The 52,500-nt window shown below is 38.3% G+C and overlaps 4 protein-coding genes across 8 annotated transcripts in view; 3 read left to right on the top strand and 1 right to left on the bottom strand.

Annotated features, from left to right (window-relative positions):
- The window catches only part of LOC144957539 (uncharacterized), a 21,151-nt gene extending 16,331 nt beyond the window's left edge, over positions 1 to 4,820 (bottom strand). The window contains exons 1-2 of the mRNA XM_078888886.1: positions 4,734 to 4,820; positions 3,715 to 3,811 (exon numbers count right to left, since the gene is read on the bottom strand). Coding sequence (XP_078745012.1) covers positions 3,715 to 3,797 — 83 coding nt within the window. The 5' untranslated portion in view covers positions 3,798 to 3,811; positions 4,734 to 4,820. The remainder of the gene's footprint in view (positions 1 to 3,714; positions 3,812 to 4,733) is intronic.
- A 6,970-nt stretch (positions 4,821 to 11,790) lies between these two features.
- Positions 11,791 to 36,351, top strand: LOC144958264 (deoxyribonuclease-1-like). Of its 3 annotated transcripts, none has more exons than XM_078890110.1 (12): positions 11,791 to 11,955; positions 20,550 to 20,662; positions 21,119 to 21,200; positions 26,969 to 27,078; positions 28,081 to 28,169; positions 28,545 to 28,631; positions 30,127 to 30,239; positions 30,758 to 30,870; positions 31,429 to 31,583; positions 31,836 to 31,932; positions 33,113 to 33,164; positions 33,388 to 36,351. In XM_078890110.1, the coding sequence occupies exons 2-12, from the start codon at positions 20,600 to 20,602 to the stop codon at positions 33,837 to 33,839; spliced, it is 1,413 nt and encodes a 470-aa protein (XP_078746236.1). In that variant the 5' UTR covers positions 11,791 to 11,955; positions 20,550 to 20,599; the 3' UTR covers positions 33,840 to 36,351. The 3 variants fall into 3 exon arrangements, with proteins under 3 accessions (XP_078746236.1, XP_078746237.1, XP_078746238.1); XM_078890111.1 differs by lacking the exon at positions 11,791 to 11,955 and adding an exon at positions 11,985 to 12,038; XM_078890112.1 differs by lacking the exon at positions 11,791 to 11,955 and adding an exon at positions 12,015 to 12,034.
- LOC144958278 (uncharacterized) lies at positions 22,083 to 25,342 on the top strand. 3 transcript variants are annotated; one of them, XM_078890147.1, is made up of 2 exons: positions 22,083 to 22,368; positions 23,360 to 25,342. In XM_078890147.1, the coding sequence occupies exon 2, from the start codon at positions 23,978 to 23,980 to the stop codon at positions 24,404 to 24,406; it is 429 nt and encodes a 142-aa protein (XP_078746273.1). In that variant the 5' UTR covers positions 22,083 to 22,368; positions 23,360 to 23,977; the 3' UTR covers positions 24,407 to 25,342. The 3 variants fall into 3 exon arrangements, with proteins under 3 accessions (XP_078746273.1, XP_078746272.1, XP_078746271.1); XM_078890146.1 differs by having other exon boundaries at positions 22,083 to 22,395; positions 23,425 to 25,342; XM_078890145.1 differs by having other exon boundaries at positions 22,083 to 22,395.
- A 5,255-nt stretch (positions 36,352 to 41,606) lies between the features above and the next one.
- LOC144958268 (macrophage mannose receptor 1-like) lies at positions 41,607 to 44,116 on the top strand. The gene is made up of 2 exons (XM_078890129.1): positions 41,607 to 41,766; positions 42,698 to 44,116. Exons 1-2 carry the CDS (start codon positions 41,652 to 41,654, stop codon positions 43,663 to 43,665), a joined length of 1,083 nt encoding a protein of 360 aa, XP_078746255.1. The 5' UTR covers positions 41,607 to 41,651; the 3' UTR covers positions 43,666 to 44,116.
- The last annotated feature ends 8,384 nt before the right edge of the window (positions 44,117 to 52,500 follow it).

The following is a 52,500-nucleotide window of genomic DNA, read 5'->3' as shown; positions in this document are numbered from 1 at the left end:
AAGAAAAGAAAAATGCACATTACGTTTTTTTAGCTCATCAAGGGAAACAACCCACAGATCTCCACTATTTTGAATTTTTGTGATTGCCTCCCTTGATTGATGTCAGGGGACGGAGCTTTCCCTCCATGGATAGAACAGGGGGTGGGGGTGGGGAGGGGGGGGGGGGGGCAAATATAAACTACAATCAAATTATGTTTTAATAGTTGTAGTTTGTCCGCTGCTCTATTTATGGAGGGTGGTTCGAACCCCTGACATCACTCAAGGGGGACAATCACTGAGATTTCGAAATGTGGGCATCTGTGTGTGTGTGGGGGGGGGGGGGGGGGGGGGGGGGGGGGGGCCGGGTTCCCCCTGTGCTCTTCAATTCTAAGAATGACAGTGATGTGTATGAGTGTTTTGAAATTCATGTATGTGAGTGCGCATAATAATTTTATGCTTGTGCGGATGTGTGGTCTTGTGGTATTACACTCGCTTTCGGATTGGAAGATCCTGCCTTCGAGCCTCGCTCGGCGCATACTTGAGTCCTTGGAAAAGACTCTTTACCCACATTCTTCACCGTACACAGGTGTAAAATGAGTACCTGGTCGTTAACAGCGTTGTCTCTGGCGAATAAAAATGCAATATCGCCTAACAGGCGTCATGTATCGTTCTACGCGTTACATATTGCTGTTGTTTAGGTACCCCTTGTAAAGCGCTTTGAGCAAGTTTAGTGTATATTGCGTTACATTATAAAAGCTCATTTTTTTGTGTGTGTTTGAACAATTTGCAACAAAAGAAAGAGAGAATGTTTTCTTTGCTTATAACTGGTTACCTGTCGAACTCAAGGAAATCGTATTTAATCTCACTCCTTACCAACAATATGAAAATTGTCACATTCGCGACGAAACAAAAAAGATTTTAAAAAATAGAGCATTTATACAGAGCAATATCCACTAAACTTGCTCAAAGCGCTTTACAAAGGGTCCCTGTCCAACAGGAACACGTAACATGTAGAACAAGACATGACGCCTGTTAGGCGATATTACAATTTTTTTCGGACACTGACAACGCTGTTAACGGTCAGGTACTCATTTTATACCTGAGTACGATAAGAGAATGTGAGTAAAGTGCCTATTCCAAGGGCTCAACTATGCGCCGAGCGAGGCTCGAACCCAGGACCTTCCGGTCCGAAAACGAGTGTCATACCTCTAGACCACATAGCCGCACAACCAACATTTTTCTAATTCAGAGTTCTTTTGTACATCACACAACTTGAAGAATATTGTTGTTATAGTTATAGGTAGCTACTAAACAAAATATTATAGCATGTTCTTATTCCCTTTGAGTTAGAGTTTTAAAATTCTATATTATGTTGTGTGATAATGACGTTTTGAGGAAAATCCGGAAAATGGTCGGTAAGGAGAGAGTTTAAAAAACATAAGTTGGCCAGAAAACTCGTCCTTCGAATATCGATCGATTTAAATAACCCTAGGCTACATCTTGGCAAAACTCTCAAACCTGGGACGTAAATAAAGACCTCGCGAGGTCCCATGTTGCTTTTTTTTTTTTTTTTTTTAGTTATTTTTTTTTTGTCAAGACGATGGTCATTTAAATCAATCAATATTTGAGGACGACTTTTATGGCCAAATTTTTTAATACTAGTTTTTCTAGAGTTCGGCAAGTTAGCTGATTAAAGGCAAATAACACTTGAACTTTATGACCGATTGCAAAAAAGATTTTGGTATAGATAAACCTCTTCCTGATCAAATATAATATTTGGCAAGTTCAAATTCGTCATTCCAGACCAAATTTTAAAATTGTCCAAATAAAATTCGTCACTTTTAGAGTAAGTTCAAAATTTTCAAGTCAAATTCACACGTTGGCAAGTTCAAATTCAATATTCCAAATCAAATTCGGCACTTTCCAATTCCATTTCAACCTATTTTATCTTGCGTGTTGTTTTGCTTCTGCTTTGAAGTCTGTAGGAACTCTGCCAAACTTGTAAAAAAGTAGGCTCCATAAGAAGGGAGGCCTTCCGAAAGCTCCTACATCCCCAGTATTCTTGTTTTTTATAATGTTCTCGTATGGGGTTTGGGAGGGGGGTATGTTTTTTTTTAAAGTCTCCCCCCTCCCAAACCCCCTACTAGAACAAGAATACTGGGGATGTAGGAGCTTTCGGAAGGTCTCCCCATAAGAAAGTTTTCTCAGCAAGTTATTGTTTGTAGCATGCGTGCCGTAATTGCATAGGACTTTGTTATTTTCAATCGTTTATTGTTTCCTCTTTCAGAAAATGAGGATTTACACCAGTCATTCCACAGTTTCAACTTTGCATTCGATGTTCTGCATACAAACAGTTGAGTTGTCAAGGAAATTACGATTATTTCCCTTGTGTAATCGTAGAATTGGTAATGACAATAAAAGTTTCATATTGTTTAGTGGAACGAATCTTTAATCAGAGCGTTGTATTCCAGATCGAAGGTGCCAGGTTCGATTTCAACTGGAATGAACTTCACTTTTTTGTTTGCGCAAGTTATTTTGTGATCGGGCCGTTCAATCCTCTTCTCAGTAATAAGTAAGCAGCTGACCGATGCCGATGTACTCCCATTTGCTGAGCGAGTAGAATGTATCTAATCCTCAACCCTGTCAATCAAAACAACTATACAGACCTCGTTTGTCTTCATCATTTATTTTGTTGTAAAGTTGCCTCGGCATCTTGCTTTGGGTGAATTTTAATGTAAATCGTAAGAAAAAAGGTAGGCTACGTGTTATTGACCGGAAATCAGAAGATCAAGTAGCAGAGTAGCAGACGACAAACTGAGTCGTCAGGGAAACGAATTTGTTGATATATCAGAGTGAGTTCCCTTGGCCCTTGACTGATGATGATGATGATGATGATGATGATGATGATGATGATGATGATGATGATGATGATGATGATAATAATAATAATAATGATGATGATGATAATTTATTTTGTTTTATTTCATTTTCTTTTCACCTGATTCCTGTAATATGATTGTTTATGTTGAATTTGCACTGGAAACGGTCGATTTGATTTGGAAAACATTCATTTTTGGTCTTTAAAACGTATGAATTTGATCCCACTTTAAGTGACGTAAATTACTATAGATAAAGAGGGATGACAAATTTGATTTGGACATGTTGTACTTGCTTTGGAAACTTGCTATATTTGCTCTGGAAAAGGTGTAGAATGAAGATGACGTCACTCAAGTCCCTGTTATTGTTTTTAGACAGCTTTTTCCCCCTTTATTCATCCCATAGGGGAAATTAATATTTAGGGTCTATTCCAATGGAAGACTGGAATAACCCAGGCGTCAGCCGCATTGCAGCGCCGCAAACTGAGCTAGGGCGAGGTGACTTGCTCAGGGCTACACAACGCAGCGGGTATTCGAACTCGGTACCTCGAGTACGAAGCAAAGACCTTACCGCTGAGCCACTCTGTCCCAGCCCTCGACTGTGGATAACAAATTAAATAAATGCTATACTTTTTGTATAGAGGAAACATTGAAGTGATTGATTGATGGGATTGTCAATTGATTGACTGGGTGATTGATTTGGTGATTGAGTGTCTGACTGAATGATTGATTGATTGATTGATTGATTGATTGACTGGATGATTGATTGATTGATTGATTGATTGATTGGTTAATTGATTGATTGATTGGTTGATTGATTGATTGATTGATTGATTGATTGATCGATCAATTATCTTACCTCCTATACCATTCTGGATTCACCGTCTTTGTCAGAATTCGCCTCCGCCTTACACAGTCACTATGAGTGGAATCTATGGACATTGTCACTCTTATATCTGGAGACGAAATGGTCAAAATAAATAAACAACTGAAAAGGAAATAAATAAACAAACAAGCCATTAGGCTCAGCGGTGAGGTCTTGGCTTCGTACCCAAAAGGTACCGAGTTCGAATACCTGCCTCGTTATGTGGCCTTTAAAAAATGAGCAGTATATAGCGCGATTTCAACTAAATTTGCTCAAAGCGCTTTACAAAGGGTTCCCGAACAACATCAACACGAAACATATAGAACGAGACTTTAGCAAGTCACCACGCCCTTGCTCACTTTGTGTCGCTGCACTGTGGCTGACGCCTATGTTATTCCAGTCTTCCCTTGGAATAGACCCTTAAGACAAATTGGGAGGCCTTCCGAAAGCTCCTCGTGCTAGCATTTCTTTCAAATTTGTATTTTCAACGTGGATCTTTTGTCATGCGTTTATTTGAATATTTGAATTGTTTCCCTTAGCACGCGGAGCTTTCGGAAGGCCTCCCCAAAACGGGTCAATATAATATAATATTATATTATAACTTTAACGCATATATTTATAGTTTATTACAAAGTTTTCATCTAAGTCTGATTGATTTATTTATATAATTTAGTCAGTGAGAACAAATCACTAACAGGCTGTCAAAAAATATAACAGCAAAGGGCTGAGTAAGTGACGTCTGCTTCGCTCCTTCTATCGATAGTATGTGCTTGGCGAAGAAGCTCACAACATTGCCATCCGGAAGTATAACGGACTAACAAACAAAACTCTGTGTAACCATGACATGACATATCTGGATAAAACAGTCAAGTGAGAATTAGTCACAAACGCGGATGGCAAAAAGCAATAACAAAGACCGGAGTGACGTCAACTTCATTCTATCTATACTATGCTCCAAGTTAGCCCCCCCCCCCCCCCCCCCCCCCACACACACACACACCCTCTGTATTTACCTTGATGTTACAGAGTTGTTGAATTGTATTGATTGATGACACAAATAGACAAACCTTGTCCTTTCGATATTCCAGTCTAAACACACCAAGTCTTCCGTTTAACAAATTCCCCGTGCACTTCGGTGCTTTCTTCTTTTCACGTTTTGATGGTTTAAAAATGCTCTACTTGATGGACACCCCCCCCCCCCCCTTTTTTTTTTTTTCTTCCACGCAACCACATTCCAAAACACACACACACATGTATACACCACACACACACACACACACACACATACACACACGCACACACATAAACATACACGCAATGAGAACACACTACTACAAAACAACACTGATCACCGCTAAATCAACACAACGGAAGTAAGGACTCTCCTGGACAGATAGAGTTGTTAGTGTCTTCGGTAAATTTTTTATGATATCTGTTTGACTTACCGAACTTTGAAACTGACTTTAAATTATAAAAGGAAATCAAGTTATCTGTTTATCTATCTGTAAAAAATACATTTCTATTTTTCAAATCTTTCAGTAGAGTTGTGCCCCGTATCAATTTTTTCATTGACTCAAATAAGCACAATGTTCTCCACAAGGCTATATTTTTTAAAGAAAGGATATAGAGCAATATCCACTAACCGTGCTCAAAGCCCATGGCCAACTGCAACATTTAACATGTAGGACGGGACAGGACGCCTGTCAGGCGATATAACATTTTTTTCGGACAGAGACAACGCTGGTAACGGCCAGGTAACTCATTTTACACCTGAGTACGGTGAGAGAATGTGACTAAAGAGCCTTCTCCAAGAACTCAACTATGCGCCGAGCGAGGCTCAAACCCAATACCTTCCGATCCGAAAGCGAGTGTCATACCACTAGACCACATAGTCGCACAAAAATTTGTTAGTGAAAATGAAAGTAAGATAAATAACTGAACAAGTCTGTATGAAAGGTGCCAGACAAAGCAAGAGAGAAAAATACAAGAAAAAAAAAAAAGCCCGTCCCAAGCAATCAGTCGACCTCGACTGGGGTTTGAACCTCAGACCTACCGATTGCCGATCAGACGTGCTATCATTACACCACAGAAGCTCCCGATAGTTAGGACAATTTTAATATCCATATTATTCACAAGGGTTTTACCATGTGAACCCTCGCTTGCATCATTAAAGATAGAATGACGTTGACGTCACTCATGTCTTTGTTATTGTTTTTGTTTTTTTGCCATCCGCGTTTATGAGTAATTCTCACTAAATTGTATTAACCATAATATAACCGTTCACGATTACACACAGTTTTGTGTGTTGGTCTGTTATACTTCCGGATGGCAATGTTGTGAGCTTCTTAGCCAAGCGCACACTATCTATAGATAGTATGCGATTGGCTAATAATCTCACAACATTGCCATCCGGAAATTTAACGGACCAATACACAAAACTATGTGTAACCTTAAACGTTTACAGTCTGGTTAATACAGTTCAGTGAGAATTACTCATAAACGCGGATGGCAAAAAACAATAACAAAGACCCAAGTGACGTGAACTTCGATCTATCTATAGTCAAAATGTTGCTGTTTGAAGCTCGAAGGAAAAAATAAAGATATGTATTGAATTGTCAGCTTCAATTTATGAGACGAAGACAGACACTGTGGACGTTTCGGGTTTCCCCTTTATCAACAAAAGATGATGAATGAAACACTAAGGACGAATGAGAGATGTGTGAATGGCGTAGTTAAGGTGAATAAACAAAAACAAGTGCTCTACAAACTCTACCATTGTTTTTGTTTCTTCACCTTAACTACGCCATTCGTCCTCAGTGTTTCATTCATCGTGTTTTGTTGTTCTCTTATTTAATAAGTTACATTTATTACTCCCTTTATCTTTCTCACGATTACACATAGACTAGTTTTGTGTGTTGGTACATGTATCCGGCTGGTGGATGTTTTTGAGTATTTTAGCTAAACGCAAAGCATTAATTTCCAACGATGAGTGAACTCAACCGTCGCCGTCGTTAACTGAAAGTTAAATACAAGCTAAAAATAAATTCATGTTTAAAATAAAGACAAGATCACGGGAAAAGTGAACTGTGAGTTGTAATCAATATCTAGAATGAAGTTCACGTCACTCTCGACTTTGTTATTATTGTTTTTTGCCATCCCCGTTTATGAGTACTCGAGTAACTCTCACTAAACTGCATTAACCAGACTATAAACGTTTAAGGTTACTCATAGTTTTGTGTGTTGGTCCGTTGTACTTCCGGATGGCAATGTTGTGAACTTCTTAGCCAAGCGCATACTATCTATAGCTCAACCAGCTAGTTCACAACATTGCCATCCGAGAGTATAACGGACCAACACGCAAAACTGTGTGTATCCATGAACGTTTATAGTGTGGTTAATACAGTTTAGTGAGAAGTACTCATAAACGCGGATGGCAAAAAACAATAACAAAGACCTGAGTGACATCTTCGAACTATCTATAGATAGTATGCAGATGACGTCACTCAGGCCTTTGTTATTGTTTTTGCCATCCGCGTTTGTGAGTTGTTCTCACTAAACTGTATCAACCAGAATATAAAAGTTCATGGTTACACAGAGTTTGTGTGTTGGTCCGTTATACTTCCGGATGGCAATGTTGTGAACTCCTTGGCCAAGCGCATTCTATCTATAGATAGAGTGAAGTTGACGTCACTCAGGTCTTTATTGTTGTTTTTTGCCTTCCGCGTTTATGAGTAATGCTCACTGAACTGTATTAACCCGACTATAAACGTTCATGGATACACACGGTTTTGTGTGTTGGTCCGTTATACTTCCGGATGGCAATGCTATGAGCTTCTTAGCCAAGCGCATACTATCTATAGATAGAATGCGCTTGGCCAAGGAGTTCACAACATTGCCATCCGGAAGTATAACGGACCAACACACAAACTCTGTGTAACTTTGAACGTTTAGACTCTGGTTAATACAGTTTAGTGAGAATTACTCATAAACGCACAGTGAAAAGTGCTCACATTTTTTGAAATATCTAACATCACGATTGGTTATTTTATTCAGCTTTTACAGGGAAATGTTTATAACGTTTGTAAACAAAGCAGTGTGTTTACATTTATTGTTAAGAAATTATATCAAATTGGACAGCAACAAATCATGTGATTGATGACCTGGTTGGACGAAAACATATTAGATCGCTCTCATTCACAATAAATTGTACTTAAATTTAAAAAAAAAAAAACAAAAACAAAAACCATAAAGAAAAAAAAAAAAGAAAAGAAAAACCACCAAAAAAAAAATTAAAAAAAATAATAATAATAAAGGAACTGACCAATATGCACCTTCTATATGCAGGTCTGACATCTGAACCCACATATGGGCTTAGTTTAACATTGTTGTAATGGGCAATATTTTGGTTCATTTTTTAGATTTCCATTACAACAATGAACCCATAAAGAATCCGGGTTATCAGACCTACAAATAAGTTATAATAAGTGAACTGACTGAACAAATTAAACTCATGAGTCGCTCACGCAAACGACCCAATTTCCCGACTCAACCGTCCTCATTTATTGGCTTGTTATGGGCTCGGTGACCTGAATTCACCCACCCACCCCTTAAGTAACAAACCAATTCACTGTTTCTCATGCATGCACCGCACTCACTCGCACTCAGGGTTGCCAATTTGTCGTTTTTTATTCTAAATTCCAAACACTTGCTTTAAAAAAAAACTGTTTGGCCTTGAAAAAAAATCGGGTTTTGCAAGAGCTGTCAATTTCTAATTTATTTATTTTTGAATATTATTATACCAATTACAAAAGCAAATAAACACAAATTTCACATAAAATATTATATAGAAGGAACGAAATTGATGTCACTCAGCTCTTTGTTATTGTTTTTAGTTTGCCATTTTCATGAGTAGTTCTCACTATTTTCTATCAATCAGATTATAACTGTTAAATTTTACACACAGTTTTGTGTATAGATAGTATGCAGATGACGTCTCTTAGGCCTTTGTTATTGTTTTTGCCATCCGCGTTTGTGAGTTGTTCTCACTAAACTGTATTAACCAGACTAGTAGAAAACGGTAAGGGCTGCCTGAAGCCGGTGATCGTAAAATACTAACGAAAGAGTGAAAATGGAAAGGCTTCGTATGGGAACAAAACAGACAATGGACGTTTCGGGTACAAACCCTTCGTCAGCACAACAATACACAAATAAACGTGGAAAACAAATAAAATATAATGGAAAATAACTTGTGTCGTCTGTACTCAATGGTGGTTGCAGTATGAATGAAATGTTAGCGTGGCTTGGATAGAGGATAGTGTGCCCCAGGGGGGTGATCTAATTGATAAGCAGAGGTCAGCGTCAGGGAACAGAACTTTCCAGACTATAATGGAAGATAAAAGACATATTGGTAGTAGTAGTAGTAGTAGTAGTAGTAGTAGTAGTAGTAGTAGTAGTAGTAGTAGTAGTAGTAGTAGTAGTAGTAGTGTAGTAGTAGTAGTTGTAGTAGTAGTAGTAGTAGTAGTAGTAGTAGTAGTAGTAGTAGTAGTAGTAGTAGAACGCTGTAGTGGAACAGTAGGGGGGGGGGGGGTTTTGGAGGGGGCGAGGTGAAAGGGTCACGGCGGAGGTGGGAGGGGGGTTTGTTGGATGAGCGAAGGTCGAATCTTCGCGAAGGAACGATGCGATAGTAAAGTGGAATACACCAATAAATAGATAGATGGATAGGCAGATAGATAGGTAGATGGTCAGAAAAGAGGGGAGAGAAGGGAGAGAGAGAAAGAGAGAGAGAGAGAGAGAGAGAGAGAGAGAGAGAGAGAGAGAGAGAGAGAGAGAGAGAGAAATTAATAAAAGAAAAAAATTTTAAAATTAAAATTAAAAAAAAAAAAAAAAAAAAAAAAAAAAAAAAAAAAAGGGGGGGGGGGGGGACGGGGGGGGGGGGGTGGTTGAGGCGGACGGTAGAGAGGGGGATAGAGATGAGAGAGAGAGGGGGAGGGAGCAAGAGGGGGGACAAGAAAGTAAGAGGAGAAGAGAGAGAGAGAGAGAGAGGAGAGGAGAGAGAGAGAGAGAGAGGGGAAAGGGTGGAGGGGAGGTGAGAGAGGGCGAGTAAACAGCCGAGGATAGCTGGGTCTATATGTATATTAATGGATGAAAAGTGGATGATTGGACAAAGAGAGAGAGTAGAAGGTGATGTATATGAATGGTGGATAATCAGTAGATAGATTGCTACAGCTAGCTAGAATAGAAGTAGATGATAGATATGATAGATAGTAGATAGATGTGGTGGGCTAGTTGTACTTTAGTAGTATAGAACAGTAGTAGTAGTAGTGTAGTAGTAGTAGTGGTAGTAGTAGTAGTAGTAGTAGTACTAGTAGTGTAGTAGTAGTAGTAGTGGTAGTAGTAGTAGTAGTAGTAGTAGTAGTGTAGTAGTAGTAGTAGTGTAGTAGTAGTAGTAAGTAGTAAGTAGTAGCAGTAGTAGTAAGTAGTAGTAGTAGCAGTAGTAGTATAGTAGTAGTAGTAGTAGTAGTAGTAGTAGTAGTAGTAGTAGTAGTAAGTAGTAGTAGTAGTAGTAGTAGTAGTAGTAGAGTAGTAGAAGTAGTAGTAGTAGTACAGCAGCAGTAGCTGTAGTGGCAGAAGTGAGAGCAGCAGTGGTGATGAATATGGGTGACGTTGACATCTAGTGGTGGTCAATCCTGGTGTTGAGTCCGCGTGGAGTCAGCGTTCCCAACAACTTGATCAGGTGAGTTTCCCTACGTCGACGGGCGGAAGTGTCCGAATGGCAAAAACTGAGCACACACACACGCACACACTGTACATCGCAGTGGTCTGGCAGATTGAAGTGTCTGGCCACTGCTGTGTCTGCACAGTTCGATATGTCACGCAAGTGCTGCACGAATCTGTCACCCAGCCTCTTTCCGGTCTCACCAACGTAAGCAATCCCACACAGGGAGCACGTAATCGCATAGACTAAATTACGGTCAGTGCAAGTAAACGGCCGCCTGATGTCCCAAATCTTGTCTGGAAAGCTGACTCTGTCATACTCCCACAGGTGCCCACAAGTCTTGCATCGGGGTCGCATACACGATCTGGCTTTAGGTCCATCCCTAGGTATGGGTTCCAGGCGGCTTCTGACAAGGAGATCCCTCAGGTTACGATCCCGTCGATATGCTACCAACGGGGGTTCTGAGAAAACTCTGTGGGTGTCTTCGCCCGCCTGGAGGATCCCATAGTTCTGCAATAGGATGTTCCTCACTTGATCGGCATGGGGGTGATGCGTGAGGACTAAAATGGGACGCTGTGTCTCCTGCTTCCTGGCATTGCGAGGCCTCATTGCTGCTTCTCTCGACACGAGGCTGGCTTTCCGGACAGCCTTAAGCAAAACCCTTTCGGGATATTCCCGTGCCCTAAAAAAATCGAGCATGCGATCACGTTGAAGCGCAAACTCATCATCTTCCAGACAGAGTCTCCGTAAGCGGAGTATCTGACTGAATGGGATGGAGTCTTTGCACTTCACCGGATGGGATGACCGATAGAGCAGGTAGCTGTGACTGTCCGTTTCCTTGTAGTGTACAGTGGTCCGTACTCCCGTGCTGGTCAATACAGCCTTGATGTCCAAAAATACTCCAGACTACAAAAGTTCATGGTTACACAGAGTTTGTGTGTTGGTCCGTTATACTTCCGGATGGCAATGTTATGAACTCCTTGGCCAAGCGCATTCTATCTATTGGTACATTATATATGTCTGGTGGATGTTGTGAGCATTTTAGCTAAATGCACAGCATAATCTTTTTTTTTAAATAAAAAAATAAAAATAAAATCCTTAAACTTCCAAGAAGAGGCGAAGTTTTTATTTAATCAAGACATTATCTACTCACGAAGCTGGATGTTATGAAAATAAGTTTTCTCCCACTCTTATGCGGATTTTAACAGAAAAAGTGATAATCGGGAAATTTTAACATTTTTTTTCAGACCATTTAATTTGGTATATTTATGTTACTTGTTTGGCATTTTTGCAAAATGAAGTTGGCAACTCCGTCACGCTTTCTCTCCTCTCTCCCCCCACTGTCGCGATTTTATGTTGTGTGTAGTATAGGTAGTGTTTGTATGTGTCAGGTGTGTGATTTTGTTTTCGTCCGCCGGCTTGTTGTCTCTTTGTTACTTTGTTACAACTTTTGACGACTTCTCTGGGTTGCATTTTTTAAAGTTCAGTTTTACATCATTTTATCATAACATAACATAAAGGTAGGTTTGGCGAATGCTTTTCAATCTTTTTAAAATAGATTTTTGTGACAAGCTCGCTTGCTTGGCCTTTTATGAAAGTGTTAGTGAGTGTTACGCGTTTGTTTTTGGTTTTAACGTTTAAAAAAAATCAAGCAAAGTGACATATCTAGAGTATTTTATATTTTAATTTAAGTCTTTTCCTTTTAAGATTAATATCTATTTTTCACATTTTGAATAATATTAGACATGTTTGTAATCCAATTATCCCGACGTGCACTTATTTGCAGGTCTGATAACCCAATTTATTATTGTTGTAATAGAAATCTCAAAAATGACGCAAAATATTGTCCATTACAACGTTAAACTAGGCCCATAATAATAGTGTTCGGATGTCAGACCTGTATATATGTACACGTCGAATTGTCGACTTTTGCCGCACATATTCCATTGTTTTAACGTATCGTTTCTAGGCAGTTGTGTAAGGGATCAGTAAATAATTTCTTTTTGAACTTGGGCTTTTATTGCTTAGCGCATAATCAACTTAACTTTATTCTTAATTCATTTCACCTACGTGCACACATTTGCAGGTCAGATAACCGAACGAAATCATGGGCTTGATTTAACATTGTTGTAATGGACAATATTTTGCGTCGGTTTGAGAGAATGCCCATTACAACAATAAGACCGTGACAATTTGGGTTATCAGACCTGCAAATAAGTATACGTCGCATTACTTGCCGTAATCTGAAAAAGAAAAAAAGTTTTTAAAAATTTAGCCAGAAAACTCGTCCTTCAAATTGCGATCGATTACAACGACCCTCATCTTGGTCCTGTCAAAAATGTTGAAACCAGGGTTTCAATGGTCTCTTCAAAGAAGTCCCAGGCTTGAGTACTTTTAGACAAAAGCAGGGCAATTTTAACCGACCAATAATTTTAGGGACGAATTTTCTGGCAAAAATTTTTAAATATTTTTTTAAAACATAGTTTAGCAGTGACGTCTGTTACACGAGGCTACCTTTTATATGTGTGTAACCTTGCTGGTACATCGCTAACTCGAGTATAGAATTGGGTTAAACTTGCTTCATTTTTTAGGTCATGTTTATTGAATGCGTATACACAGGTAGTACAACCAAAGCACTACCTCTATGTATACACATTCAATAAACTTTTGGCACACTTTGGAAAAACACGTATTTAAAATCTGGTAATTCAAACATCTGGAGGCCTTCCGTTAGCTCCTCGTGCTGAGGAAAACAACCCAAGTATTCCTTTAACAAACCCCTAGAACAAAAATAAAACCGAGTACCTTTAACTAACCCTAATAAGGAAAACAAACACCCTAGAACCTTTAATGAGACCTATAATTAACCCTAATAGAAAAAACAAACAAAAAACAACCTAGGACTGCTTTTCAATACTTCAATGACAAAAGTACGACAGAGAACCAAAACAATGGTCATATTAGGACATTTTAAACGTTCACCAATCTAACATACTAAAATATTGACAAATTGAAAAAATTATCGCCTGACAAAAGATCCACGGTAAAAATGCAAATTGAAAGAGATGCTACCCCGAGGAGCTTACGGAATTTCTACCCAAACGTCGATCGATTCAAATGACCCTCATCTAGCCAAGGTTTATCCCCAGTTTCTATAGCATGAAACGGAAAATAACACTTGTTTGCTACCCCGTTTGATAGGACGCTAGTCTATCTCAAAGCACTTTCCGACAGTTCTATCAGACCCAGCTACCAAATCACTGATGGATGAGAAGAAAAAATCTCGATTCCGCCCGAGAGATAGATCTAGGTTCCTTTGCGTGTGAAGCGAGTGCTCTACCACCTAAGCTATCGCTACCCCCCCCCCCCTTCCCCAAAAATACTAGCAAGTTAACGATAACGTTCCCTACCTATACTGAACGACGACCGAAATGGCAGTGACCAAGATCTCCCCTAAGACTGAGAACAGACTTCGTTTTTATTCCTCGTCGTTCGTGGACCGTTGTAGGTCGGGAACGTAGTCATTAACTCTCTATTATTGAGTTGGATGCTAATATGTTGTATAATGATGAAAATGGAACACAGACGCGGGAAATCGGGTCAGGAAACCACAGGAGGGCGGGGCTGTGGACGGTCTATATTGCAATATGCTATTGCAATCAATATCACAATGTATTCTAAACTGCCTCATCTTATAGAGAATTATTTTTCATGGAGGTGAAATATTACCGTTTCCATAACTAGGATCGCTTTTCTCTCTCTCTCTCTCTCTCTCTCTCTCTCTCTCTCTCTCTCTCTCTCTCTCTCTCTCTCTCTCTCTCTCCTCTCTCTCTCTCTCTCTCTCTCTCTCTCTCTCTCTCTCTCCTCCTCCTCTCTCTCTCTCTCTCTCTTCTCTCTCTCTCCTCTCTCTCTTCTCTTCTCTCCTCTTCCTCCTCTCTCTTCTCTCTCTCCTCTCTCTTCTCTCTTCTCTCTCTTCTTTCTCTTCTTCTCTCTCTCTCTCTTCTTCTTCTTCTCTTCTTCTTCTCTTCTTCTTCTTTTCTTCTTCTTCTTCTCTTCTTCTTCTTCTTCTCTTCTTCTTCTCTCGTTCTTCTTCTTCTTCTTCCTTCTTCTTCTCTTCTTCTTCTTCTCTTCTTCTTCTTCTTCTTCTTCTTCTTCTTCTTCTTCTTCTTCTTCTTCTTCTTCTTCTTCTTCTTCTTCTTCTTCTTCTTCTTCTTTCTTCTTCTTCTTCTTCTTCTTCTTCTTCTTCTTCTCTTCTTCTTTTCTTCTTCTTCTTCTTTCTTCTTTCTTCTTCTTCTTCTTCTTCTCTTCTTCTTTCTTCTTCTTCTTCTTCTTCTTCTTCTTCTTCTTCTCTTCTTCTTCTTCTTCTTCTTCTTCTTCTTCTTCTTCTTCTTCTTTCTTCTTCTTCTTCTTCTTCTTCTTCTTCTTCTTCTTCTTCTTCTTCTTCTTCTTCTTCTTCTTCTTCTTCTTCTTCTTCTTCTTCTTCTTCTTCTTCTTCTTTTCTTCTTCTTTCTTCTTCTTCTTCTTCTTCTTCTTCTTCTTCTTCTTCTTCTTCTTCTTCTTCTTCTTCTTCTTCTTTCTTCTTCTTCTTCTTCTCTTCTTCTTCTTCTTCTTCTTCTTCTTCTTCTTCTTCTTCTTCTTCTTCTTCTTCTTCTTCTCTTCTTCTTCTTCTTCTTCTTCTTCTTCTTCTTCTTCTTCTTCTTCTTCTTCTTCTTCTTCTTCTTCTTCTTCTTCTTCTTCTTCTTCTTCTTCTTCTTCTTCTTCTTTCTTCTTCTTCTTCTTCTTCTTCTTCTTCTTCTTCTTCTTCTTCTTCTTCTTCTTCTTCTTCTTCTTCTTCTCTCTTCTTCTTCTTCTTCTCCTTCTTCTTTCTTCTTCTTCTTCTTCTTCTTCTTCTTCTTCTTCTTCTTCTTCTTCTTCTTCTTCTTCTTCTTCTTCTTCTTCTTCTTCTTCTTCTTCTTCTTCTTCTTCTCCTCTCGTTCTCTTTCTGTCATAACTCAACAGATATAAATGTATATAAACACACACACACACACACACACACACACACACGCACACACACATATACACACGATACATTCAAATATTAATCTTCTCGACATCACAAGTGTTTGAATTCGCCTTGGTCCCATCGTGCTCTGGCGGGCAAGTGGACAATAACCATAACAGTAATAAAAGGAATCAAACTACAACCGTGCCGTACTCTGGAAAAAACACATTAAAAAACTTTGGCCAGAAAACTCGTCCTTCAAATAACGATCGATTTAAAATGACTCATCATGGCAAAAACTCTCAAACCCGGGTCTTCGCCGAAGTACCGAGTTTGAGAGTTTTTGCCAAGATGATTCATTTAAATCGATTGATTTATTTGAAGGACGAATTTTCTGGCCAAATTTTTAAATATGTGTTTTTCCAGAGTACGGCAGAACCGGGGTTCAGTGGTTATGGCTACATTTAATCTGCCTTTCAATAACTAAAATACCGCCCGATGTCAATTATTGTCGCTAGAAAACTATCTGGTATTATGCGTTATAGTAATATACTCACCAGTGGTGCTTGCCACAGTATCAACATACCAACACAATAAGCCTTTTATATTGTACTCTTGATTTTACTTCGAACTCTTAACTCTTGTGCGGTCCTGGGTTCGAGCCTCGCTCGGCGCACAGTTGAGTCCTTGGAAAAGGCTCTTTACTCAGATTATCTCACCGTACTCAGATGTAAAATGAGTACCTGGCCGTTAACAGCGCTGTCCCTGTCCGAAAAAAAAAAATCGTAATATCACCTAACAAGCGCCATGTCCCGTTCAATATGTTACGTGTTACTGTTGAACAGGGACCCTTTGTAAAGCGCTTTGAGCACGTTTAGTGGATATTGCGCTATATAAAAGCTCACTTATAAAGCTCAATTTAGATAACACATGGTCTAACATACTATAGCAAAAATATGGCTCTGGTACTATAATTTTTCGAACAATAACTCGTAGCGCAATGCCCCGCTCACCAAAATGGCAAATTTTCGCCAACTTTTCGTGCCATGTCGTCCTTGTTGGACGCGACCAAAATTTGGATGCGACTAAGTGTTCGTTGTCCTCTAATAAATAATTTATTTACGACATGTTTAGTAGTAGTATGTACACACACACACACACACACACACACACACACACACACATACATTTAGTCTCTCTCTCTCTCATACACATACCTGCTCTAACCTTTGCGTACTTCGAAGTATGTATAGATAGTTCGAAGTTGACGTCACTCGGGTCTTTATTATTGTTTTTTGCCATCCGCGTTTATGAGTACTTCTCACTAATCAGTAATAACCAGACTATAAACGTTCTTGGTTACACACAGTTTTGTGTGTTGGTCCGTTATACTTCCGGATGGCAATGTTATGAGCTTCTTGCCGAGCGAATACCTAACCCATTATGTTTTTATGATGACTACTGCTCTGGGACCATAAATAATAAATGTGGCCATGTACTGACAACACGCCATTTCAACGTTTTGGCCTGAAAAAAATTTACACCGAAAGAACACGTATCTCACCTTTCTTTTTTTAGTTTTGGCCAGAAATATCGATCGATTCTAATGACCCTCATCTTGGCGAAAACTCTCAAACCTGGGACGTTTAAAAAGCTCGGCGACCATATTTCAAATGATCATGGTTACTCACAATTTCTGTGTGTTGGCATTAAAAATAAACAAACAAAAAGTGAGCATATATAGAGCAATAGCCAATTAAAGTGCTCAAAGCGCTTTACAGGGTGTCCTTGACCAACAGCAACACGTAACATGTAGAACGAGACATGACGCCAGAGAAGAAAATTATTCGAATCTCTGTCGACCTTGACCTTTTTTTATGAACTTGATCCAAATACAATGGAATCTCGCTAAAGCCAACACCGCCGGACAAGAAACACTGGTTGATTTTTTAAGCACGGTTGACTTTTATCCAATATTAATGAACACACTTTGATGATAAAGAGAACAGAAAATTTAGGGTCAACAAGAGGTGTTGACTTGAAGCGGGTTCCACTGTACTTGGACTATAGATAGTTTGCGCTTGGCTGAGAAGCTCATAACATTGCCAGTTTAACGGACCAACACACACAACTATGCGCATCCATGAACGTTTATAGTCGGGTTAATACAGTTCAGTGAGCATTACTCATAAACGCGGATGGCAAAAAAAACAATAACAAAGACCTGAGTGACGTCATCTTCGAACTATCAAAACCACCACCCAAACTTTTCATCGGCGCTGGAAAAAGAAAAAAAAAAAAAGAATAAAATGCTATTTTAAAAAGCGTCGACAAGGCGGTAAAAATTACTTTAAAGAAAAAAAAACTTAAACGAACGAACTTTGGTACGGTTTTCGTAACCAAATACTCTAACCCACCCCATAAAAAACGGGTTTAAAATAATTTTAGTTTCTCAAGTCCTAACCTCGGGCAAATTTCAAGCTACTGATGTGTGCGTCTGTGTTGACAAAGAGAAATTCTTCTTTAATAAAAGAAGAAAAATAAACTGAATACACACTTAACACAGCAAAATGTGTGTTGGTGTCGATGCAACGAGGAAATGTTACTATTACCTCCAATTCGCCTCCAATCCGGGTTTTTAGTCGGCGTGGCCCCAACGTCAAAAGTTAATACAGCACCCGCCAGGTTGTAGCAGGCTCTCGGTAAAAGCCTAAAATGCGTGCTAGAATTCGAGCATTCCGAAATCCGATGCTTCATGGGAAGTAACGGTAATTTTATATTGATGCCATGGGTTTGTGTAACATACTCACAATATCCGCCAGTCGGAAATATACAAAACTATGAACAACCTCGATCGTTTATAGTCTGATATATATGGTTTGGTGAGAAGTAATCACTGAATTTGGCTTCTATAGAAGGAACGAAATTTACGTCACTCAGCTCTTTGTTGTTATGTTTAGGAGTAGTTCTCACTAAATTGTATCAATCAGACTAAACGTTTAAGGTTACACATCGTTTTGTGTGTTTGTACGTTATATCCCCGACTGGCGGATATGATAAGATTTTTAACTAAACGCACAGCATCAATATGTGCGGCTATGTGGTCTTGTGGTATGACACTCGCTTTCGGATCGGAGGGTCCTGAATGTTAACAGCGTTGTATCTGTCCGGGGAAAAAAACCTGTAATATCGCCTAACAGGCGTCATGTCTCGTTCTACATGTTAAGTGTTGCTGTTGGCTAGGGACCCTTTGTAAAGCGCTTTGAGATCGTTTAGTGGATATTGCTCTATATAAAAGCTCAAGTAAAGTTAACAATCAATAGATAGAATGCGCTTGGCCAAGGAGTTCACAACATTGTCATCCGGAAGTATAACGGACCTACACACAAACTCTGTGTAACCATGAACTTTTATAGTCTGGTTAATACAGTTTAGTGAGAACAACTCACAAACGCGGATGACAAAAACAATAACAAAGGCCTGAGTGACGTCATCTGCATACTATCTACAGGTGAAATTGGGTCAGCCAATTCCAGCGTGCCGGATAGATAGTATGCGCTTGGCTAAGAAGCTCATAACATTGCCATCCGGAAGTATAACGGACCAACACACAAAACTGTGCGTATCCATGAACGTCTATAGTCAGGTTAATACAGTTCAGTGAGCATTACTCATAAACACGGATGGCAAAAAACATTAACAAAGACCTGAGTATAGATAGTTCGAAGTTGACGGCTCTCAGGTCTTTGTTATTGCTTTTGGCCATCCGCGTTTATGAGTAATGTTCACTAAACTGTATTAACCTGACTTTAAACATTCATGGATACACATAATTTTGTGTACTGGTCCGTTTTACTCCAGGATGGCAATGTTATGAGCTTCTTAGCCAAGCGCATACTATCTATAGATAGTTCGAAGTTGACGTCACTAAGGTCTTTGTTTATTGTTTTTTGCCATCCGCGTTTATTATTAATACTCACTAACTGTATTAACCAGACTATCAACGTTCATGGTTACACGCAGTTTTGTGTGTTGGCCGTTATACTTCCGGAAGGCAATGTTGTGAGCTTCTTAGCCAAGCGCATACTATTTATTGCAGCCAGCTTGAGAATCCAGCGAGTTGTCAAGTTTTTTGGGTTTTTTTGTTAATAACCTCAAGAATGAGAGACATGTTTGTCGTCATAATTTTGCCAGTTTAGTGTTATCTTCGTCTTATATATACAAGAATAAACATAGGCATAGGGATATTGACCTTTAAAAAAAAAAAAGAAGAAAAAAAGTACTCAAGTTTAAAAAGATAAAAGGAGCAGAAATGGGAAATGTTAGCTTTTGCCAGGTTTTTTTTTGTTTGTTTTTTTTTTTTTTTTTGGTGTGTTTTTCTTGTTTTGTTGTGTTTTTTCTTTTGTTTTTTTTTTTAATTCTTTGTTTTATTTTTGTAAAAAAATTTTTTTTTTTTTTTTGGGTTTTTTTTTTTTTTTGTTTTTTTTTTTTTTTTTTTTTTTTTTTTTAATTTCATTTTTCACCCGAGTATGGTGAGAAAATGATGTGAGAAAAAGGCTTAATCTAAACACTCCCAAAGTCCTCGCTACCCATCGTGGAAATCGAGCGAACCGGGGACTCTAAATAATTAAGACAGACCTGCAGGCCATAAAAGATTATCTATACACTAAGCCACAAAGTCGGGGGAAAAAATATTAAAGTATTATAATAACCATGGCCATTATAGGGGGATCGGTTGGTAGAGCACCCGCTTCTCACGCAAAGGGACCGAGATCGATCCCGGGTGCTGTCGAGATTTTTTCTGACCCCCTCCCCTCCCCCCTGTCCACCCAGCATTAGATTAGCGTCCTCTCAAAAAGGTAGCAAGCAATTGCTATTGTCCGTTTCATGCTATAGAAACCGGGATAAAACTCCTGCTTTATGGGCCGAATGGCTCTGAATGACGGCCATTATTCCCCTCCCCCTCCCCCTGTCTTGTTTGTTTTGTTGGGGTTTTTTGGGGGTTTTTCTTTTTTTCTTTTTCTTTTTTTTTTTCGGGTACTTTTTGCGTGTTTGTTCTGTCTTGTTGTTTACAAGTTGTAAATTTGTTATCGATGCTTTTTTTTTAAATTATTTTTTTTTATCTTCTAGGATCCCCTTGGGAAGCTTTAATTTTAATTTATCGGCGACATTAGTGTAGAATGGAGGACCCAGATTACGTACCTGATTGGGAGTATGAGGAGATGTCACCGCGTCGAAAACGGGTGAGTGAGGAGATTGTGGCTGTCAATACCCGGCAAGTCTCTTTGTCATATGGGAGAGAAAACGGTTACTTATTTAAGGAAGAATAGGTGGTGGTGGTTGTGGTGGTGGTGATTGTGGTGGTGGTGATGGTGGTAGGGGTGATGGTGGTAGTGGTGGTGATGTTGGTGGTGATGGTGGTGTTGATGATGTTGGTGTTGATGATTGTGGTGGTGGTGTTGATGATTGTGGTGGTGGTGGTGGTGATGTTAGTAATGGTGGTGGTGATGGTTATGATGTGCTGGTGGTGGCGGCATTAGTGTTGGTGGTGGTGGTGATGATGATGATTGTGGTGGTGTTGATGATTGTGGTGGTGGTGGTGGTGATGTTAGTGATGGTGGTGGTGGTGGTGGTGATGATGATGATGATGATGATGATGATGATGACGATGATGATGATTATGATACACATTATTTCAGGCACGGCGCAGCAAGTCCCCCGAACCCGAGCCTGATTTTGATTGGAAGAGTCACTTTGAAGAAATGAAGACCAAAACGTTAGGTGAGTCATCTTGTACGTTCTTCTGGGGTTTTAATCCAATAGAGTTCCAGAGCCATGACGTCACTTCCTCTTAACAACGCTCACAACAACCAAAAGCGGTTCTCACTTGGAAATCCGTCAGACAGCCCCCCATCCCCCCCCCCCCCCTTCTCCAAGCGATGTTGACATTCAGGCGCAAAAGTAGTCCTTCAGAGCCACGAGACGAGGCCCAAGAAGCCGGAGTTTATCCCCGTTTAGATAGCGTGAAACGGACAATATCAATTGCTTGCTACCCATTGGATAGGACGCTCGTCTATCGTAAAGTACTTTCCGCCATATCTAAGAGACCCAGCTTCCCACTCACTGCTGGGTGGACAGGGTTGGGAGGGTCAGAAAAAACCTCGACTTCACCCGGGATCGAATCCGGTCCCTTTGCACGTGACTCGAGTACTCTACCAACTGAGTTATCGGGACCCCCATCCGATGCAAAGCATTGAACCATTTTAGCTAAGAGAAATTCGATCAATTTCATTTTTGTTTAAAAATCAATTGTGCTCGTAGTAAAAACCACAGATGGATTCTTTCAGTTGAGTGTGGAACCGGTAGGGCAGTTGCTAGGCAGATATGACGTCGCACTTTTTAACCCTATTACTCAACTGCCGAAAGATGGGTAATGTAAATGTTGCTGCTCGAAGATCGAAGAAATAAATAACACTTTGAAATTGAATGTAAGCTTCAATTTAATTACGAAAACAGATAAAATGGACGTTTCGGGTTTCCCCTTTATCAACAAAACAGGATGAATGAAACACTATTTCCTGCCCATCAATTTTTGTTTATTCATCGTAACAACGCACTACCACATTTTCTCATTCGTTTGTAGTGTTTCCTTGTTATTAATTTATGCCGAAAGATGGGAACCATGTCGTGTATGATGTCATCAACATTTGTTTATCTGTGTTTAAAAATAGAAAAAAAACAACAACAAAAAACAAACACAAGATTGCAACCAATAGCCTTACCGGATGTTGATTTAGTATCGAATTAAATGAACATGACGAACTTCTTTCCAAACTGCATCTGACTTAAAAACAAAAACAAGACCAAAAAACAAACAACAAAAATAAAAAATAAATAAATAAATAAAGCGCCGTGCTTGCGTTCGCCCACCCATGTGCATTCTGATGGCGTAAAGGAGTTTACTTCCTTCTTAACTGTGTGTGGATAGGTTTGATGGGAGAAATTCCATATGCAGACGCCAATTGCGTCACAAATAGTAAATGTGCGGAGGAGGCCTTCCGAAAGCTCCTCGTGCTAGCATGTCTTTCAATTTGTAATTTCCCCGTGGATATTTTGTCATGCGTTTATTTATTTAATTTGTCAATATATCGTAGCGTTTTAAAGACTCTAGAACAAACCTTGATAGAGTCGTGAAAGTTTAAACTTTCCTAATACGACCATTGTTTTGGTTTTCCATCGCCATTTTGTTTTGTGAAGTATTGAAAGCAGTCCTAGGTTTAATTTGCTACTAGGGTTAGCTCGAGATCAGGGGGTTTTTTCTATTAGGGTTAGTCATAAGTCTTAGTAAAGGTGCTTGGGTGTTTTTTTGTTTTTTTTTTTGGTACTAGGTTATATTTTTTCTTAGGGTTAGTTGTGGGAATATTTCAGTCGTTTCCCTTAGCACGAGGAGCTTTCGTCAACTAATCCTAAGAAAAAATACAACCTAGTACCTTTAACTATCCCTATTAGGAAAAACAAACACCCTGACACCTTTACTTAGACTTATAACAAAAACTGCTTTGCACTACCTTTCAATACTTCACAAATCAAAATGGCGGCTGAGAATCAAAACAATGGTCAAATTAGGAAATTTAAAACTTTCACAAATCTATCAAGGTTTGTTCTAGAGTTTTTAAAATGCTTCTATATAATGACAAATTGAATAAATAAACGCCTCACAAAAGGTCCACGATGAAAATACAAGTTGAAAGAATTGCTAGCACGAGGAGCTTTAGGAAGGTCTCCCCAATGGGCCCATAACGATTTGGAATATGAGACCTTCAAATAATTACACGTCGACTAATGTTATATATTATATTATACTATTATAAGTCGTTGAAATGTGGCGCTTGCATATGGACTTTCTCCCCTTATCCGTGTATCGATTGGTTTGTTTTCAGTCCTCTTTGAATTTTGAACCAGTCCACTCTGCCTCATTTTTTTTCTTCGGTGTTTTTGACTTAAGGTCTCCAACTTTTCCCCTATCATCTTCCCGTTTTACTGATGCTAACTAAATTAGCTACAAGTATCACAAGCGCTGTAAAACACCTTTTAAAAAATCAAAACGATAAAAACAAACAAAAAACAACAAACACTTCGACATTAGAAACCCGTTGATGAGTTGAGGGATTTTTACTCTGTTTATGTATTTATTTATTTATTTATTTATTCATGTATTTATTTATGTATTTATTGATTTATGTTTAGTGATTTAGTTATTTATTTATTTATTCATTTATTTGTTCATTTATTGATTTATTAATTATTTATAATTTCTTGAATTATTTATTGATTGGTTGATTGACTTGTTTTATTTATTTTAGAAACCATATTATATATATATCGTTGGATTTCAACCGAACACTTGAAATAAGCGAACTATTTTGGAGCACTTTAATTCAGCGGACTGTTTTCAAGCAATTGGGTTAAGCAGACTGATTCGAAATTACGTCGGGTGATCGTGACCCGGTTGTGACGTCAAAGAAAGAAGAAGAAACACCCCTTATAAAACAAGAAAGATGTCTGCCGGCGGCGATAACTTTAAAGAATTTCCGGTGAGGTTGTTCGGGTACAGTTTTGGGATAGCTCAGGCGTCGAAATACATTCTATCGGACAAGAAAATCGGGGTTATTAGCAGCATGGGCGTTTTCTTCGTGTTCGTCCACGTCATACGCGCTGTGATGATAGAAAGAGTTCTCGTATCCCCCGTGGTGGGCGTGCTTTGCTTCGAGATCATCTGTTCGTGTGTCATTCCGCCCTTGGTGATCTATTTCGTCGGCGGATTGGTCCGGGAATTCCTGTCGGACATCGAGGCGCTGCCGTGCTTCGTGGCGGAATGGTCGTACTTCGCCACAGGTCTTGCCATGTTACCGGTCCTCTACTGGTACGTCGAACCGGAAGTGGATATGTTTATCAAGGATTTCATCCTCACGAAGATCCCAAAATAAACAGACGGAGAGGAGATGATGTCGCTTTAACCGATTGAATCAGCCATTATCTTTGCTCTGATATTATAGCTCAACATATCGATATAGATATTTACTCTTGTGTTGTTCTGGACGGGCTCCTTTGACCTCCCATGGTGGGCAGGAGGCCACGCTGTGTCTTCTATCCCCCCATCTGTTTTCCGAGTTGTTCTGTCTTTGTCTTGGAATGAGATTACTATGTTTTGTGACAGCCCTGGCTGGAGTCCTTGACTGAGAAGGAAACAGTCAAATATATAGTTATAGTTTTGGGAGATTGTATTTTTTCCCTTGCAATTCATCTGTATGTTATGTATTGTTAGTTATGTATTCTGTAAACATTTGAGTGTATTCCTCTTAGTGGGATCCTGTGAGGTGTCTGGATGAGACTTTTATGTCATCTCAACTCGCTTTCAGATAGGAAGGTCCTGGGTTCTAGCCTCGCTCGGCGCCTAGTTGAGTCCTTGGAGAAGGCTCTTTACTCACATTCTCTCACCATACTCAGTTGTAAGATGAGTACCTGATGTCAAAATATTGGGTTCCAATCTCATTGGAAGTGTGGAACCAGTCCTCCGAAGGACTGCATACATACATACCTTGTTCAGCCGATCTTCTGCTTTACGTCCCGCAATCCTAAGAATCTTCCTATACATCCTCCTGCTTTTTACATACAGGTAGCTATAATCACCTTATGATTTGATAAGTAACCTATTCATTGTGTTTTCACTATCTGAAAGACTGGTTACACACTTCCCAGGAGTTTTGAACCGGGAGAGAGGAAGGTGTGACGTCACGACTTTTGCTCCCCATTACGAATGCTGTATCAAATTAGAATATTATGAATCAGAAATTAATTAAATCAATAATGTAAAGACACCAGCACATTTATTTTGAAGATCTATTAAAAACGCCATTGAATTTTCGAGTTTGTTTCGTTGTTATTTTGTTTGTTTGGGTTGTTTTCGTTTTGTTTTTTAGACTATTAAAATTTTTTTTTTTAATTTCAATATTATATATATATATATATATATATATATATATATATATATATATATATATATATATATATATATATGTGTGTGTGTGTGTGTGTGTGTGTCTGTGTGTGTGTGTGTGTGTGTGTTTTAATGAAATACATTTTGAATTTGATTACATGATTTGTCTCCATTGTTCTATTCCTGTGACTGATTTGTTCTGGTTTTTGGTTCTGGTTGTGTTCTGGTTTTGTTCTGGTTGTGTTCTGGTTCTGCACTAATTGTGCTTGATCCCTTTTGTATTAACTGGGTGGGGTTCCTGACCTCCCATAGTGGGCAGGGAGTAAATTAATGCGTCTTCTATACACCTATATCTGTTTTCCATTGGCTTTTTGTCTTTGTCTTGGAATGAGATTATTTGGTTTTGTCCTTTTTTGTTTATCAACCGATTGTCACAATATTTTGGTCACAGGTAGAAAAAAAGGAAAATAAAGAGGTTCTAGTAGCCCGATTTTTAATTTTTTAATTAGAAACTTAAAAAATTAAGTTCATTATTACTCGATTATTTCCCTTGAAAAAAGTTACATAATTTAAAATTACTCATAAGAATTTTTTTTTTTTTCAAACATCCGGCTCCGAGAGGACCTGCATATTACTATGACAGTCATTTGTAGAAAGTTTGAAGAAGATTGGTTGAAAACTGAGGGAGTGAGGAAAATTGCAGTTTTGAGAAAAACACATTTAAAAGTCAAAGTAAACGAGTTTAGGGAAAAACTCTCCTCTCGCTATCTGATTGGATTGTGACCACATGACATTATTAAGAACAAAGTGATTGGTTGTTGAAGATAGAGGAGAGTTTTTACTTTTAATTGATATGTTTTTGCCTTTACTTAGTTATAAAGACTATTTGATATTCAATCATGAAATCAGTCAAATGAAACTAAATATGGGCAGGATTTAACCATACTATGGGCCACAAAATACGTTATTTTGAGTCGAAAAAAACTGAAGATGAAGTTCTCATGCATTTTTTTATGCAGACAAATGGTCACATGACAACATCCCACCAAAATCTAATGTTAGCAAACTTGGTCAAAATTCATCAATTTTAATGTCGTTATTTGTGTTTTGAATTTGAAAGAAGTCCACTGAATAATCTCAGAAAGAGGCACGTTTGTTTGTGTGTGTGTGTGTGTGTGTGTGTGTGTGTGTGTGTGTGTGTGTTTTGTTTTTTTTGTGACCACCTCATATTATGTAGTAGTAGTTGTAGTAGTATTAGTTGTAGTTGTAATAATTATAGTTAAAAGCAGTAGTTGTAGTTGTAGTAGTAATAGTTGTAGTAGTAGTAGTTTTCTTTTGGGGTGATTTTTGGGTTGTTATACTTGTTGTTTTTTGTTTTGTTTTTGTTTCTGTTTGTCTTTTTCTTTAGATCGCGCATGCGCAGCACATCCACTTTTACAAACATGAAGTTACTCACACAAAAATGCCACGATTGTTTCACTTATTTTCCTTGTCTCCCCCCCCCCCCCCCCCAACCCTCCTCCCCCCGTTTCATTCTACTGTTCCATTCCAGAACCATACCAGGGCATTGCCCGACCGCCCCTCCGCATCGCTGCCTTCAACATTCAGATATTTGGAGAGAAGAAGATGAAGAAGAAAGATGTTTCCAGAGTTCTTGTCAAGGTTGTTGGGCTGGGATAGGAATGGACTCGTTATGTCCCTTATCTCCTCCTCCTCCTTTTCTCAATCCTCCCCTACCTCCTCCCTCTCCTACTCCTCCTCGTCATCCTCCTCAAATCCCAATGTTTCTCTTTCTCTCACACTTACATCCTTACCTCCTGCTCCTCTTTTCCCTCTACCTCCTGCTCCTCTTCTCCCTCCTCTTCTCCCTACTCATCCTCTTACTCAGCCTACCCTTCTTCTTCTTCTTCTTCTTCTTCTTCTTCTTCTTCTTCTTCTTCTTCTTCTTCTTCTTCTTCTTCTTCTTCTTCTTCTCTTCTTCTTCTTCTTTCTTCTTTCTTCTTCTTCTTTCTTCTTCTTTTCTTCTTCTTCTTCTTCTTCTTCTTTCTTCTTCTTCTTCTTCTTCTTCTTCTCTTCTTCTTCTTCTTTCTTCTTTTCTTCTTCTTCTTCTTCTTCTTCTCTTCTTCTTTCTTCTTCTTTCTTCTTCTTCTTCTTCTTCTTCTTTCTTCTTCTTCTTCTTCTTCTTCTTCCTTCTTCTTCTTCTTCTTCTTCTTTCTTCTTCTTCTTCTTCTTCTTCTTCTTCTTCTTCTTCTTCTTCTCTTCTCTTCTTCTTCTTCTTCTTCTTCTTCTTCTTCTTCTTCTTCTTCTTCTTCTTCTTCTTCTTTCTTCTTCTTCTTCTTCTTCTTTCTTCTTCTTCTTCTTCTTCTTCTTTTCTCTTCTTCTTCTTCTTCTTCTCTTCTATTCTTCTACTTTTCTTTTCTTTCTTCTTCTTCTTTTTTTTCATTCTTCTTATTATTTTTATTATTATTATTATTATTATTATTATTATTATTATTATTATTATTATTGTTATTGTTATTGTTATTGTTATTGTTATTATTATTGTTATTGTTATTGTTATTGTTATTGTTATTGTTATTGTTATTGTTGTTATTATTATTATTATTATTATTATTATTATTATTATTATTATTATTATTATTATTATTATTATTATTGTGACAGATCCTCCAGCGTTATGACCTCATTCTGATCCAGGAGATACGAGACAGCTCGGAGACGGCCCTGGATGGTCTGGTTAAATTGGTATCTCAGTGAGTATGGACGTTGTCGTACGTGGTCATCCTTATTATCGTCGTCGTCATCGTCGTTATATAATATGGTCATCTCGGATATCCTTTTCATCGTCGTCGTCATCGTCATCATCATCATCATCATCATCATCATCATCATCATCATCATCATCATCATCATCATCACCACTACTACTACTACCACCACCACAACTACCACCACTATCACCATCACCACCACCACTACTACTACCTCTACCACCACTACCACCACCACCACCACTACTACTACTACTACCTCCACCACCACTACCTCCATCCCCACCCCCACCACCACCACCACATCAACCACCACCAAGACCCATGACCTCCATCACGACCCCCTTTCACCTCCAGAGTGGACCCAGACGACCCCTATGCTTCAGTCGTGAGTGAGAGACTCGGCAGAACCAACAGCAAGGAACAGTACGCCTTCATGTTCAGGTATGTGTGTACCCAGATCTGGGAAACAATAATTTAGGAATGATGGGAGAGAGAGAGAGAGAGAGAGAGAGAGAGAGAGAGAGAGAGAGAGAGAGAGAGAGAGAGAGGGTAGGAGGGAAGAGGGAGAAAGAGAGAGAGAGAGGGGGGGGGGAGGGGAGAGGGAGAGAGAGATTAATCGTGTAAAGCGCCCTGAGCTTGTAAAGACGGGGTAATACTCCATATACGTGTAATTTTGTTGTTGGTGTTATTATTATTATTATTATTATTATTATTATTATTATTATTATTATTATTATTATTATTATTTTATTATTATTATTATTATTATTATTATTTTTTTATTTTTGTTATTTTATTATTTTATTATATTTTGTTATTGTTTTATTATTATTATTATTTTATTATTATTATTATTATTATTATTATCATTACTATTATCATTATTATTATTATTATTATTATTATTATTATTATTATTATTATTATTATTATTATTATTATTATTATTATTATTATTATTATTATTATTATTATTAACGTTTTTTACCTTCTGTTGCTTAATGTTTTGCTGGAAAAAATCGGAGTATTTAATTAGATAATTGAGGATGTACATAGTGCATGAACCATGAAACGAGGACACATTTTGAGGAACCCAAAGGACAATATCACACAAGGACAGCTCTGTAATGGAATCCATCCGGAAAGAGGAAAAAAAGGAAGACCAAGGTCAACCTGGAGGAGAGACATTCTGGTAGAGATGGATGGAGAGGTCTGGGATGTGCTGGCAGGAGATGAAAAGACTGACTGGCCAAAGACAGAAGAGGATTGAAAAGTTTCATCGGTGGTCCACATACCCACTGTGGGATGAGGACTGAAGAGAGAGACCATGAAATTTGCTCAAAACATTTTTTTTGTTTTTTTTTTTTGCAAGGGGCCAATAGCCAAAAGTAAGACTTAACAGGTAGGATGATACATGATGCCTTTTAGGCGATATAACAATTTTATTTTTTTTCAACAGAGACGAGCAGTTAACATCCAGGTACTCGTTTTATACCCTAGTACGGTGAATTAATGTGAATACAGAGCCTTTTTTAAGGACTCAACTATGCGCCGCTTGGGACTTGAACCCAGGACCTTCTGATCCGAAGGTGACTGTCATAACACAAGACCACATAGCTGCACATATCATGTTAAATTCAAACTAATATTAGAAAGGTTAGACCTAGCCCGAACCGTCCTTGTTAATTGAGTTTTGTTTATTTTTGTTTTTTGCTGCCACGGATTCCAGCATCTTAGTATTCAGTTTGATCCATTTGTTAATTTTTTGTGTTTTTTAATGTTTCCTTTGTTAATGTTTTATTATTGTTTTGGTTGTCAATGTTTTGTATATTAATGTTCTGTTTAAAAAAAAATAATTTGTTTGTTAATGTTTCATTTGTTAATGTTTCATTTGTTAATATTTCATTTGTTAATGTTTTGTCATTCTCTTCCCCAGAACGTCTCGTATAGCCGTGTCAGACACCTACCAATTTGACGATGGGGAGGATAACGGAAGTGACCTGTTTCAAAGAGAACCTTTCGCTGTTAGGTTTTACTCCCCCTATACAAGTAATTTTTTCTAGTTGATAAATAGTTAGTTTACAAGTCTGATAACATAGATCACAATTATTGGTTTGATTTGTTTATGGATAATGACTATATTTCCGCTCTGGTTCGTATTCCCATCATAATGAGATCATAACTATAAAGAATTTTCTGAATTTACTGTTAAATAAATACACAAAATATTTTTATTTTTTACAAAGACAAAAAAAAGAAGAAGAAGAAGAAGAAGAAGACGAAAGAAGAAGAAAACAACAACAACAACAACAAAAACAAGAAGAAGAAGAAGGAAGTGGAGGAGGCAATGTCGTGCCACTTATTAGTTTATTGGATATGTAGGTGATTGATTAGCCAAAATATTAAGATCAAGCTTTCAAGTTTGTGAGTTGAAAGTAAGATAAAGGGATAGAGAGCAACAGAGATTAGAAGAAGCAAACCTTTGATTGGTACTTAGAGGAATCAAAATTGTCACATACATTGAAAAATCCCTCAAAACAACCAAATCTGTTCTCTTCTTTCCCTAGGTGTGACAGACTTTGGCATTATCGCCATTCACACAGAACCTGAAAGCGCTGTCAAGGAGATTGATGCCTTAGTCAAAGTCTACGAGTCTACAAAGAAGAAATGGAATCTGCCGGTAACATGTTTGTTTATCTGTCTGTTTGATTGGTTTTTGAGCGTTTGATGAATGGATGATGGACCATTGGATTTGGCTCGTTTGTCCATTATCCTTTCTTTTATCACTTCAATTGATTGGTCATCCTTGGATACGAAATTACAGATTCCTCCCAGAGTGGGCATGGAGGCACTTACTGTGATCTCAAACTAAGTACTTTGATAGTGTGCTCTTGGAATCTACATCTATTTCCTATTTGAACCAATTTCCCTTTGTCTTACCTTTTCTCTGGTGACTTAATTGTAATTCTAGAACTTTTTACTATCCCAGTTTCTTCCTTTTTACTGGCGCTGATATGACCTAAATGGTGTTGCAAGCGCTGTAAAACCCTTAAAAAAACAAATGAAAACAAACAATACTTTTTGTGATACAGAGCCATAACCTGACACCATCCCACACCACACAAATATTATGTCTACCTTCAGTATTGAAGCTGTAATTGTAATAATATCGATTGGATTGGAAATCCGCGATATGAATGAGATTTGATTTTATTTTTTTAAAACTATCTCTCTACAGGATATCATGATAGCGGGAGATTTTAATGCTGATGAAGGGTATGTCCAACGAGACGACTGGTCAAAGATTGCACTTCGAAATGACAGACGGTTCAAGTGGATGATTGATGATGAGGAAGATACTACTGTGGGAAACACGGACAGAGCTTACGACAGGTAAGGAGCCTCGATAGATCTCTGTTGGTAGAGCACTCGCTTCATGTGTTAAAGGACTGAGATTGAGAGTGAAGTCGAGCCAGCAGTTGCTTATAATGTTAAGAGCTGGTGGGAAGTACTCTGTGATAGACCAGCATCCTTGTTTGTGTGTTTGTATTTTAAAAATAATTATACATTATTGACTCATCAAAATCTGGTGACCGTCGGGCTCTATTCCAATTCCATGCTGCTGTCAATTTTTTTCCTCTTCAGGTTCGTCATCGCTGGCAAGGCTCTTTCCAAGGCAGTCGTGCCTGACAGTAGCCAGGTGTACAAATTTGACAAGGAACTCGGGCTGTCCGCTGAAGAGGTGGGGGTACTATTTAATTGGATTTTACTATTGAACTTTTTTTTGAGCTTTTTTTATATAGCGCAGTATCCACTAAATGTTCTCAAAGCGCTTTACAAAGGGTCCCTGGCCAACAGCAACACTTAACATCTAGGACGTGTCATGTCGCCTGTTAGACAACACTGTTAACTCGTTTTACACCTGAGTACTGTGAGAGAATGTGAGTAAAGAGTTTCCAAGGACTCAACTATGCGCTGAGCAAGGCTTGAACCCAGGACCTTCCGATCCTAAAGGGATTGTCATACCACATGACCACATAGCCGCACTACAGAATACTATGTGGTCTTGTGGTATGACACTCACCTTTGAATCCGAAGGTCCTGGTTTCGAAGTTCGCTTTGCGAAGTTGAGTCCTTGGAAAAGGCTCTTTACTGACATTCTCTCATCTTACTCAGGTTAGAATTAGTACCTGGCTGTTTACAGTGTTGTATTTGTTGGAAAGAAAAATTGTAATATTGCCTAATAGGTGTCATGTATTTATTAACATTTTGCTGTTGGTCAGGGATCCTTTGTAAAAGCGCTTTGTTGAGCACATTAAGTGGAAATTGTGCTATAATAAAGCTTAAGTTGTTTTGGGTGTTTTTGGGGGAATTTTTTTTTATTTTACTATAATATCCTATAACATAGAAGAATCTGATTACAAAATGTCTGTAAAGGAAATAGAAATTTGAAAATAAATAAAGAAAATTCGTAAAGTTGGAGATGACATGACAGGAGTAATTAAGGCACACAACTCGGAAGACTATTAGAGAGAATTATTATTTATGAGTTATCTCCCTTGTATATATTTTTTAAAAAAGTGAAAACGATCAAAAAATTTTACCAGACGCCTTTCTTGCCCCTTAAACCATCTACCAAAAAATGTAATTTTTATGAGAAGAAAGAAAATATCATCATCATCATCATCATCATCATCATCATCATCATCATCATCATCACCACTATCACATCTTGGAAGTAAACCCCAGGTCTGGGTGGGATTCCCGACCTTGATATAATGTAGTGAGAAGTAATCACCAAAATGGCTGTTTAAAAACAATAACAAAGAGCTGAGTGACGTCAATTCCGTTCCTTCTAAACGTATAGCCAACTTAAAACTGACCAATTATCCCATTTTGAATTATTTTTTTTGTCTTTCCAGGCAGAGGAAGTGAGTGACCATTACCCCATCGAGATTGAGTTGACTGGAAAAGGTAGATTTAAACTTAAATACACTGATAGTATGCTCTTGGAATAAACGTTTCCTGTTTGAACCAATTCTTACTTTTTCTCGTGAGCTTTTAACTATTAATCTAGAATTTTCTTTGATATTACCAAAATGTGTTGCAAGCACCGTAAAACCCTTAAAAACAAAAACAAACATATTTCCATTACAACAACTTGCCCATAACAAATATCAACTTTCCCGTATTTCAGTCAATAGAGAGCTCCAATCACAACTGTCTACCAGCATTTCCGTCACGATTCAACAAAAGGCACCGGTCACGAACACGGACGTTGTCCATGATATCTACAAGATATCCAGCGATGATTTCCCTCATCAAGTTACCTACGACAAGAACAAAGACATCTGTTCCATCAAGGCCTTTAGACATGGGACGGCCGATGTTATTCAGACGCTGTCCGAATTCCAGGAAACTTTTCCAGGCGTGGTCTTCGACGACACGTTGGAGATGGTGAAGTCTTACATGGCAAGCGATGCCATGAGATTGCGGCCAGTCGTGTACGGATTGGTCGGGGCAGTGGATGGAGGTGGCGGTGATGACATCAGAGGAGGAGGAGATGGAAATAGATTTGACGTGGAGATTGAGGTCAAGGTCAAAGACAGTCTACAATGCGCCGTATCCATCACTCGACCCATGAGTTAGGACTGCAATACCTACACATTTTAATCAAGCTAGCATGAGAATTTACACGTCAAATTATGTTTTTACCCACAGCTGTAACTAATCCTGTCCAAAAAAAAAAAAACCCAGTAAAATGTCAGCATGGACTTCAAACTAAACATTGAATTTTGAACTTAAATTCTAAAATTTAAAATCAATAGAGATAATTTCTTTTGAGGATGATTCGTTGTCTCTCAAACCCCACATAAAAAAAAAAAAGAAAAGTGACTAAACAATGAATTTAGAACTTAAATTCTAAAATTTATGCTAATTTAGATCATTTTGTATAAGGATGGTTAATTTTTAGTATCTAAAACTGAAAAAAAATCATTCTTATTATTATATTGACAGTAAAATAAGTCCTGTTTTTAATTTTTTTTTATTTTGCTCATTCTGACATTGTTACCAGATTGATGCCAATGATGCCAATTTACAATTTTTTTGAAAAAAGGAATTTTTAGATTTTATAAAAATGTTTTCAAAGGTATAATTTTATCAAGTATTGAACAAAAGTGAATAAACCGCTTTCCTTTTCAAAGCTGTTCTGTTCATTTTTGTTTATTACTTTTTACAGTTCACAGCTTCGAGCAGCTTTGTATCACTTTGGCAAATTTAAAAAAGTCATTTGCTGTTTTATTAGGGACCATCTTTTATAGATTTCACTGTAATTATTTAATCTGGCGCATTTATCTTGCCATGAATTTTTTAGTTTAATGCCATGACCCGAGTTTCATTTTTATTGATGACAAGGATATGTTTTATGAGACTTTTTTTTTATATCTGCTTGTTTTCAGGTCATTTCAGAACCAATAAAACTGGGTGGGGTTCCTGACCTCCCATAGTGGGCAGGGAGGTACTTGCTGTGTCTTCTATCCCCCTGTATATGGGTAGGGTTTCTGACCTCCCATAGTGGGCAGGGAGGTACTTGCTGTGTCTTCTATCCCCCTGTATATGGGTGGGGTTTCTGACCTCCCATAGTGGGCAGGGAGGTACTTGCTGTGTCTTCTATCCCCCTGTATATGGGTGGGGTTCCTGACCTCCCATAGTGGGCAGGGAGGTACTTGCTGTGTCTTCTATCCCCCTGTATATTGGTGGGGTTTATGACCTCCCATACTGGGTAGTGTGGTACTTGCATTGTCTTCTATTTCCCGGTGTCTGTTTTCCAATTGCTTTCTGTCTTTGACTTGTAATGAGATTACTTAGTTTTGTCCTGACCCTGGCTGGAGTCCTAGTCTGGGAGGGAAACAGTCGAATGTATAGTTATAGTTTTGAGAGGATTTTTTTTTTCATTGTAAATCATATCTCTGTTATGTACTGTTTTTATTATTTTATATGACCTTAATGCAAGCGCCGTAAAACCCTTAAAAACAAACGACTCAGAGTTGATATTTTTATCCTTGTAAATCGTCTCTCTGTTATTTAGGCTACTGTTATATTTGTTGTTTTTAATCTAGAATGGTTTGTAAACATTTAAATGTATTCTTCATAGTGGGACCCTGTGCTTATGTCTGGATAAGACTTTTCGGTGATCTCAAACTATCTGTTCCACATTTGAGTCAATCCCCTTTATCTTACTTTTTCTTATGTGCTCAAGATTAAATCTATCGTCTGCGTTACATCTATTGTCTATCTCATTTTCTTCCTTTTTACTGTTGCTGAAATGACCTAATGTGTCGCAAGCTTCAGTTGCAATTTCTTGTTTTTATATTGTACTTGATGTAGTTATAAATTTTTATCATATTTTTATATTAAGGATAGTAATTATTATGATGATGATATTAATAATAATGATAATATTGATAATGATAGTAATAACAGTAGTAGTAATGATAATAATAATGATAAAAATGATGATAATGATAATGATAATGATAATAATAATAATAATAATAATAATGATGATAATAATGATAATAATAATAATAACAACATTCTCAAAAATAATAATGAAATCACTCCATTTTTTTATATAATTAGTCAATCCCAATTTTTTAAACTGTTTTTAATATTTTGTTGTTTTTAAAAAATATATAGGAATTTGATTTTTATTTGTTATTATCAAGTCAATTTGTAATTGCAATCCCAATGGTTTGAAAGGCGTGTTTGGCATGTGAGGTAAAAATGGCATGCGTGTCATAACATGTGTTGTAAAAGTGACACGCGTGTTGTTGCACGTGTCATTACACGTGTTGTTAAAAGTTACACACGTGTGTTGTAAAAGTGACACGTGTGCCAAGTGTGTTATTGTTACTAATAGCAAGGCAGCAGTTTGTACAGTCATTTTGAGTCATTCATCTCCTCCCTCCCCCCTCTTTCTGTTCCTGTTTCTGTGAATTCCTTTTTGATTTTCATGTATGATATCACGTATTGCAGCTCTCTAGATTGATTGGTTTATTGTGACATTTGAACTGTAATTTTATGGTCAAGCATATTTTATGTTCATAAATGTTAGCATCATTTTTATATTTTTATAAAATAAACTGTAGAAATAGTCTATATGATTTATTTTTTCCTATATTATTTATTTATTTGTTTATTTATTTATTTGTTTATTTATTTATTTATTTATCGATAACGGGGTGGGGTTCCTGACCTCCCATAGTGGGCAGGGAGGTACTTACTGCGTCTCCTCTGGGTTTGGTTCCTGACTGTGTCTTCTATCCCGCTTCCTGACCTCCCATAGTGGGCAGGGGGGTACATACTGTGTCTTCTATCCCCTTATATCTGTTTTCCAACATGCTTTCTGTCTTTGTCTTGGAAAGAGATTACTTGGTTTTGTCCTGGTCCTGGCCAGATGCCCTGGCTGAGAGGTAAACAGTCGAATGTATAGTTAGTTTTGGGAGATGATATTTTTTTCATTGTAAATCATCTCTCTGTTATGCACTGTATTATGCTTTCGTTATATTATATATGATTTGTAAAACATTTGAGTGTGTTCCTCTTAGCGGGGACCTGTGCTTGTGTCTGGATGAGACTTTAAGTGATCTCAAACTAAGTACTTTGATAGAGTGATTTTGGAATCTACACCTGTTTCTTATTTGAACCAATACCCCTTTGTCTTCCCTTTTCTTGGATGCTTTATTGTAATTCTAGAACTTTTTACTATCCCATTTTCTTCCTTTTTACTGGCGCTGATATGACCTTAATGTGTTGCAAGCGCCGTAAACCCCTTAAAAACAAAAACAAAAACTTCTATCCCGCTATATCTAAAAAGAAACTTGCTTTCTGTCTTTGTCTTGGAATGAGATTACTTGGTTTTGTCCTGGCCCTAGCCGGACACTTTGGCTGAGAGGGAAACAGTCAAATGTATAGTTGGTGTTTTGGGAGATGATATTTTTTGTCTTTTAAATCATCTCTCTGTTTTGTATTGCATTATTTTTGTTTAACTGATATGTGATTTGTAAAAATTTGAGTGTATTCCTCTTAGTGGGGACCTCTGTACTTGTGTCTGGATGAGACTTAGGTGATCTCACTGGACTGGGTGGGGTTCCCTACCTCCACAGTGGGCAGGGAGGTACTTACCGTGTCTTCTATCCCCTTATATCTGTTTTCCAACTTGCTTTATGTCTTTGTCTTGGTGTGAAATTGTTCGGTTTTGTCCCGACCCTGGCCGGAGTCCTTGACTGGGAGGGAAACAGTCAAATGCAAAGTTATTGTTTTGGGAGATGATGTTTTTTTCCTTTTAAATCATCTCTCTGTTATGTATTATTATATTTGTTATTTTCAATGTATAATGTAAGCATTTGAGTGTATTCCTCTTTGTTGGATTTTGTGCTTGTGTCCGGATGAGACTTATCGATGATCTCAAACTAAGTACATTGGTGGTATGCTCTTGGAATCTACATCTGATCCCTATTTGTTTCTAGTTCCCATAGTGGGCAGGGAGGTACATGCTGTGTCTTCTATCCCCCCATACCCGTTTTCCAATTGTTTCCTGTCATTGTCTTGGAATGAGATTACTTAGTTTTGTCCTGAGTTTCTTGGCTGGGAGGGAAACAGTCGAATGTATAGTTATAGTCTTGGGAGATGATATTTTTATCCTTGTAAATCATCTCTCTGTTATGCATTGTATTATGTTTAGTTTACATATTATATTATATGATTTGTAAACATTTGAGCATATTCCTTTTAGTTGGGACCTGTGTTTGTGTCTGGATGAGACTTTGAGGTGATCTCAAACTAAGTACTTTGACGGTGTGCTCTTGGAATCTACATCTGTTCCCTATTTGAAGTAATTTCCCTTTGTCTCACCTTTTCTTATGTGCTTTAATTGTAATTCTAGAACTTTTTACAATCCCATTTTCTTCCTTTTTACTGGCGCTGATATGACCTTAATGTGTTGCAAGCGCCGTAAAACCCTTAAAAACAAAAACAAAAAACAATGTGTTATCCTCGCCGTAAACTCCTTAAAACAAACACACAAACCTACCTTTGTCTTACTTTTTCCTCAAATCCTTGTAATTGTACATTTAGAATGTTTTTACTGTCCAATTTTCAATGACCTAAATATGTTACAAACTAGTGAGTGAGTGTGTATGTGTGTGTATGTGTGTGTGTGTGTGCGCGTGTGTGTGTGTGTGTGTGTGTGTGTGTTTGTATGTTTTAGAGAGAGCGGGAGGATGTTTGAGTTAGAGAGACTTAAAAAGAAAGAGGGAGCGAGAAATATGCAGCGTAGAGAGAGAGAGAGAGAGAGAGAGAGAGAGAGAGAGAGAGAGAGAGAGAGAGAGAGAGAGGCGGATGAAAGATTGAAAGAGAAAGAGGCGGATTAAAGATTGAAAGGGAGAGGGGGGAGTGGGAAGATTGAAAGAGAGAGAGAGAGAGAGAGGCACCTAGGATCAGCTTCCTGTCAAGAGAAATTTTACATTTTCTGCGCGGTTCCAAAGATACAGAACGCCCAACACGTACGCACGCACACACACAAACACGCGCGCGCGCGCGCACGCACGTACACACTCACTCACACAAAAAAAAACAACAAACAAAACATAACTTTGTCGGGGAGGGAAACATTCAAATGTGGAGTTAATGTTTTGGGAGATATATTTTTTTCCCTTGTTAATCATCTCTCTGTTATGTGTTGCTAAGAATGTATAAAATGCATTTGACTGTCTCAGTGGAATCATGTGCTTGTGTCTAAATCAAACCGTTATGTGATCTGAAACTAAGTACACTGATAGTGTGCTCTTGGAATTTACATCTGTTCCCTATGTGAATCATTTCCCCTCTTCTTACTTTTTCCTCCAGTCCTTGTAATTGTACATCTAGAATATTTTTACTATCCAATTTTCTTCCTTTTAACTGACGCGGATATGACCTAAATGTGTTGCAAGCGCCGTAAAACCCTTAAAAACAAACAGTACACTGACGTTGTGTAAATCTAGAATTTTTTGACGATCCCATTCTCTTCCTCTTTACTTTCGCTGATATGACTTAAACGCGCCTCAAGCACCGTAAAACCCTTAAAAAACATAAGAACATAACTACACATTTAATTTGGTTGGGCTTAGGGCTGGAAGTTGCCGGGGGGGGGGGGGGGGGGGGGTTATAACATCTGATTATTAGGCCAACCTTTTAGATTCCAGAGATATAGAGAGATAAAGACCTAAATATTGTGCGAATTCCGATTTACTAAACACAATGATAAAGGGAACAAAAAAGATACGAAACTCGGAGTTTCCAGGTTCGCGACCTTACTGGTACGACAACTCCGCCTGGCCGGGGAGAGCGTGACTCTACCGTATGAGGTTCAAACCCCCATCACCGCCGCGAAATTGTTATTCTCTATTGTCTTCTGGCACTTTCCTTCTCACTTCATCTCCTGTTGTTATCAACATAAGTGCCTGCTCCACTCACTTTTCTGAATTAAAAAAAAATTTCACCCCAAATACCGGAGCATACTCAATGTTTCAACTGTTTCTATGTTATATGTTTGTGTTGAGAATATTGGCCTTTAAGCTTAATTGCTGGCCAACTAACTTCGCGGAGGTTGTGTGTGTTGGACCCGCAATCTCAAGTATTCGGGAAGAGAGGGCTCTTATAATTACTAGGGTTAGAGGCGATCTTTTTTGGGATCGTGGATAGCTCATACGGTAGAATCACGCTCTCCCCGGCCAGGCGGAGTTGTCGTACCAGTAAGGTCACGGTCACCGCCGCGAAATTGTTATTCTCTATTGTCTTCTGGCACTTTCCTTCTCACTCCATCTCTTGTTGTTATGAACTTAATAATGCGTTTCAAGCGCCGTAAAACCTTAAAAACAAACTTAACTAACTCTTAACGTTTTTTTATATTTTTTGATTTTGTTTTTGTTTTTGGTTTTTTTTTTGTTTGTTTTTTTGTTGTTTTTTTTTTTTGTTTTTTTTTTTTTTTTTTTTTTTTTTTTTTTTTTTTTTTTTTTTTTGGCGTAGGTTTGTATTTTAAGTGAAGTATAAAGGTTTTACCTTTTTTGTTGTTTTTTGACTGAAGAAGCTTTATGATCCGGAAACGTTTCGAGTTTGGTAGATTTTTTATGTTCTTTTTTTATCATTAGCACCACCACCAATTTACACCACCACCAACATCAGCAACAACAACAACACGACTACCATAAACAACAACAACACGACCACCACCACCACCTCCACCAACTTCAACTAGCACCACCACCGACAATACCGCCACCACCAACAACAACACCACCACCACCATCATCAACAACAACAACAACAGCAGCAACACAAAAACAGCTACCGCCACCAACACCATCACCACCACCAACATCACTACTGTCAACAACAACAACAACAACGCCACCACTACCACTATCGCCAACAACAACAACAACATCAACACCAAGACCACCGACACCAACGACAACAAGAACACCACCGCCAACAGCAACACCAACAACAACTATAACACCACCACCACCACCACCAATAACAACATCAAAAACAACAACACCAACAACAACATTAAAAACAACACCAATAACAATAACACGACGTGTATATGCTTGCAGGTCTGATTAGCGGACGCAATTCTGTCCTTGATTTAACATTGCTGTAATGGACAATATTTTGTACTGGTTCGAAAATATTTCCATTACAACAATGAGCCCATAACAAAAACTGCACAGACCCTCGAGTGTTTATCTGCTTGTATGTTGGGGTTTTGTTTTGTATTTGTTTTTGTTTTGTTTTGTTTTGTTTGTTTTTTGTTTTGTTTTTGTTTTTTGTTTTGTTTTTTTGTTTTTTTGTTGTTTTTTTTTTGGGGGGGGGTATTTTGTTGTTGGTTTTTTTTTTTTTGTTTTTTTTTTTTGTTTGTTGTTGTTTTTTGTTTTGTTTTTTTTTTTTTGGGGGGGGGGTGGTTGTTTTTGTTTGTTTTGGTTTTTTTTTCTTGTTGTTGTTGTTGTTGTTATTTTGTGTGTGTGTGTGTGGGGGGGGGGGGTATTTTGTTGGGTTTTTTTTTTTCTTTTTTCTTTTGTTTGTTTTTACTTTTGTTTTGTTTTTGTTTTGACTATTCGGGTGGAGAGGAGCTGTTTTTGTCGTTGTTGTTTTGTCTTTTTTTCAGATGAAAACTAGAGTAATGTAGTAGCGTATGTGTTTTCAAGAGCGATTCCGACCCAACTTGCCATGTTAGACGGACATGGGTCTGCGCATGACAACTGTCCCGACTATCTATTGCTATCTAAATTGATCCATTAACCCAAATTTTAAAAAAATAAATTAAAATATATATTATATCTTTGTGCTCTGTATTATTTACGTACAAGTAAGGTGTTATCTGGTGTGAACCATTCATCTGTCATTCTCTCTATGTCCTGTAGAACTACGCGAGGGTGTGTAAGACACAATGTGCTGAAGAATTTATTTGATTCAAAAATGTGGACGCCGACTGTTGTTGTGTTGTCTCTTCTGGTTTGGAAGATGGGTAGGTGGTTTATTAATTCTATCAAATAATAAATTCCTTAAAAAGTAAGAAATTAATAATATTAACGTTTTTACTATTTTTGTTATTGACTGAAGAATGGTTTTGAGTCCGAAATGTTCCGTGTTTTGTATTTTGTTCATGTGTGAGGCTGGTATGACACTCGCTTTCGGATCGGGCGGTCCTGGTTTCGAGCCTCGCTCGGCGCATAGTTGAGTCCTTGGAAAAGGCTCTTCACTCACATTCTCTCATCGTACTCGGGTTTAAAATGGGACAGATCGCGGTCCCTTTGCGTGTGAAGCGGGGATAATAGAAGGATTATAACGCGACTCATTGGTTTGTTGAAAGTTTGACAACCCGCTACATTATGTGTGTCCCTGAGCAAGTCACCGCCACCTAGCTGACTTTGCACCGCTGCACTGCGCCTGACGCCTGGATCATTCCGTAATTCTGTCATATCGCCTTACAGGCGTAATGTCCCGTCCTACATGTTAATTGTTGCTGTTGATTAGGGACCTCTTGTAAAGATCTTTGGGCACATTTAGTGGATATTGCGCTACATAAATGCTCTAGTTTTATTCCGTTCTAGACCCTAAAGACAAATTTCTCTTAGGGGATGAATAAAGGGAATTTATATTTTTAAAATATTTATTGTTCTTTTTGTAAAAACCTTGAGCGTGGCTCAGCGGCATGGTCTTTGCTTCGTACCCGAAAGGTACAGAGTTCGACTACCCGTCGCGCTGTGTGGCCTTGAGCAAGTGACATAGCCTTAACTCATTTTGCGGCGCTGCACTGCGGTTGACACCTGGGTTATTCCAGTTTTCCCTAGGAATAGATCCTAAAGAAAAATTTCCCCTTAGGAATGAATGAAGGGAATTTTCTATATTCTTTCTTTCTTTCTTTTTCTTTTTTTTTTTTTTAAATCCTAAAACAGGCTTCTCCCTGGATATCAACGACTGTCCGAGTGACCTGGAACGCGACAAATATCTGTCACTAATAGACGGGAAATGTTACTATTTTTATCACAATCTAAGACGAGAATACGAGAACGCCATGGAAATTTGTCAATCGAAAGGAGGAATCTTGGCGTCCTTGAAAACACGGAAAATAAATGACTTAGTGTGGAAGAAATTAAAGGTCGATTATAAACACGACGACGATAAAGTTTGGATAGGTTTGTCAGATCAAGTCAAAGAGAATACTTACTTGTGGCAAGACGGCACCAAGACGGACTATGAAAATTTCGAACCGAATACCGGAGTAAATACTCGAAAATGGGACTTTTCCAATATAGTCCAAGACTGCGTCTCCATCAAGATCCAGGACGGAAAATGGGAAGACGAGGCTTGCAGTGATAATGCCTTGTTCGTGCATCGCCACGCCTTCCTGTGCGAATACACCCCAGATCCAAACAATACCCACACTACTAGACTTCCAGCTACTTTCGATAATTGTCCCGATACGATACCTCACGATGAGTATCTGAAAGTTTTGCACAACACGTGTTACTATTTTTATATCAACGTCCAGCATGAATTCGAAAGCGCGCAAGACATCTGTAAAAAACGCGGAGGAAATCTCGTGTCCATCAAATCGCATAAAATGAACGATTATATCCAGAGGGAGTTGAAATCTTCGTACAAGTTCAAAGGTGAAATTTGGATAGGTCTGTCGGACCTCAAAGAAGAGACCAAGTTTGTCTGGATGGACGGATCCCCGATGGCATATCATAATTTTGCAACTGGAGAGGGGCTGGGGGTTCTTCAGGCCTTTGAGGATTGTGTGGCCCTGGATTCGGAGACTGGAGAATGGCACGATCACATTTGCAGTGGCGGTTTCACAAACAACCATAGACAATTTATTTGTGAATTTAAAGCTTCGCCAAGGAAATCGGCCTCTTAAAGGAGGAAAATCAACATTAACAACACCAACCACACCACCAGAACCATCAGCACCATCATCAACAACAACAACAACAACACCATCATCATTACCAGCAACAAAAACAACACCAACACCAACAACAACAATAGCAACATCAACCACGCCACCAGCATCACCACCAATAACATCAACACCACCATCACCACCATAAACAACAACAACAACATCAACACACACACATACATATATACACACACACGCGCGCGCACACACACACACACAATACAGATTTTAAAAATCTTCCTCTCGTGATCAAGCGAAGGTGCGAAGGTTGTGAGTTCGAACCTCCATCACCGTAAAGTTTTTAAAATACCCTCTGGCACCCCTCAACTCACTTTACCTATTGTTAAAGAAAACCCCCAATGATAACCAATTAAATAAATCCAAACACTTATGCTGATGTAAACAAGCGTTGCCAATTCTTAGATTCAAAACAAAAAAGTTTCCCAACATTAACAATTGTTTCTTTAAACTTTTTATAACATATCATTTTCAGCGATATTGAGTAAATGCGTTTGCTGCATGATTCAGTCTCTTCATCAGTGACTGAGTGAAAGTCATAAGCACTCGCTTACATTTTGTACTTTCAGGCGACTTGTTAGTCTTGATTCTATGAGTTTATGTAAAATATTGACCTGTTCTGTTCGCCAGATGAATTACACGAACACATAAAACTATGTAATACCTTTGACGTCTATAATCTGTGAGAAGGACTTTAGTGAGAACTCATCACTACACTGGAGGGTGTGGTGTCGGAGTAATGTACTAGAACTAGTCTAGATTGAAACGTCTTGACGCCTATCGGATATTTCCGATTGTATCAATTGCGCGGGTCCCTGGCCAACAGCAACACGTAACATGTAGAACGAGACATGACGCCTGTTAGGCGATTTATTACATTTTTTTTTCCGACAGAGATAACGCTGTTAACGGCCAGGTATTCATTTTACACCTGAGTACGGTGAAAGAATGTGAGTAAAGAGCCTTTTCTAAACGCCACTATGCGCCGAGCGAGGCTCGAACCCAGGACCTTCCGATCCGAAAGCGAGTGTCTTACCACAAGAACACATAGCCGCACCTCCTTCAAACACGGGAGGTCAAAACTATAAGTATAATAGATGACCGCCTGTTCCTAACAGCCTTTATTTCTCCGCAAAAACCCGGATTCTCCACTAGTTCAACAGCAAAAAAGAAGTCAATGGCCATTCTCCACAGACGGGACACACACATTTAACCAGTAGATTTTTGACCAATCAAAACATGAAATTTGTGACACACCTTCACATGTGTTCGGACAAGTATGGTTACGTTGTTTATAAACAATAACGTGAATGAAATCGACCTCTCTTTGATCATTATTGTTTTAGCCGAATACCGACTTGTCGTCACACGATTCCTTCGATTATACTATAAAAGTTTATGTTTGCACAGAGTTGTCTGTGTTGGTTCTATAGATAGTATGCGCTTGACTAAGAAGTTCACAACATTGCCATCCGGAAGTATAACAGACCAACACACAAAACTATGTGTAACCATTAACTTTTATAGTCTGGTTAATACAGTTTAGTGAGAACAACTCACAAACGCGGATGGCAAAAACAATAACAAAGGCCTGAGTGACGTCATCTGCATACTATCTATAAAAGTTTATGTTTGCACATTGTTGTCTGTGTTGGTTCTATAGATAGCATGCGCTTGGCTAAGAAGTTCACAACATTGCCATCCGGAAGTATAACAGACCAACACACAAAACTATGTGTAACCATGAACTTTTATAGTCTGGTTAATACAGTTTAGTGAGAATCACTCACAAACGCGGATGACAAAATACAATAACAAAGGCTTGAGTGACGTCATCTTTGTTCTATCTACTGATCAAGCGGTAGGACAGTGGGTATTTTACTTAGACACATAACATCCATAGCAAATCCGGTGTAGTTTGCTATGTTCACCAATCACTGCCATTGTTTAAATTATGACGATTGTCCGAGAGGCGTGGTTATCTAGGTGTTTATTAAGTCCTGAACCACATACATGTAATTATATATGATATATAAACCAAACTATTCGAGAATTGAAGGCTGGCTTTCCAAAACGTGTTAAGCCGTTAAGACCTACAAAAAATGATAGGGTCTGTAGTGTCCACTTTTTGTTAGAATATTATTATCTCGGCTTAAACAAACAAAATTTGAAAGAGAATGCTATCCCATCTGTATTTCCAAGTTATCCCCCCGATTCTCCATTTGAAGATGCTACACCCAGTAAGACCCCTAAAATTGATGAACATAATTGTGACCCTCCGTCTCGAAACGGTATTTAGTAGGATTTTTCAATTTTGGGTTTTTGGTACCCAATCATAGCTTATTTTATGCTTTAAAATTTGATACCAAATTTATAAATTTCTCATTCTTCATTGCCCAGATATGACCGTTTGAAGTAAGGAGAGTGTAAAAATCAAGTTTTGAGAAAATCAACTTTGATGTGAGGCATCATTTTCACGCACAGTCAAATCAATGGGCAAAGATAACTCCTTAGATACGGGCATTGAAAATTTGACGAGAATAGTAAAATTTGCAGAGACGTCAAATTTCAATTTGACTCACTGGAATTTCAGGCACCACTCGGAAGAATTTCAATTCCGAAAGAGGAATTTCCTCACACAAAAAGGGAATTTGGATGGCATCTGGTATCGTGTTTAAATATTGTATATATCTAAATAGATAACTGATTGAACTACATATATTATGATATAATATAAACACATTGCCAAATACAGCCCCAAAGTTTCCTTATTTCAAATGAAGTAAATCTCCAAATCCTAATGGTAGTGATTGTAGTAATGGCGGTAGTGAGGATAATGTTGTGTTGATGGTGGTGGTTGTTGTAGTAGTAGTAGTAGTAGTAGTAGTGGTAGTAGTAGTAGTAGTAGTAGTAGTAGTAGTAGTAGTAGTAGTAGTAGTAGTAGCAGCAGTAGTAGTAGTAGTAGTAGTAGTAGTAGTAGTAGTAGTAGTAGTAGTAGTAGCAGTATTAGTAGTAGTAGTAGTAGTAGTAGTAGTAGTAGTAGTAGTAGTAGTGATGATTATGTGGTGGTGGTGGTGGTTGCAGTTGTAGTAGTGGCTGTGGTTGAAGTATTAGTGGTGATGTGGTGTGGGCGGTTGTAGTAGTAGTAGTAGTAGTGATGATGTAGTGGTGGTTGTTGTAGTAGTAATGATGATGTGGTGGTGGTGCTTGTAGTAGTAGTGGTAGTGATGATGATTTGGTGGTGGGGGTTGTAGTAGTAGTGGTTATGGTAATGACGTGGTGGTGGTGGTTGAAGTATTTGTGGTAGTGATGATGTGGTGGTGGTTGTAGTAGTAGTGGTCGTGATGAAAATGTGGTGGTGGTGGTTGTAGTGTGTGTATATGTGTGTGTGTGTTTGAGAGAGAGAGAGAGAGAGAGAGAGAGAGAGAGAGAGAGAGAGAGAGAGAGAGAGAGAGAGAGCTAAAAGTGCATCTAGTGATAAGTACAGCAACATGAACTTGAAAATCTGACGAGGCTAAAGTTAAAGGTTAAAGTATTTGTGATTAGCTATTATTGGCAAGTACAGGAATATGAACACGAAAATTAATCCAGTGAGCGCAATTTATTGATGTGTGTGTGTGTGTGTGTGTGTGTGCGTGTGTATGTGTGTGTTTGTGTGAAGAGGAAGAGAGAGAGAGAGAGAGAGAGAGAGAGAGAGAGAGAGAGAGAGAGAGAGAGAGAGAGATGAGCTTATTTTGTTTTAAGGGTTTTTACGGCGCTTGCCACACTGGTAGTTGCAGGGCTGGTGATGTGATGGTGGTTGTAGAGATGATGATGTAATGGTGGTTGTAATTGTGGTGGCATGGATGGTGATATGGTAGTTGTTGTAATAGTGGTGGTAGGGATGGTGATGTGGTGGTTGTAGTAGTTGTGGTAGGGAAGGTGATGTTGTTGTAGTAGTAGTGGTAGTGACGGTTGTAGTAGTAGTGATGATGATGTGGTGGTGATGCTGGTTGTAGTTGAAGTACTGGCAGTAGTGATGATGATGGTGGTGATTGTAGTAGGAGAGGTAGTGATGATGATGTGGTGATGCTGGTGGTTGTAATAGTAGTGGTAATGAAATGAAGTTGATGTGGTGGTGTTGAAGTAGTAGTGGTAGTGATGATAGTGTGGTGGTGGTGGTTGTAGAAGTAGTTGTAGTGATGGTGGTGGTTGTTACTGTAGTGGTAATGATGATTTGGTGGTGGTGGTTGTAGTTGTAGTGGTAGTGATGATTTGGTGGTGGTGGTTGTAGTTGTAGTGGTAGTGAAGATGATGCGGTGGAGGTCGTAGTAATAGTTGTAGTGATGGTTGTAGTAATAGTGATGATGATGTGGTGGTGATGGTGTTTGTGGTTGTAGAAGTAGTGGTAATGAAGATGATGTGGTGGTGGTGGTTGTATTAGTAGTGACTGGACGGATGGGGGGGGGGGGAGTCCTTGGAACAATTTAACCTCACCGGAATTTGACGGAAGTTGTCCGTCACCCGAAATTTTTTGCTCCAGACCCGATTTTTTTCCTGTTAGACCGGAGTTTTGGCATCACTGAATTTGGCACGAGCTTCGAATATACATTTGATAATGTACATACAAATGTTTGAAATAATCCAATCATTACTTTTGTATTTATTCATTATTATGTAAGATGTCCTTTAAAAAAAGTAAAACACCAACAACAAAAAAGAATGCCGTCGAGAATTTTATGACATTGCTCACTGTTAGAAGAATTTTTGATAGCATTTAAATAAAGAATCAATGAAATAAGAATTATTAATGTGACATTTTTGTCTTATTTATTAGAGGAAATACGATTTCAAAATGTCAAAAGTTAAAGAAGGGTTTATAATTTCAAAGTACAGTTTTGAAACTATGTGAAGCCGGGTGGACAGGGAAAGAAATATCAAGAAACAGGATGACAGAGGAAGAGAAGGAATGAGAGAATAAAATACACACACACACATACACACACACACACACACACACACACACACAAGTGAGAGAGTGAGAAAGACAGAGAGAGAGGGGGGGGGTGGGGGGAGGAGAGAGAGACTGCTTGTGCATTAAGAGGGAAATAGAGTAAAGATTGAAGCCTGACTGTATAACTGTTTGTGTTTGTGTGTGTGTGTGTGTGTGGTGTGTGTGTGTGTGTGTGTGATTGTATTTGTGAGCGAAACAAAAGGGAGACGGATAGAGTGAGGTAGACATGAAGAAAGGGATAGAGGAGGAGCAAAGAATTGTAGGGATAGTTTAAGAAAGCATTTATTTGTTTCAAAGTAAGTCATAGTCAATCAACTGGAAACATATTGACCAATGAGATTACAATTAAAGAAATGGGCTGGTCAAATTATTCATTGCATTGTTTCCATTTGGAGTCAGATGACAGCTTGAGGAGGAGGGATTTGGGCTTATTGTGCAATAAAGTACATGAAAATATGTTATTGAATCTCTCAAGCTCTTCTTAGCGTTCACCCACATTGTTGATTGTCTAAAATGACTCCCCCCCCCCCCCCTCCCTTCTTTCAGTATACAAAGAAAGCACGACAAAACGAACATCTCTCTCTCTCTCTCTCTCTCTCTCTCTCTCTCTCTCTCTCTCTCTCTCTCTCTCTCTCTCTCTTCCTCTCTCTCTTCTCATTATCTTCTTTCTTCTATGTCCTTCATCCTCTTCTATATCTATTTATCTATCTATCTATATATCTCTATCTATCTATCTATCTATCTATCTATCTATCTATCTATCTATCTATCTATCTATCTATCTATCTATCTATCTAGCTATCTATTTATCCATTAATAGGTCTGTCTCTCTTTCTGTTTGTCTATCCATATATTTAACCTTTTTCATTTTTTAGTTACACGTATTTCCATTGGCAGTTTATTGATTGTTGAAGGCTCTATTTACTATTCTGCTTTTGTACTTAAAATTAAATGTTTATCCTACAACAATCTCTGTAAGTATAAGATTAGACAACGTTTGTCCTATTAAAGTTTTATGTTTTTTGTTGTTTTTTTTTAAGGGTTTTACGGCGATTGCAACACATTAAGGTCATATCAGCGCCAGTAAAAAGGAAGAAAATGGGAAAGTAATAAGTTCTAGAATTACAATTAAAGCACCCAAGAAAAAGTAAGACAAAGGAGAATTGGATCAAATAGGGAACAGATGTAGATTCCAAGAGCAAACTATCGAAGTAATTAGTTTGAGATCACCTAAAAGTATTATCCAGTTACAAGCACAGGTCCCCACTAAGAGGAATACACTCAAATGTTTACAAATCATATTATGATATGTAAACAAAACATAATACATTACATAACAGAGAGATGATTTACAAGGAAAAAAATATCATTTCCCAACACTAACTATACATCTGTTACCCCTCTCACCAAGGGTATCCGGTCAGGGCCAGGACAAAACCAAGTAATCTCATTCCAAGACAAAGACAAAAAGCTAGTTGGAAAACAGATATAGGGGGAAAGAACAGTAAGTACCTCCCTGTCCACTATGGGAGGTCAGGAACCCCTCCCAATTAAAGTCTTAGCATGTTCTATAATTTCATGAATAAATAAAGAGGGACAAAGGACCCTCATCTCAATCATTGACCAATGCAGCTTGACAAAGAAATAACAGCACGTGGTGTGTATCAAAAATGCACAAACACACACATATGTAACACACGCATGCTGACGTCATGACACATTGCCCAGGCATTTTAATGGCCACCAGGCGCATGTGATGAGCGTTGACCAATCAGAATCATTCATTTGTAAAGTTGTCAGAGAAAAACCTAGACCTATTTACAGTTTTTAAAGTTCATTATTGGTTGAACCATGAAATTGTGGAAGCAGTTATGCTTTCTCCGAGATAGATAAAGACACGCCCTTTCCTGTTGTATCTTACATGGTATTGGTGGAGGAAAACACTTAATATTACTAAGTCTTGGAAATGGTGGCTCTCTGAGAGAAAGTCAACTCTCGTTTTGAATGTGCCATTGATAGTTTCATTTATAAACTTTAAATCTATATAACTTATCCTCAATATATATTTTTAATTATTATGTTTTCATGTAGAAAAATGATTGCAGTTTCTGAAACAACCAAAAACTGAAATTTGATCATTTTGACCATTCCCACTTTAAAACCGGTTTTCTTCGTTTTCCAAATCTCGACTTAATACCGCTTCGAGGCGTAGGGTCAGAATTATGCCTATTCTTCAGCTGATAGCCACTTAGAAAAGACCCAAAATAAGCTGCTTGTATGCCAAGAAAAGACCCTTCATCAAAAACAACTCAGTAGCATGAGGAAGAAGTTGGCCCGTTGAGATGTAAAAATTTCATCCTTTTTGGAAGATTTGAAGAAGAAAAAGTTGTTGAAAGAAGAAAATGTTGACATCGTAAAAGAAAATTTTGCTGCGGAAACCCTCACTTTAATTGAAAATGAATTAAAAGCTGCCCATATGTCCAAAATAATATGCGTATTTCCGATGAATTAAAATCCTTTGCTGTTTCCTTGCACCTCTATAGTGCTCAGGCTTATAATTATGTGAGAAAGTATTTGCATTTGCCTCATGCGGATACCATTCGTAGGTGGTCTGCATCCCACAATGTCTCCCCAGGCTTTATTACAGATGTTTTAATACCTTGCAAGCTCAACTTCAAAAGGATGATTTAATGAAGGATGTTTGCCTTATGTTTGATTCGATGTCCATTCGGAAGCAAGTTGTGTTTGACCCTGCATCCCAGACATATGCTGGCTATGTGAACCATGGTCATCTTCAAGTTGCATCACTAGACACATTAGCTTCAGAAAGTCTTACTCTTCTCATCGTTGGACAAAAGCGATATTTTAAGCACCCTATTGGCTATTTTCTGGTTGATAAGATCAGTGCGGCCCAGCAAGCACGGATTATTAATGATGGGATAGTTTGGCTGTCTGAGGCAGGCTTATCTGTTCAATGGGTTGTGTGTGATGGAGCGTATGTTAACCAAGCGACTGCAACTGCTATTGGATGCGCTATACGTTCAGATGTCATTGATCCTGAGTTTCCTCACCCCTTGGATTTATCTAAAACCATTCCCTTTATTTTTTTATGCCAGTCATTTATTTTAAAAAGTTAAAAATGCATTAGGTGACCTGAAATGTTTGCGCCGTGGAGAGGAGAGAATTGATTGCTCTTATATTGTTGCACTTCACAAGCTCCAATTGAAAGTAATTTAAACCTTGCCAACAAGCTAAAAGGAAAACATATTGATTATGTGAAAAATAAAATGAAAGTTTCTCTTGCTGCCCAAACTTTAAGCTCTTCTGTTGCTTCTGCCATTACGTTTCTTCGGGATGACTTGAAGTTGCCTGAATTTGCTGGAAGTGAAGCGACTTGTAAATTTATTCGTATTTGATTTACGCAACAGCAGTAGTTTCTGTACAAAAGGGTTTAAAAGCCCTATTACAAAGGAAAATCTTGAGGAAAAATTAAAGTTTATTCATTTTGCCAGAAATTATATCCCATCTTTATGTGACAACACAAACAAGCCAATACTACAATCAAAGAGGAAAACTGGATTTATTGGATTTTTTGGCAACACTGACATCCATAGAATTGATATCTCGGAGACGTTTGGCCAATAACTACAAATACATACTTACTTACAGACTCTCTCAAAATCATTTGGAGGCATTATTTTCAAGGATCCGAAGAAGAGGTGGCTGGAATAATATTAATAACCCAAATGTCCTTAAATTTAAATATGCCCTCAGGTCTC

Source organism: Berghia stephanieae, chromosome 12, assembly GCF_034508935.2.
Source record: "Berghia stephanieae isolate SIO BIC M18660-M18661 chromosome 12, UCSD_Bste_1.3, whole genome shotgun sequence".
Taxonomy (NCBI): Eukaryota; Metazoa; Mollusca; class Gastropoda; order Nudibranchia; family Aeolidiidae; genus Berghia; species Berghia stephanieae.
Note: the sequence above shows the minus strand (reverse complement) of the source record. Positions and strands in the feature narration are given on the sequence as shown.

What these genes read in the sequence shown, in the direction of transcription:
- LOC144958268 (XM_078890129.1), top strand. Translation starts at nt 41,652, where the DNA reads ATGTCCTGTAGAACTACGCGAGGGTGTGTAAGACACAATGTGCTGAAG. An exon ending in TCTTCTGGTTTGGAAGATGG is followed by an intron (nt 41,767 to 42,697) that starts GTAGGTGGTTTA and finishes ATCCTAAAACAG; the next exon opens with GCTTCTCCCTGGATATCAAC.
- LOC144958264 (XM_078890110.1), top strand. Translation starts at nt 20,600, where the DNA reads ATGGAGGACCCAGATTACGTACCTGATTGGGAGTATGAGGAGATGTCA. An exon ending in TTTCCAGAGTTCTTGTCAAG is followed by an intron (nt 27,079 to 28,080) that starts GTTGTTGGGCTG and finishes TTATTGTGACAG; the next exon opens with ATCCTCCAGCGTTATGACCT. An exon ending in ACGGACAGAGCTTACGACAG is followed by an intron (nt 31,584 to 31,835) that starts GTAAGGAGCCTC and finishes TTTCCTCTTCAG; the next exon opens with GTTCGTCATCGCTGGCAAGG.
- LOC144958278 (XM_078890147.1), top strand. Translation starts at nt 23,978, where the DNA reads ATGTCTGCCGGCGGCGATAACTTTAAAGAATTTCCGGTGAGGTTGTTC.